The sequence below is a fragment of the Macrosteles quadrilineatus genome, unplaced genomic scaffold, assembly GCF_028750875.1.
Source record: "Macrosteles quadrilineatus isolate MER2022 unplaced genomic scaffold, UCM_ALF_1.0 Scaffold_8__2_contigs__length_117827958, whole genome shotgun sequence".
NCBI classification, from domain to species: domain Eukaryota; kingdom Metazoa; phylum Arthropoda; class Insecta; order Hemiptera; family Cicadellidae; genus Macrosteles; species Macrosteles quadrilineatus.
The window spans coordinates 25773280-25840800 of NW_026542601.1; the positions used below are offsets into that span (position 1 = coordinate 25773280).

A 67521-nucleotide genomic window follows, 5' to 3' on the forward strand; every position below is an offset into this window, starting at 1 on the left:
AATAAATTCTCTTAGGGCTCTGCCCCAGCCAATGTTTTGTCATATTATTCAAGACAGATCATCATAGGTTCATGAGATTGTTTTCATACATGTTTTCAATTATTGGAAAAGATTTTGATTGTGTAATACAAGTGCAGAAGGGCACGTTACCCATATGAGCCATGTCCATATGACCACTTGGTTGGCCTTAAGTGAGATTTGTGAAAATAACACTACACTTTGACTGTAACACAAATTTCACAAAAAGTAATTACCATTCAAGCATTTACTGTCTTGACAGAAAGGTCGTGTTCTTTTTGAACTAGATATCCTCATCCTTTCTAAGATACGTTGATTAACAACAATGCATGTAAACGTAACAATTAACAGTATTTGCTTTTTGGAAATGCAAATGCAGCATTGCTTTGCCATTTGCATTATTTGTTGCCAATGAAGCCGCATGACCATATGAACGGGGTCCCTCATTTCAAGAATAAAAGCCAGCTTCACTACAAGTATATTCCAATACACCTAACATTCTGAAGATATAATGAAATGTAATTAATAAGGCTGAGACAGCTGACATCCGCATGTCATGGAATCAAAGGTATGCTAACAAAAATATTGCTAAATTTAGAGGGTTATTCATTGACACAGAAATATGGTATAATGACCGACGTGACGAAGGAAAAATAAAACTTGCACAGCTTTAGGGTGGGCCTCCCTTTAGGAATGTGCTTTTTCAACAAATAGATATTTATTTAAGAAAAAACACAGATTTAATTTGCATAACACCACAGATAATATAACCCCTATAGTAGGGGTTATATTATCTGTGATAACACTGATGAAATCGCAGAAGTGTGTACCACAAAAGATCCACCAATACGATTTTAATACTATTTAAAGATTCTTTATATTATATCCATTAAAAAGATAAACCGGTAAACATATAGGAACAATAACTCTTATGACGGACGGTATAAGAAATATGTTATTCATTGAATGATCAACTATATTTTGTTACTAATGCAATAGTCATTATTGTTTCTACACCTATTTATTACTCATCAAACAATGCTAAATGCTTACATTTTTCATAATTTCACTATTTTTGTCAAAGTTAGAAGAAATTGTCGTAAGCCTTTAAAGCAACCGTCGATTTTGACGGGTTTCACCTAGTCTAATATATAAAACTGGTTTTTGGAAATAATAAAATACCAGTTAATAGTCAGTTAAAAAAATTGCAGATAGCGAATCTACTTTCAGCTCTTACACCTGTAAGACTTACAGGTAGCACAAGGGAGCTCGATTTGTATCTTCATATTACAAATTGGAAAGGTTTTTCAAAAATATTTATGCCAGTGGTAGTCGTAAAATTTTCAGTATGAAAATGCTCAGGTTTGTCCAATAAATGACTAACATATAGGATTCCTGGTAGCAGGAGTGCCTTCCCACCCCACTACACCACTGATCTAAACACAAACATAAAACATGGTTACTAAATACTTATCATCTGAAAAATAAAATAATAATACGAACCTAGCAGAGTTTGAGTCTAGACTACAAGACACTGGTATTTATTTTGTACCTGACTTTGAAGATATTTTTGTATGTTTGTGTGCTTTCGTTGGCTTACACAGTTGGTCACCTAGTGCCCCGGTACCCCTCTAATGGAAGATAAAAATGGAATGTATCGTAGGCCTACAGTACTTTTGACAAGAGCATTGTTAGAGTTGAACCTAGTTGCATTACCTGCAAATTCTGATTATTACTTGTCTTACCTTTACCTTTGGTAATCCGGAGGCTAGCATCTACAGGAAGTAGAGATGTGCGAGTACTCGAGATTACGAGTTCGAGTCGAGTACGGCCTTGAAACTCGAGCTTATCTTTGAACTCGGCAGATTCGAGTAGAGTTTGGTTTAAAATTGTAAAAAATCAATATTTGTTAAAATGTAAGTTGTGTTTACATAAAATGCTTTATAATTTGTATTACTATAGATTCTACAGTAATACAAATATTTCTACAGTGTAGAAATAAGCAAGAGGTAGTTGTCCTAACCTATTTTTATAGCTGTCACAACAGAATAGGTCAACTCAAAGCAGTCGCCGGACTGACTGGCAATGGCATAATCTGGACTTGACACTGAATGACATGATCGGTAGTGATTTTGTTTCACAATAGTACTGTTTCATTCAGTACTGTTCACAATAGAAAATTCCACTACTGAACTGTTACAAGCAATAAATCTATGTTTAAAAAAGTCAGTTAAGTTTTAAAAAGAATAGAAACACTACAAAAGGCAAAACAATAGAAGGAGGGAGGGGTTGTGCAATGACCTCGAACTGAGCCGGCAGCCCGGCAGCCGGCAAGTCGGCAACAGTGAATGGTGTAGGGGGTTGGGGGGAAGGGGAGGGTAAAACCTTGGAGCTATATTTAGACCAGACTAGACTTTCACCACTTCCGAAATGGCTGGGTAGGGGCAGGGGGATTACAATAGCAGGTTTTTTCCTTGTCTGGTTTGACTTTTGTCTTTTTGTATAGGAGATTTGAATCATCAAAAATATAATTTGAATTGACCACAATTAATTATTTAGCATTGAAAATACAATCTGCAAGGGACCAGGAGAAATATTCAAATTAGAGTTAATACCATGATTTACATTTTTATGTCAAAATACAACATTGCACAATCATGATGTTTTGGGTCATTGGCCTTCTTAACAGAAGTTGATAATTATAAATTGATGCTACCGTGGTTGAAAATAATTATTCTGTAAACTTGTAAAACATTAGATAACTCATAAATAAGTATGAAATCATTCATGAGGACAATAGTAGCACTCCTAAAAAAAGCTTACAAATATCTCAAAATAATTAAGTGCTAGCACTTGGCCTTCTAGATTACATAGTTTGTTTTCCTTCATGACAACTTGCATTAATGTGGTTAATGTGCATGGAATACAATTGATTATAGTGAGTTAGGCCTAAGTCTAGGTTTCATTTGATTTCTATAACTACTATTGTATGAGCTTATTACATTATTCAGTACAATTTTCAATCTACAATTGTTTTGTTTATCAGTAAGGTAGACTACTTGTAGGCCTATTTGTACTTCATTTTTAACATATTTTGAGTATTTTGACAGAATGTTTGTTTACAATTAACATACAAGATTAAAAAATTTAATTTTCTTTATTTCAAAATTTATTTTTACTTTACCCACTGTCAAACCATTGGAAATTTTGTAGGCCTACTGTTACAAAAACCACACCAACTAAAAGAATAATGGTAATAAACTTACAAAACTAAAGGTGAAAAGGTAGGAAATAACATTTCAAGTTTTAGAATAAATCTCTTTATTAAACTTATTAGGCTATTGTAATTGCAACCTTAATAACTAATAGATGCAAGTATTAAGTAATTTTAGCCAAGTATTATGCAATATTACTTATCAATAGGGATTATTGTATTTTATTTTTGGATAAAAAAATGTATGCTCACTTACCTTTTTTTACAGAAGTAGAAGTTCATTTATGAGCTCTATTGTTGTTGTTTTAAAATTATTTTCTATGCATTATATTGATATGTTACTGCACAAATATTAATAATTTATTTATTTATAATCATATTTCAGCTTGTAACAAGGTTGTTTTAACAGTTACATGCTCTAGGCCTAAGGAGTTACTTAAACTTACACATTCTTCGATCTTTTGGGTTTAAACTCGACTCGAACTCGAGACTCGAATCTTTTGCCAATTACTCGACTCGAACTCGACTCGACCTGAAAAACCTGTGCTCGCACATCTCTAACAGGAAGGTAAAAATGATTCTTTACCTGCCTTAGGATGTTTCAAGGATCGTTTTCTAAAAACAAACAATGGTGTTATTTCAAGCAAACATCTAGATGTTTGTCCATCCGTGTATTTTGTGTCTAAATTTTATACAGGAAGTTCTCTGCAATAAAAGCAAAGCAAGATGTGGTTTCCAATCTAAATACAACATTCACCGACGTCTCCTACAAATAGCTTACAGAGACAATATCTTATTTTGTTTCAAGATACTTTATGCTATTTCAGAAAATCTTAAACGTTAATTAGGTTTACAAGTTGTGTCACAGCATTATGGTTACATGGAGACGTATGTCACAGACACAAAGCATTGAATTTATGTTTCTGAAATATATAGGCCTATGTTTCAAAGTAACACCATACTTTCAATCAATATTTAAGGTTGGTAAAACTTATAATACAAATAAACTACAATTTGGTATTTTGCATTATTAGCCTGTTAAAATTTAAATGGTAATAATATTGTATACCATTTTAATTCACCATATAATAGCCTATACACGATTTTATCAAAATCATTCGGAAACCAGTTTTTTCTGTTATTTTATGAGAAAATTAGTTTCAATATCAAAATTTAAAAAAAATTAAGGAACTCCTGAAAATATCATAAATTAGTTTCCAGTTCCACATACCAAATTTCATTAAAATCAGACCACAGGTGTATTCTGTAGCTCTGTACACATCCAAATACACACCCACATGCAGAATCAAGTTTTCAAAACAACTTTTTTTAGGTTCAGGGGCAACCAAAACAGGTATAATTTCCACACAAAACTATAGCTCGAAAGTATAAAATATATATCCGTTTTTGAGAAAAAGGATATAGGTCTAATCAGAAGTGCTAAAAGCCAGAATATAGTTATAGGGTACTACTTCCTACAAGAAGAACAATGTTAGTGTATTTGAAATTTAAATTTATAATTCAAACAAAACAAACACTGTAGAGACTCTTTATTAGTTATATGTTACACATTTTAACTACAAATGTCAACAAGTACATTGGTGTATTTATAAGTGTGGCAAGTAGTATAAAAGTATTTAATTATATTGTTCACTGTCTATCTTCATCTACAGGGATTTTTCCAGTACAGAAAATATATTAACAATGTTATGGAATTTGGAATTATTCTGTTAAATGTTTTATAAATAAACAATATTTTGTTTAATCTGTAATCGGAAAGTAAATAAAAGAAACATCTTATAACACTTAAAACATTATATTTACGCTTATACTGTTACTCACAAGACAGTAAACATACAAAAAAGATGGTAAGTGGTGATCGATTTCGATTGGACACTCCAATCATCATCAGACCCAATAGGCGAATCTATAGAGTCCAATCGAAATCGATCACCACATACCATCTTTTTTGTATATTTACAATATTTTTTTGTATTGTGAGTATAACAGTACAAGGGTAAATATATGTTTTAAGTGTTGTGAAACTTCTTTTATTTACTTTCCGTAAATTTAATAACACCTACAATGCTGATCAAAAAGTTATTTAATCTGTAATAACCATGACTGTAGTGCAGTAATAGATGATATCATCACCCAAAAGGTTCAAGTGCATATGGCACAGTTCTTAATTCTTCAATAGATAGTAAAAGTATAGTCAAATGTAGCCTACTGTCGGGGAAATAAATATGTGCACTCGAGTTTGAGCCTAAATATCTCTGAGATGAATTATCCGATTTTGTTGAAACAAAAATTAAATATAAGCTGGTTTAATACATTTTACGTGGTAACAATTTAAGAAAAATTCCCGTTTACCAGAAAAATTTATATAGTTGAAAGATCCTAAAAAGAGTACCGGTTTTTAAGAAACTCTGCACTAACACTGAAGTTTAAAATTTAATTGTAAACAAACCACTGAGCCAATCTTTCTGAAATTTTTATGGCTAATTGGTAGGTTTATTGTTAAAATTTCCATGCATTTTAAAAATTTTACTCAAAATAGTTTTTATGCTGCTGTTAATTTTTAAAATGTATGCTAAAATCGTTAATAAGACGCTAAAGATTTCGTTCAAAATACCGTCGTGTTTGTCGTGACACAAGAAATAACACCAATATGACAGATTTGTAATGCAAACAGAGGTGTTTTTTAAAACAGATTTATATTTGTAAACAAAAATTTCTCCCGCGACTGGCAGCGGGTCGCCTGGTGTTTGTACGATATTTCCCAGCCGGGCGGGAGCGCGTGCGAATCTGCGACGTTGCCGATGTGTACCTGGCCACCACACTGACATTGCATCGGTATTCACTCATTTTCGAATAGATGTTACCAGTGTAAAAATCTAAGACGACCTGGTTAGCTTGGTTAGTAATCTCTCATAGCGACCATAGTTCAAGAAAGGGGGGAGCTAATGTGTACATTCTTTCAAGTATATAAATATTTCTGTTAAACGGAAATTTTTTTAAATTGTTACCAAGTAAAATGTATCTTAACTAGCTTACATTTAATTTTTTCTTTTAACAAAATCGGATAATTAATCTCAGAGATATTTAGGCTCAAACTTGAGTGCACATACTGTATTTATTTCCCCGACAGTAGGTAGTTTTAGTAATGACATGTGACTTCAATGTTATGGAACAATTATTAATAAAATATTTATTGAATTCTTGAAATGGTATATTATAGTTTAACTTTTTAACGACAAACAAAAGTCTTTTTTTCAATCATAATCAGAAGAGTCAGAATGCATATCACAATCAGAGCAATACCAATTCATAGCAGGTATATCTTCAAGTGGAGGATCAACACAGTCTAGATGAAAGACAGTGTTGCAACTGTCACAACTTATCATTCGATCGGGATGTTCACTGCTACCACATGTGTAACAAACCTCTTCTGGTCCATCTTCAAGACTTTCACTGAAAGAGAGGGCTGCAATTTGATTGAAAGAGAGGGCAATATCAAGTGCATCGGCACCAGCAACCACCTCATAAAGGCTCACAATATTATCATCACTTAAAGGATAATCATCTTCTGGTTCAGGTTTTTCAACATCTACTTCGCAAATAAATTTCCCCTCATATTTGTTGAACACAGCAAGTTTATTGAACTCCTTACGATCCACTGGACAAGTATTACTTTTCGTTGCCCATTCCTTAATACACTTGCAGCAAAACATGTGGTTACAGGATGTAGGTTTTCCAATTTGTTGTAATTTAAAAGCTGTTAAACAGATTGGACACTTTTCTGACTCTTCTTCCCCAGAATCTGAAATACTTTCTTCTTGTTTAATATTACGACTGGCAAGTATCTCTTGAGCTACTGACAAACTGATGTTTACATCATTCACATCCTCAACTGAATCGGCAGTTACTCTACCACGAAGTCTTGTATTTCTTTCTGGAACACTATCATCAGAGTCTGAAGAAGATCTTGATGAACTTGATGAATCACCTCTTTGAGAAACATTTCTGTTCCTGTAAGACATAATTCTCCTTCTTGCATTGGATCTAGTAGCAACCTGATTTTCATTATTAAGTGCAGAAATTCTTCTTCTTCTAACATTGTCTGTATCGCTGTCACTGATTCCAGCCAAACTGCCAGAGTGGTTGTTGACAGTTTCTCTTTCTGAAACTAATACTTCATTATTTTGAGAAGCATTTAATTCCATATCATCTTCACTTTCTTCAACAACTGGAGTTCTCCTTCCCCTTACTCTACGATGATGTGAAATTACATCACTAACGCCTTCTATTTCTTCTCCTTGGGTAGTAACCCACCACATATTATGACCATCTGATTCAGGAATAGTAATGTTCCTCTGCACAACTGGTCCTCTACGTCGTCGTTGCAGTCTCCTTCTAACACGAAGAAAACTAAGCTCATCTGCAATCAATGAAGCAAAAATATTGTTTTGTTCAGAATCACTTTCCTGCAATAAGTCTTGAATGTATAAGCTTGTATCATCATCACTTTCAATGACAGGATAATTTCTTCCTCTCACAGTATGAAATGGGCTCACAACATCGATTTCGCTGTCACTCTCCGAATCATTACTTTGCAATCGATTGTCCACGTTAGAGGCTGTAGTTAGAGCATTTTCATCGCCCGAATTTCTAGAGCTGGCACTCTCACTACTGGAGAGAACTCTCATCCGTTTATTACATCTTTTGTAGCCAATGGGTGCACCACTGTCTGATGAGTCATTATCACTTGAAGTATAGGTCAATGGTCTTTTGACCTTTTTTTTAGTAAAATCCATATCAACACTTGATGAGTCATAATCAACACAATTTTGATTAGACATTTCATCATGTTTCTGAACGTTTCTCTTTGTCAAGCCAGCTCTTGTTCTCCGCGGTGTCATATCAGAGCTCTCACCCGTCTCGTAGTCACTAAAATGATTCCTGCGTCTGAACTTTGCTGATTGGAGGAACTCATCATCATCACTTCCACTGCTTGAAGATAGTTCGGAACTGTGGTTCTTCTGTTTACAGGTTCTAGGAAGAGATGAACGACTGCTGTTAGTTATATCTTCTTGTGAGTGCTGAGCTAAGCTTTGGTCCATGTTTCCTGGCCTGGGCTGCGTTTGGTCATCTCCAATATTGTTCCTCAGAGCTTCTCCGTTTCTCCTTCTTGTTCTGAACATAGATTACCTGCAACAGAATTAAATACTTTTAGTTTTAAAAAGTTTTCATTACATTTTCAAAGCTAATTTTCCCCCATTGAGAAATAATTGGCAAGTGTGAGACATGTAGGCTACTCATATTTAAAAACAGATGTCTCTGACCAGTTTACCCGGAATTGTACGTGAACTTTGTTGGCCAGGAAAAAGACAGTGAATTGCACTACAATATGGTTTTGGCTGTAAGTACCATCAATATCCTATGGCCAGGCCTTCATTCATTGACGGTGTTCATTGACTGGTAATGAGCGTTTCTGCAATCGTGGAGATGATTGCAGTATCACCGAGACTGCAAGATACGGTGAAAAGTGTTGCCTCAAAGTGGAAGAAGATAGCAGGAAGCAATCACAGAGTAGCATGGACTACAAACTAGGCAAAATACGCTCACAAGTGTTGCCACGAATTAGGGAGACAATCAGGGTATCAACAGCAGAACACAAGGTATTTACGCGATCGCAAGAGAAGATTATCGGAGTTTGCTAAAAACACAGAATAAAGAGTCTTTATTCTATGCAATAGCAAGATAAATTAAGATAATAAAATAGATGTCTGGCTTTCTGCGGGCCAGAAGAAATCTTCTGGTGGGCCGGATGTAGCCTACGGGTTAAGAGTCTTTTGAGGTTAGCGGCCATCTTGAAAAATTCCAAACAGCTGCTGAAGAGTTATTTATAGTCAAAAATATTTTTTCAAACACTAAAGTGACTATCATTTAAATATCTTATATACAGGGTGTTCATTTGAAAACTTTCCATTTCTGTTGTGTGCAAAGGTAAGGCTTTTAACACTTGTTTGTTCTCATTTCCCCCTAATTTGGACATGCCAAATCCAATAAAATTATTTTCAATTTCGAAAAATGCCCCAAAAGGGCCCAATTTGGGGGGTAGGGGTGCTTTTTGAGAAATTTTCAAATGTAAACATGGGTTGTGTGATACATCAATTTAAAGGTCTAATCACCCCGACTATTTTGGTGCAATAAAAATGTAATTATCTTTAACCGTATTTACAGGGTGGGTCAAAACGTTTTTAAAAATGACTTTGAAGTTAAGTACCGTATTACCCAAACTACTGAACGGAACAGCGCCAAATTTCTTTCCAAGCTTATTCTTGATCTACTCTTTAAGATAACTTGTAATAAGGGCATTTTCCATGTTATCTTCTAATTTTTAAAAAATCTCAAATTTTAAGAATAAAAGAAAGGTGAAAACTCAAAATTCTTAAATAGCAAGGTATGACAAATTTCATACCACGTGAAAGGTCCTTTTTTAACAAACATTTTACGTATTTAAGTTTTCTTTCTATCTCTTACCGTTTAAAAATTGCAGTAGAAAAACTGAATTTTCCATAGTAATATTGTAACTAGTTTTCTAATAAAACAGCCAAAATTTGTCTCTAGACACATTTAATGGTGCATTAACTGAAGGAAACAATTCATAATTATTGATACCCTGATTGACAAACAAGTCGTTACGTTTTAATTTGTGAAAAACAAGTCTTATAGCTGATGAGGACAACCTACATGTGGGCTGCTTTCTGTAGTACCATTGACTAGTCAACGGTAGTACTAATTTCAAAAAGTACTATTTTCTGTAGTATCTAATCGAATATGGTGTACAATTAAAAAAAAGAATTTATTTTTACTTATTGGACAGAACAAAAGTGTTTCAGGATAACTGCAAAGTGTTTAACAATAAATATCCAGGTAAGACCTTAAGTCATAAAGCTGTAAATGATTTGGTTAAGAAATTTCTGAAACTGGCTCAGTTCCCAATGAGAAAAAAACAGGATGAAGGGTCCAAGATGAACTGACACAAGTAAAAGTAGTTGATCAATTTGTAATTAATCATAATACATCGTTGAGCAAAGTGCAATGTGTTTTGTTAGAAAACTAGTTATAATTTTACCATAGAAAATTCAGTTTTTCTACTGCAATTTTTAAACTGTAAGAGATAGAAAGAAAACTTAAATACGTAAAATGTTTGTTAAAAAAGGACCTTTCACAAGGTATGAAATTTGTTATACCTTGCTATTTAAGAATTTTGAGTTTTCACCTTTCTTTTATTCTTAAAATTTGAGATTTTTAAAAAATTAGAAGATAACATGGAAAATGCCCTTATTACAAGTTATCTTAAAGAGTAGATCAAGAATAAGCTTGGAAAGAAATTTGGCGCTGTTCCGTTCAGTAGTTCGGGTAATACGGCACTTAACTTCAAAGTCCTTTTTAAAAACGTTTTGACCCACCCTGTAAATACGGTTAAAGATAATTACATTTTTATTGCACCAAAATAGTCGGGGTGATTAGACCTTTAAATTGATGTATCACACAACCCATGTTTACATTTGAAAATTTCTCAAAAAGCACCCCTACCCCCCAAATTGGGCCCTTTTGGGGCATTTTTCGAAATTGAAAATAATTTTATTGGATTTGGCATGTCCAAATTAGGGGGAAATGAGAACAAACAAGTGTTAAAAGCCTTACCTTTGCACACAACAGATATGGAAAGTTTTCAAATGAACACCCTGTATAAAAAAAAATTTGGTTTTTCTTTTCCGAGTTCGTTAGGCTCTTCTACCCGACCGATTTTCATGATTGAGGTCTCGAATTGAAGGTATGCACGCACAGATTTGCCATCTAGCATCGTAAATTTCTAAAAGTTACTTAGTGAAAGATTCTAAGTTTAACCCAGCAGAGGTCGCACTGAATTGAAAACGTGAGGAGACACAAACAGTCTTTTTGACCGGGTACAGTTAAAAAGACGTATTTCACGGTAAGAATTTAAGTGTTAATTACTCAAAATCGTAAAAATAGAGCAAAACATTCAAGTTTAAACCTTCTAATTATGATTTAGATGATGAAACATAACATGGGCAGTTGTAATAAAATCGTACACCTTGCATTGTTGGTTTTGTGTAAACCATTTCATATAGCCTAAGGTAAGTAAGTCTAGCTGAAAAATGCCTCAAAAGTTTTTTTGTCAATAGGCCTACTTACTTACTTTACTTTTCAATGAAATGGCGACCATACAAAGTAGGTAGTTTAAGCCAAGTATGAATGGAGATGAGTGGCGCGATCTTAGTCTTGTTAGTGACTAAGGCCGACTTATTCCTTATTTATTAGACACAGCTGTTTTAATAGCCTATACAGCTAATGGCAACTAAGGGACCTACAGTTTATAGTGGAATCCATTTTTGCCTTGGTATAAACTAATTGGTCTAATTTCCAGGATAGTACTGGGGATAGTCGTAGTACTCACTCGTGCGGACGTTAATCCACACCAGGGAGTATCGCATGCACAATGCATGCCTATAAATATCCATATAACTCGTAACCTCCTAGTAGCTGAATTACAGGACGACGCCACCGGTACCAGTTTTATGTAGGGCCTATCTATAAATGACAAATAGGCCTACATATGAAGCAAACATATAACAAGCAAAAGTTCAGTTAGGCCTATAAATAAGTTAGGCCTAATTATAAGTGATCATTGTCTTGTAAAGATAAAATTCCTTTTAAGTGAATGAATGAATGAATATGATAGTTTATTCCAAAAAACATTGGCTACAAACCGTGATTATAAAATAAAATATAGCCTAGTATATTAGACAGAGACTTTTGTCACTAAAAATACATAAGAGTTTTAATAAGCAAAAATATTTAACAATAAAACAAAGGAACTAGCAGACATAGGCAGTGCTACCTGTGCGTCTGCTAAGTTGCTGTCAAATAGGAAAAAAGAAAAATTATTGAATTTTTAGAATGGCAATTAAAAAAAAAACAATAGGCCTAGGTCGTTATTATTATTAGTGAATAGTGATATAAGTTATGTATTTCCATGAACACAGTGCTGGTAAGCTAGCGCTTTATAGATTTTGGTGGTGTCCAGGAGAGAGAGAGAGAAAGAGAGAGTGTGTGTGTGTGTGAGTAATGAATGAGTGGAGTGGAGAGTAGTAAATTCGACTGTGGACAGTCCAAACAAAGTGACCCAAAATCAGTCAGTGCAAAGGTCGGACCAAGTGTGCCGGTAGTCCGCCGTGATAATAGAATCGGCCTCGTCAATATTTTAACTGAATAGGAAATCATTGACACGGAATTTAATGCACATAATTTAATGGTAGGCTACCTACCTAATAAGTTACCAAAAAATTTAAACTGTAACTTAGCCAATCAAACATTAAAAGAAAAATACAGTAGAACCTAGCTAATCCGTCAACTACGGGACCAGGACCATGGTCGGAACAACAAAAAGGTCGGATTATCAGAGGACCGTGTTTATTGATGGTATTTTTGATGGTATAATTGTAATTTAAAAAGACCAAAAATAACTGATTTAACCACAATCCAACATGACATAAAACAGTTATTTCCAACTTATAAACAACACCTAATACTTAAATTACTGTATAAATGGACTTTAATGTGATGATTTGCATATCACATCATTAAAATACAATTAACTTAGTAGGCTATTGCACAATCATGATAATTATGTTACCGGTATGTCATTAACCTTGGTACAGTAATAAAAACTGTAACGTTTAAAATCACAACAAATTGCCAAACACAGCAAAATAAGGTACAGAACAATAGAAGTCTAGTAAGCTACTGCTAGTCATAGGCTACTGCTACACTGTTTCAGGACAGAAGAATGTCAATAAAAACATTAGATAGGCTAACGCATAAAAAAAAGTATAAAATAGCCTAATAGGATAGTAATAGCCCACTCATAGCATAACAACAGTCGTAAAATACACCAATGAATATAACGACATAAATACATCGCTTCTTCTATTCTTTCTTGAGTTTCTCTTCATTCGCAACAAGGTTCCATAGTTACTTTTACTAATCACCCAATCACAGGCTACTAAAGTTGTGTGTTGTGACATAGCAAGCGCACAGCAGACATATGAGTCATGTGTAGGCCTAAGGAGCAGACGATTGTCAGTGCAAATGGATAGTTTAACCTTGAAGCTTTGATCGACATTCCTTTGCTTTGCTTCCATTTTATTGTTGTCAAATTTAAGTAAACAAATAATTAAGCCTAAGTTATATAAGTTAAGGTTTTTTGAGGTACCTATTTTTTTTTTTTTTTGACGATGAGGTTATGTTAGCGGAAGCCTATTGTGTTGGCAGCACGGTCGGACCAAGAGAGGAGTCGGACCATCGGAGGTCAGATTTAAGTTAGCGAGGTTTTACTGTAGGTAAGTTCTTAAGCACAAACCACGAGAAGTCGCACACGGTGGAATCGACCATTAGGCCTAACTTACATGACAAAGAGCTGACTAGACTGAAATGAGGAGGTGAAGGATGGCAAATAATAACTTAAGTTAACTTAGGTCACCGTGTTCCTGAAATTTGTGGTGTGATAGCCTATAGGCCTACAATAAAGGCTAACAATAGGCCTACCGACGACAAATAAATATAATTTTTGGGCAAAAAAGGACAAACCCGGTCATGGCTGCACTTTACTTTAGATCCTACACTCATTCGAATGAAAATATCGATTAACCTTACCTAACTAACCAAGCGATTTAACTTAAATTTGCAAATCGATATATCGATCGATATTTTCATTCGAATGAGTGTAGGACCTTAACCCTCCGAGTGTCCATAGTTTAGGCCTTAATGTCCACCTATTTTTGGCCCCTTTGCAAGGTTTTATTAAAACGGATCTGAGAAGCTTAAAACAATGTTAATTCTAATGTTCTATATACCATTTTGTTTGGAAAATCATGGGCTTCAATATTATATATAAAACATAAGGAACATTTTTTCAAAAAAAAAAATTTTAGGTAAAAAAAAATATAATTTCGAAAATTTTCAAAAAAAAAATAAGTTCGCGCTCAATGAAATTGTATAAATTATAGGCCTATAAATATTTGAAAATCGCCACTTTGTTCTAAATTTAATGAGGATTACAAATATATAATCATATAGCGAGGTAAGTTATCAAATAAATAAGTTATGAGCGAAAAACGGATTTCAGTACATAGCGTTTAGCTAAGAATGCATAGCCTAACCATAGCTAGGAATCTGGCTGATAATTTACATCAATATCACTACCTACTTCTTCAGGATCATCAACCAGCACTTCAAAACCACTTAAATCTTCTTATAATGCACCACGTATATCACTACTTTTGATTTTTAACACTAAAACAATGATAAACGTAATAAAACACATCAGTCATCGCCCATCGGTCCGGGGGAACCTAGCTGTTTACAAATACACGCACGTCAGCTGTCTGCTACAATATTTTCGGAACTAAAATGAATAGCGCTTAGAGACAGACCTCTGGAGAAAGCTTAGAATATTACGGAAAGAACGATACCTAACTCGATCCAGTTCAATCCGATTCAGTCAGTCATAGAGCCTTCGCCGTAAACGATGTTTGTGCGTCATAAAAGTGACGCGTGACCCTACACAAAGTGTGTTGTGCGTCATTTTTATGACGCGTGACACTCGGAGGGTTAAGTTAAGTGCAGGGGGTGGCTGCACTTTACTTGACGTCCTACACTCATTTGAATGAAAATATCGATTAATCGATTGCTTCATTCGATATATCGTTTGGTTAGTTAGGTAAGGTTAACCTAACCTAACTAACCAAACGATATATCGAATGAAACAATCGAATGAAAATATCGAATCGAAAAAACAATCGAATGAGTGTAGGACGTCAAGTAAAGTGCAGCCCAGGGGGTCATTTAGACAGCTAAGTTATGCTAGGCTACCTCTCTTCCGGGTTAACCCCTGAATATAAATTAGGGTGGTTAACCCAGGACTTTGCCTCCTGAAAGAATGAGTTACTGTACTTATTTTATAACTTAATACATGGTCCTCATAGTTGGCTGTCATCAGTTCTAAGACTTGGGTTAAGTGTGGCCATAGTCCAGTTTTACTTAACTTAGTTGAATTCACATTCATTTCCAATAACTTACAGTACCGGTAGCCTATTTGTCAATTATATCATTACAGGATCAATGGAAAGAGTTTGGGCCATGCATGTGTTTTTCTTATTTAGTTGGGCCTAGGCCTAAATTAGGCCTAGGCTAGACGTAGAAATTCAATAGGCCTACAGCCCAATTCCCTAAGTTAGGCCTACCCAAACTTAGTTACACGATTCGCTATGATAAAATGAGTTAGCCTACTGTTACGTTACAATCTTCTTATAACTTAGCTGTGCAAGCTAGGATACTAACCCTTTTCTACTTACCACTTAACCCTTAGTAGGAGTGCGATACGTTAAACTTAAAATTGGACACCATGTTAACTATAAACTGAAGTCAAACATTAAAAAGTATTTATAAGCTTAAAATCACATAAAATGTTCTAGAAAAGAGGTAAATCATGTTGCGGTTGCACTAATTGACTTTCACACTGTGAGTCACTAAAAGACTGACTTGACTAAGACTTAAGTTAAGTTTACTGTATCTCCTCAATATTAATACAAGTGTACTTGATTTGATGAACGATGAACTCCTTCCTACTACTACATTACATTTTACATTACAACAACAACGTCCGACCAGTCCAAGTCCATCCATACCACTTTACCCGTAACCTAACCTAACATATATTTTTTTGTGCTATGCGAACTTAAATTTAACCATGAAGCACCAGAAATATTATATTCCAATCAGATTCAGATCTGAGATTGAGATCTGACTCCGATTCGATTCCATTAATTAGATCCGCGTGCTGGTCCAATTCGATCCCACAACTCAGATAACATCCTCAGGGATACATCACGGCCGCCTCAGGGGCCCCCCTGTCATGAAAATATGACAAACACAGTTTATATACCCATAATAATTATAATATGTGAGGTAAATCAATTTATTTTGTTTGGTCACAATATCATTCGTACAAAAACGTACAAAACTTACAGGAGTACGTTTTATCATAGACTAACCAACACAAGTAGACTTCTCATCCCATTGTAAATTTTGAAGCACGTTTTTCGTGTCTAGTTCATGTGCGTGACACAAAGGCGCTAGTGTCGATGAAACTTTGTTTCCATTATTTTAGGGTTAATTTCTTGATTTGTGCTTTACTGTTTGGTTATATAGCTAGGGGACAAGTTATTGTTTATGATTATATCGTATTATTTGGTTAAACGAGGTTTTAAATGGCTGTAATAACGGGAAACAAATTGTAAACAAAACACGACCTCTACATAAACCGTACATGAACTAACAATAAAATTGTCTTCAGCTGTTCCATAAGGATGAGAAATCTACTAAGGGAGTATGTTTTATCTATGGTTTTATCTAGCTACAAAAAATCAGCAAGAAATGTTCAAACTTTATCGCTAAACTCTTAATTAGAAAACTATATCTTTTTGATTATTCGGAGGACGCTACCTTTCTACAATGAAATGTTGACGGTCCTTTCCTCCAAAGATTTTCAATGTGGCCCTTGGAGGATAAAAAAGTGTTTTTTTTATGTAATAGTTTAGTAAGAAATGATTGTATTTTCCAAATTTGATCAAAATATGCTACTAAACAAGCTACAACAATTGATTCATTCTCCATAAGAATAACATGGGAATTTTAAATTTACAATTTTTTAAATATTCTCCGTAACCATTACCCAGACAGCACACTTTATCCCAGGGACATCCCATAGTAGTCCCATATGTCCTGAGAATGTCTCGGGATATGTACGCTATCCTCAGGATACCCCGCAAAATCCCGGGACGAGTACGAAATCCACAGGATATCCTACAATATACCGTAATGTCCCGGGATTTGTAAGTTAACCTCAGGATATCCTGTAAAGTCCCGGGATATGTACGAATGCCATAGGATATCCCAGAATGTCCCATGACATCCCGGGACATGTACAAAATCCACTGGATATCCTGTAATGTCCCGTAATGTCCCGGTAACAAAATGAAGAAAAAAAATACTACCACTGATGAAATGTATATCTAAATTTAAATGTTCAACAAGGCCAATATATAATAATTTGTTTTTTTCACTAGTGCTTTCAGAAACTTGGTTTCCATCTTCAGGCTGTGTTTACACTAGTACAAAAAGTAAATATTTACTTAATAAATTAATTTTAAACAAAGTTAAAACAGATGATTTAAAGGATATTGGAAAAATAATATAAGAAAAATTAATCTTTTGAATTTTGGATATGTTACAGTGTTGTTCTTGATGTAATTATTTTCAGTAATTCCGAATTTATAATTGGGCCGTCTTCATTATTTAACAAATAATTTTGGTCTGTTTTTTTTTTTTTTTAATAAGATTCCCACGCATTAAGATGTTGAGGTTTTATAATTTATTTTAAAAGTTTAAGGTTTCCCAGATTGAAAATATGTCTTGTTAATACTATGGCTAGCAAGGGTTGACTTTACTTTACTGACATATTACTACCACCGAGTTCAGGAAAACTAGAGTTCTATCATAATTGTGGGAAATGTGAATTTAATTCTAACTTTAAATTAATAAAACATCCAAAAACTAATTTTAATCATATAACAATCAATTATATCAGTGCTAATCTAATGGTGATTAAATAATCTATATTCAAATACCAGTATCCTCTCCAACTACCAGAAAAACAATTCAACTACTTGAGGCCTAAACAGATTAACAGAAGCATACATAGCCTATACTGTAGTATCAAAAATATTTTAAGTATTGCGACCATTGCAACTGTCGGCTACTCTTTCACCACTTGAAAACACCCATAATCATCAAGCGCAGATAGCTCAGGAGGTAAGGTAAGAGGCTCATAAGGCGAAGGTACCAGGTTCGAAACCCGTCTGGGCCAAAAACTTTTTTCTAATTTTTTTCTTCAAAATTTGTGTTTATTAACTATTTAATCAATTTACTAAACTTATAATTAAGCTTTTCATACTAAATCTATATTATTTTGTGTTTTTTATGTTCAGGCCCAGACCACACTTTATCCCAGGGACATCCCATAGTAGTCCCATATGTCCTGAGAATGTCCTGAGGACTACCCTGGGATGACCTCGGATGTCCCACGGATATGCGTGTGAGCTTATCCGTAGGACATCCCCGGGCGGGGACATTACGCATTCCTGTGGATATCCTGTGATATCCCAGGTTGACCATAGGACCACTATGGGATATCTTGCATATCCTGTCGCAATATCCGTGGGATGTCCTGAGGAGAAAGTGTGCTGTCTGGGTAGGTGCACAATAACACACGCTTCAATAAACTAAATTATTTGTATTTTTTTTTACTCTACAAAATGGTTTGGAAAGAAATTGTAAAATTTTGTGTTTTTAGGGTCAAAATGGGAAAAACCTATTTTCACCCCAACCCAGCATAAACCCCCGTTCTGGTCCTATCATGCTGGTTCGCGAACTCGTTCGAATAAATTTAGGTTTACACGTTTATACTACATTTCATCAAAATCGGATCATTTTTGCTCGAGTTATTATGCTAACAGACACATATATACATGTGAATTTGAACGGATGGGTTTTTTGGTCTCTGGGGGACCTCAAAACGAAAAAGTAAATCGGTCCCGGGTCCAGGTCTTACCATGAGCACTACGGTAGTAGCTTATTCCCTTTATGGGAAATTCGCTTTTAGATAGAAATCACAAAAGTTGCATTAACTTTTGAACCTTCTTAATTTTTACAGGAATGAGGGGTTGAACTATTTTGTTAATAATTATAAAGGACAAATTTTCGACCAGAGTCGGGTTAAAAACAAATCAAATTTTCCGTTTGTTCATGGGTTTAATGGGAAAATAACATGATGTACAATAACCTTTAAACCGTAATTTTTGCAGGAATGGGAGTTATACATTTTGTTAAGAATTTAAAGGGATAAAACATTTAAAACTTTATCAAAATAGTTCGGGCCATTTTCAAGAAAGCCTGATTTTTTCGTTATTTAATGGGTTTTATGGGGAAATCATCTTCGAAAATCTAAATTTAAAAAAAGGTGAAAAGAACGCCTGGAGATGCCATGGATTAGGATCTACATACAAAATTTCATCAAAATCGGACCACAGGTGTAGTCTTTAGCTCTGTACACATCCACACACACACACACATCACTTCAAAAAACACTTTTTTGGGTCCGGAGGGACCCAAAACGAATATATCCACTGAAAACACTGGAACATTACATCATTGGCCCAAAAGTTAACCTGCTTTTATTGGAATAGTCATAAACCTGTTACGGCTAATTATTATTGTAAACGTTTGGGCCAGTGATTAATTTGCTTATGTAATTAATGTAATAATAAATTTTAAGTTACAAAAAGCAAATATATAATTAATTGTTTTTACTAATTTGCTAATGTTTGATTCATATAATTACCGTTCTTATGTTCCGGGATCCCACCCTCCACCACCACCACATCCAAAACATTTTCTCGAACAGCTAATCAACATAGATCTCTAAAGAAGAATTAAAATCACAAAAGCTGCAATAATTTTTAAACCATTCTTAGTTTATCTTAATTTTACTCGTTTAACATTTTTTTCGTAACTTACTCCTTAAACCCTTAACCTTAGGTTTAATGACAAAATTTGAAATATTTTACTACTTTTACAATGTTTTAAAAGACTCTTTTACATATTCTATGAGCGCAAGAGTATTGAAACTATACTCAGTTTACTGTATTAGATTAATACATTTACTGTATTAGAACTAACACCGAGGTATAATATAAAAAGGGCCTTATAAAAATCCCCCCCTTCAAAATCGATTTCCCCCCTTATATCTTTTCTATAGCCACCACAGGTGCATCGGTCTAAATCACGTTTACCAATTTCTAGATTAACTGGAGATCTGAAATTTGGTGCAACTGTAGGTCTTGCGCCCTTTTCGAAAAGTGATATTTATCAATAATAACCCCCCTTCCCGAAATATCGACTTCCGCAATGTTATTCCTAGAGGTGCATCGGTCTAAATTACGTTTACCCACTTCTAGATTAGCAGGAGATTTTAATTTGGCACGATTGTAGGTCTTGCGCCCTTTTTGAAAAGTGACATTTTACAACAATAACCCCCCCCCCTGAAGTATTGAATTGGATTCCCCCCCAAAATTTTATTATTACACGTGCATTGGTCTAAATCACGTTTACCCACTTCTAGATTAGCTGGAGATTGAAATTTGGCACGATTGTAGGTCTTGCACCCTTTTTGAAAAGTGACATTTAACAATAATAACCCCTACCCCGCGAAATATCAAATTCCCTCACCCCATTGCCATTATTATGGGCAATAACCTCGAAAGTGGCCGACTAGTTGTTTTATTCAATTTTCCAACAAATGTTTTCTTAGAAATTTGGCGCATTGGGCTATTAGCCCAGTCAACCCATATACAAAGTGGGGCGGGACCGCGTCTCGTTGTACCGCCGTCTAGTTGTACCTACGTCTACTTGTACCTCATAGATCTAGGGACAGCTAGTCGTAGGTACAACTAGACGTAGGTACAAGTAGACGGTGGCACACCCGACTAGTTGCACCTGCAGATTTTTAAGAGGTACAACTAGACGTAGGTACAAGTGGTACAACTAGACGTGTATGCCACCGACAATAGTAGTGTCACCTGGTTTGTACGGATGCGACCAGCTGTCCATACGTCTAGTTGTACCATAGATAAAACATACTGTTGGTTAGTCTATGGTTGTACCTACGCGTATTATTTGGCGTCCTTAATTCGTTACCCTGTTTAATTGTTTACTGCACGAGTACTTTTTGATGATACCCTTATAATTATAATCAGAAACTGCTGTGTTCCGAGTCAATTGAGGATCCTTGTTCATTTTCTATATTTCTTCGTTCTATTTAAACTATATAAATTAAATTGTATACTGAGCTAGGTTGATCAGTGTACGCTGGCTATAGCCTGCAAATAAACCGATATTAGTTTTATTAAGAACTTATAAGCGCGCATAAAAAAGTCATATCAGGGTTATCTTTCATCGGTTTTTTAATATTGAGGTTTTATTACGTTTGCATTGAAGGTAATTAAGTAGTGTTTTACAGATAATTACAGGTAATTACAGATTACAGGTAATTACAGATAAATACAGGTAATTAAGTAGTGTGTAACAGATTTGTCAAAGTATATGCAGGAACAAGCAAACTACGCCAGTTTACGTATTCTCCATAAGGACATTTTTAATTTGCAGTTTTTTGTAACTTTCCCGTGCCTAACACCCTACAAAAACACTTCAATATACTCAATTCTCAATAAGTTGTTTTTGTAAACTCTAAAAGTAACCCCTTAAACTAGTGACAAATTGAAGGGGAGATACAACCAGCCGTAGGTACAACTGGTCGTAGATAAAACTAGTCGTAGGTACAACTAGTCGTAGGTACAACTAGTAGTAGGTACAACTAGTAGTAGGTACAACTAGACGCAGACGTATGAGGTACAAGTAGACGGTGGCGTACCCAACAAGTTGTACCTGCACATTTTAAAGAGGTAAAATACAACTAGACGTAGGTACAACTAGACGTCCGCACCACCGTCAACTTGTACCTACAGTTTTGGACGAAGACGCCTGTACCAAAATGCAGCAGGTACAAGGTACAACTAGACATCGACCCAGTTGGGGGTAGTAGGGCTTGTGCTTAACATAGAGAGATCTACCGCAGCCACCTCTAATACAAAGCCGTGGCGAGCGAAAAGTGGCAACGGTGCAACCGTGTCTTGGTGCGCTTTCCTTACCATTACAGTGAATGGAAGAGTCGCGTACCGACGTACATAATCACGTTTCTACTACCCTTAATCATTAGCAATGACATTGAACTTGTTACTACAGCATACCAGATAGATGTGATGTGCCTGGATGAAAGAATAATTACGAAAGCTCAATTTAAAATGAATAATAGGCTACCTACAGTGTTCTAAGATTCTAATTAAGTGATCCGCGTAAGCAACAATGGCTTCCTGCTATTCTTTCTTCGGTCAAATATTAGAAACCTTAAAACAATTCTCGTTTTTGTGTGAAACATTTTCACGAATATGAACTTAGATTTGTAAAAAATGTAAGATTAAGACAATGATTCATGTAAATATAGACCAAGAAGCCATCTAACAATAAAAGCATCATAGTCTCCGACTCCAGTCTGAATGTTGATGTGATAAAACAATTCTATTAATATTGTGGAAAGCCATATGGAGGCTAGCTTCTGAAATCGTTTACAAAATGAAAAACGTTTTGCTTAGTAATTATTCAAAGAAAATACACATTATTTAGTCAGTATGCCTTCAAAATGTAAACTTTAAATTTTGTTGTCACTAACTAGGTTTCCTCAGGTAGACTAAGACATAATATTCCTATTGAAAATTAATTTTATTTGAACAAATTGTTGAATGTTAGTCTCTACAAATATTGAAGTGACAATAGGTTAGTCCTACTCAAGGTGTATGAAAGCCTTGAGTGCTACTGTATTACTATTCTTGGTATAGTTGCTATATTTTGTAAAATTTAAGCCCAGTCTGTCTAGTAGTTTTTACTGTGTTGAATAACACACATATATAGACACCATGAAATTGTTATATAATAGTATAGATTATCAAATTAACAAAGGAAATATGTAAAGTCCATCTATTTCCACATTCATCACTTACAATGCGATAAATGCAACCAAAAACATTATGTTTGTATTTTTAGTTTTAGACTTTAGACATATTGTGGTATGTTGCAATTTTTCACTAAATAAAAAACCCTGGATTCTAATTTCTCTATTTTAACATACCCTAAAATCCACTAAAATATGTAATTTAAATACTTTCATCCATTGATACAGAGCAGCAATGCTCTCATTGATGTTTATAGCCTAGTACGAGTGCCGGACCCAGGCGGCGGGTGAGTGCCGTGTTGCCAGTTCGAACGTCGCAACCTTGTATTAGAGGTGGCTGTGGATCTACCCAACCTGTACAGCAGGTAGTCAAATAATGTAAACCATCTTAATATTTCCTTGTGTTGTACATATTAGAGGGTAATGGATGGTAATGGCTATTAAAAACACATGTTTTAAAACATTTTTTTTTAATAAAAAAGTAAAAAAAGACATTAAAGCTGTAGTTTTCTTTTCCGAGTCTTGGCCTTGATTGCAGCAAACCACGCCTCTGACCCAGGTACTGTAGACTCGACACTTTGTGGCGATCCATTCATCATATCCACATCATCCTGAGCCATACTTGATTGCAATCTGTTGGAAAGTTATCAATGGATTACGTCTGAATAATGGTTCAAAATGGGCTAATTTCACAAGAGTTTGATGTTTAAACCTTAATTACAAGCATTTTCCTAGCCTCATATAACCTTGAATTCACCTATCTACAAAAGACAGTGCTGATAAATTGTATGGTATTTAAACTGTCAAAGTTCAAAAACCAAAAGTAAAAACTCCAACTAACTTAATTTGAAAACTAATTTGATTTTTTTGTCTGCAAAATCCAAAGTGTATTTCACACAAATGTGTTTTTAGCGAATTTCCCTATAGGGAAGTAGCTATTACCGTAGGTCTCATGGTAAGACTTAGGCCCGGGACCGATTTACTTTTTCATTTTAATGTCCCCAGAGGCCAAAAACACCATTCGTTCAAATTTTTATATATGTATATATATATAGGTATATATATATATATAGATTTATATATATATATATATATGTGTCCGTGAACACGATAACTTGAGTAGTTTTTATCCGATTTTGATGAAATTTGGTTTGAAGGTGTAAGGCGGGATAAACTTGAATGAGTTCGCGATCCAGCATGATCGGACCATGGTAACAGGGTTTTATGGGGGGTTTTATGGGGTAAAAATTGGTTTTTCTCACTTCTTACCCTCAAAACACGAAATTTCCCAATTTTTCTCTAAACCTTCTTAAAGAGCTTAAAAAAACAAACAATTCAGTATATCAAAGTGTTTTTGTACGGTTATTGGTTACGGAGAAAACTAAAAAATGGTAAATTTAAAATTCCCATGTTATTCTTATGGAGAATATTGTAAAATGTTGTAGTTTGCTTCTTTATGGATATATTTTGATCAAACTTGGCAAATTTATTTATTTTATAGTAAGCTATCAATATTTTACTAAAAACACACTACTTTATTAGTTTCCTTGTAGCAGCAAACCTAGGTACTCGTTTAACCTAATGTTATTTAAATAGATCAATTGAAAATCAATTCGGACAAATGGAAATTCGCTAAGACGGCAGGTTTGCTGCGGCGGGGGTATTTAGCAAATGTGAATGTGACCGAGGCTGGAACTAATTAACACATTCCCTACCACCTATCCTCTCTATCCTCATATATAGAAAGAGAAGTGTGACTGCTGGACCGGAAACTTGTTGAAGATCTAATGTTACTATTATTATTTGGGCTTTTCCAACGTTTCTTGTGTTTACAACTACACAATGTTTCTGGAGGTGAATCAACTCATACTGTTTTCAAGTGAAATTACTTATTTAAATTGAAACACAAGAAACGTTGGGAAAGTCCAAATAATTAGTAACATTTCAGAACCAACGTCATAGTAAAAAAAACTGTAGTTCTAATATTATATCAAGTAGAAAGTAATGCTCAAAGAAATGTCCAACCGAATTCATGACTTCAAAAGAATATTTTATACAATACACACAAGCAAAATAGAAATTTTAGATAAACCATGAAAATTTAGGTACAATGGTACAATCTACTCTTTACCGTATTAAAAACTATCTGAATTGCATAATACATAATGGGAGAAAGTTGACATTAAGGCACACTGGGTGGTATGTTGCCCTCACAGTAGTTCAGGACTGCCCTTGGTAATCTTCTAACACTGGTTGATAATCTGTTTTTTATATTATCCAAGGAGTGATTGCAGTTAGTTCTTCTAAACCATGAGTTTTCTATGTTACAGGATATTCTATTGAAAAGGTGGACAGTGAATGCTATGTTAGATGACTGAAAGTACCTAACCTCGCAAAAATCATGATGGAGAAAAAAATAAAAAGGAACAATCATAAAGTAAGGACAACTTGATTCTATGGTCTTCCATTGAACTGTTAATCCCTATTTAAAATATTTTTGCTCACAATAACGAGGATAAATTTGTGTCATATATTGTCCCTCATAACTATTGTCCTGCTTACATCTATGTTTCAATGATCTAAAAGTACAAGACTATGGGTGTTTGTTAGGCTACATGTGCTATAAGTGCCTGTCCAATGCTCTAGTGCTCATCTACAAGTGCTCCTGTAAGGAACTTACTGGACCTCTTGCTCAAGTGAGTGAAGCATCTGATATCCAGGTTCCAGCTGGGACTGGAGTTCATCTCCCTCTCCTGTTCCTGGGAAATGAATCTCCGGGATGTCCTCTTCACTGGATATCTCAGTCTTGAACCTGAAAACACAAGCTTTACTTTCAGCTCGTACACACAAAAGCACTTAATCTAGGTATCATATCATGTACTTAGTTTCTTTAATTTTCAATCATCAACTAAAGTTGTTCTTGACGACCTGAAGATGAAGCTTATACTGCTTCGAAACGCGTAGTCGTTAGACAGCAATTTGGATTACTTTGGCAGATCCAGGTAACATTATACCTTTTATAAACTAAAGTTATTTTCTAAGTAAAAATGTTGATTCGGTCAAAAATACCGATGTGCCCCGTGGAGACTTAAATTTATGAAATTGCTTTAAGCCTTTCCATTGTTAGCATCTTCCGCAGTCACACCAAAAGATATAATCTGCCGAAATCATGGCAAAACTGGCCAGACACTTAGGCTTTGATCATCCCCCATAATCCTAGCAAGATCATAAACATTTTCTGCAGTTATGATGACCATCATAGTCTCCTTGATCACGGCAAATCTGTGAATATCACCAGCGATCACAGCAGTGGCGTAACAAATTTTTAGGGGCCCCCCTGCAAACTTATTTTTTGGGCCCCTCTCATGAGTAATTTTTAGACCACCAATACAACATAATCAAACGCCCTCCCCCTCCACCCAGAGTTATTTTTAGACCACCGATACCATGATCAAAAAGATAAATCATAAAAAGAGTGGTAAATAAATTATGGGTTATGTTCCATAAAAGGGTGTGTTAAGTATTTCAGTCGTGGTTTGATGAAAATGTTACATCATTATATCAATATCAGTGTTTGTAAATAGTTTTGAAATCAAATAAAAAAGCATATTTTCCATTTGTAGGTATCACAATGTTTATATCAAGGAGGTTTTACATTTATTTTATCACACATGCTATCCATTTTTATTACCCTGATAATTAGACTAGTTAATTAATTACAAGGCAAAAACTACGTGGTTCGAATTAGGCCCCTTAGTTGTCTTTGGCTGTATTGGCTATTAATTAACAGCTGTGACTAAGGAATATGTCGGCCTCAGTCCCTTTCAAAACTAAAAGGTTGGGCCACTCATCCTACACTCATCTCCATTAATTCTTGGCTTAAAATGCCTACATTGGTATGGTCGCCATTTCAAAGTAAAGTAATTAAAGTATTAATTTATTAAGTTAGTTTAATCTTTGGTTATAATTAACTCATACACTAAAAGCTATTTAATTTAATAGATTGATGTACTTTTATCACAGGCTAAGCCTATTGATTTATTTTATTTTATCTTTGTATGGATTTAAAGCGTTTAACTTACAACAAATAATGTCTTTAATAAGGAGTTGTCATCAACATATGATTTCTTAACACACATGGTTTATGTTATTGTTTTTAATGTTTATGTTTATATATTTTTCATTCAGTTAAAATGGTTGAATAAAATGGGTTGTACAGTTCCCCCCATAGAAAGATGCATAGAAGATGTTGGGTTAGAAAGTGCGCTACTTCAAACAATCAGTACACATAAAGGACAATATAGGGTAAATCGACTCATGTTCGGAATCAAGACTGCTCCGGCTCTATGGCAAGGGTTTATGGACAAAATACTTTCTGGAATTGATGGCGTTCAGTGTTTTTTTGACGATATTATTATTCAAGGTTCGACTGAGTCTGAGGCCCTAACAAGGCTAGAAAGTGTTTTGAAAGTCATCAGGAGACACAACCTCAAACTAAATAAAGACAAATGTAAGTTTTTTCAAACACAAATCGATTACCTTGGACATACTATAGATCAAAATGGTCTACACAAGAACAAGGACAAAGTGGAAGCAATCTTGAAATCACCAAAACCGTCAAATGTGTCAGAGCTACGAACATTCCTGGGCTTGACTAATTACTACCAGAAATTTATCCCCAATTTGAACACAATCTTGAATCCACTACACAATCTATTAAAGGCGCACACTAAGTTCGTTTGGACCAGAGAATGTGATAAATGCGTTGAAAAAGTTAAGGCTGAGATAGCTAGTGACCGGGTCCTTGCTCATTTTGATGAAAATGAAACCTTAGTGCTAGCCACGGACGCTTCTCCAGTCGGATTAGGAATTGTTCTTTCTCACCGCTACAAAGATGGTACTGAACGGCCAATTTCATTCGCTTCTCGATCTCTCACTGCAAGTGAGAAAAAGTACAGTCAGATAGACAAAGAGGCACTGGCAATTTACTGGGGATTGAAAAAGTTCTACCAGTATTGTTATGGCAGAAAGTTTATCCTTGTAACAGATCATAAGCCACTTGTTTCAATCTTTGACCCATACAGAACCTTACCTACTATGACTGCCACACGTATTTTCAATTACGCTCACTTCCTCTCTGGCTTCGATTATACTATTGAATATAGGAACACCAAATCACATGGTAATGCAGACTACATGTCTCGCTTTCCTAATGAGCATCCACCGACAAATCAAATCGATCAACACGAAGCCTTTTTCATTAATCAAATTGAATCAATGCCTGTAACACATGAAAATATTGCAAATGAAACATCTAACGACAATGACCTAAAACCTCTTTTGAAAGCACTTCAAGATGGCACGGATTTAGAACATATTGGCTTGAAGAATAATGAGTATTCACTTCATGATGGCTGCATTTTTCGTGGTTCCAGAGTAGTAATTCCTGAAAAACTACAAGGAAAAGTACTCAATGAACTTCATTTAGGACACTTAGGAGTTGTGAAAATGAAAAATCTTGCAAGAAGTTTTTGTTACTGGAAACACATTGACCGTAACATAGAAGATCTAGCAAAGTCTTGTCGTCCATGCTGTTTGAAGCAGAATCTTCCTGAAAAAGTAGATGTCCATCCTTGGCTGGTTCCATCAGGACCTTGGCAACGAATACACATCGACTTCGCAGGTCCAATTTATGGGCAATACCTTTTTGTTATCGTTGACGCCTATTCAAAGTGGGTTGAAGTCATACCAACCAAAACTACAACATCTAATTGGTGCATTCAACAGCTCAGGAAACTCTTCTCTACCTTCGGTTACCCGTTCACGTTAGTCTCTGACAATGGCCCTAACTTCACATCATCTATTTTCAACCAATTTCTACAAGCTTGTGGCGTTACACACAAATTCTCTGCCCCCTATCACCCTGCAACCAACGGACAAGCAGAGAGATTTGTTCAGACTGTAAAGAAACAGTTAATAGCAATGGAAAATGATGGAGGAGATTTGCACTTCAAAATAAATCACATCCTAATGTCACTAAGGAATGCCACAAATGCTACAGGGTCCTCGGCATATGAACTTATGTTTGGGAGACGAATAAGGACAAGGCTGGATCTTATGAAGAGACCCCAAGATCACACAGAAATGCCCGACGGATGTACTAAAATCAAAAGAGAGTTTCGGGTGGGGGACAGAGTTCAGGTGCGCAATTTCGGAAAAGACGGAAAGTGGAAATTTGGAAACGTAAGAAGGAGAGAAGGATTGGTGCATTATCAAATCGAGATGGACAATGGGCAGGTTTGGAGAAGGCACATTAACCACATTCGGCCGTGTAAATTTGAGGGGGAGGATTAATAAGGAGTTGTCATCAACATATGATTTCTTAACACACATGGTTTATGTTATTGTTTTTAATGTTTATGTTTATATATTTTTCATTCAGTTAAAATGGTTGAATAAAATGGGTTGTACAGTTCCTTGTATCTTGTTATTATATAAATTAAGGACGTGATAGTCTTTAGTATTGGTTAATTGTGAGGTAAAATAATATATGGGCTAACAAACATAGTCAGTAGAGTAGCAGTATAAGTATATTGTATTCAACAAAATACAATCAATATCAGGGAAAAACTAAAATATAAAATAATACAATATTAAAATCCCTAGCCAACGTTCATGACTTCAGGCTCCAAAGTAACTTAATGTTTCAAAATGTTTGCAGACGACATAAGCAGTGTACGAAATCACCGAGAAGTAAAATATTTCTTCGTGACGAAAGTAAGATTGTATAATAATCAAAGACCCACATTACAACACGTTAAATTTGTTACACTAGTTTGTTATCAATGAAGAGGCCTAACAACTGATAACAACATATTATTAATAAAATCAATGTCATTACTTGTTTAATAAAATTATTGAATGATTGATAATACATGAATTTTTTCAAAATTCACAAAAAGCCATAAATATTTACAATTACAACTTTTCAATAAACTTCCCATTCCATTTAGAGAAATTGATAACATAAACCTTTTCAAATCAACATTATCAAGATGGCTAATTAGCAAAGCCTTTTTTTCTATAGACGATTTTTTAAACACAAATAATTACTCTGACCTCTTAACACTATTGGCCACTAGGAGGCAGCCTGCATGACCAAAAATCTTTTTACAAATTTTCTGAATATTTACAAATTGTTTAGTTTTGAAGCATTATTTACTTAAGTTTTTTATAAATTCGTGATAGAGCATTCAATCTTAGAATTTTAAATTTAAATATTAGGCCTGTATGTACAGTTTATGCAACAAAATGTTCAATGCTTCTTAAGGTGATATAGATTTAAGCTTGATGTCATATTTGTGTCCTGATTTCTGACGTTGTCTATTGTAATTTTATGTTGCTGAATGACAATAAAGATTATTATTATTATTATTATTATTATTAGACAAGAATGAACTCCAATTTTTCGGCCCCACTCGTCTCACGGGCCTCTCTGCTCACCGTTTCCCGCTCACCGGTTCGCGGGCCCCCTCAGCTCCCGGGCCCCCCTGCATTGCAGGCCCTGCGGGCCCTTCTGTTACGCCACTGGATCACAGAAAAATCAATTATTTCCGATCACTTATCTTTGTAGACACTTTCCGGGGCTATAGAATACAGGGGCTAGCTCACGTCTTTGATGTAGCACTTGCCGACACCGCCCCGCTCCCCCACCTCCTGTGACATCACCGGGCTGACAGTCGGGCCTGTTTCCATTACGCGGCCAGTGAAAATCTCACTCTTTTACACGCTCCCCTACCGTTGTACGAACATATTTCTCATATGATACTTATATCGTTTTATTCTGCATTAACTGTAGAATCCAAATATCCAAACAGTTTTTAGTTTACCACAAGTAAATTGGTTTTAAACCAACAAACGTAGAGAAACTACAATAATGAAACTTGAAAAAGTCACTAAGCGAGGAACATTTTAATTTTCGGGTTAGGCACAAACTTTCAGCGAGAAAACTGTAGTCAATCAGTTCTTCCTTAGTAATTACTTAACAATTCTTAAATACCCCTAACAGTTCATTAATAAATCGTCTCAAAAGACGATTGTTATAACTGAGCGCTGGCGGGTAATTTTGCCGTTCGCCTCACAAATTTTAGGTGTTTTTATGGCAACACTGCATCAATACGCGTAAAAACAACTTCGCTCTTTCATTGTTATTCGCGTCTTCCGTTTGTTTCTGAAGAAGATATAAGAAAAATGATCAGAAGATGAGTAAGTGGCTAAAATCAGTGAAATAGGATACAACTATTATAATAAAAATACTATCGCATTAAAACGCTCTTTTACTTATTTTCTATGGATAAACAGTTTGTTCAACAGACAATATAAAATTACCTAAACCATTACACATTCCTTAAAGATGCCCAACCAAGTGTATTAGAATTATATGACAAGGGGCACCGGAATATCAAACAAGATAAAATAACATTCTAAGCCTTAAGTCTACACAATTCTTAAAATTCAGTTTTAGCACTAATTACTTGTTTCACTAATAGAAACAGTGCAATTGTTTTAGGATCATAACATTTTTTTACTATCATGTTATAAACAGCACGATGCGGACATGTGCGGAACGATGTAATGTGATCGCCAAGTTTATAAAGCCTTACTTCCTGATAAGCAATAAACGACCTGTTGGTTTTAACGAAAATTTTCAGGCTAATTATTGAAATAGAACTATTAATGAATATTTTTCTGGCTCAAAGTTTGTTCTTATCCCAAAAATAAAAAAAATCCCCGCTTAGTGACTTTTTGTAGTTCACAAGTTTGTAATCGTTATAATTTTCCCCTTTTAAAATACATATTATTGATCATAACTAAAATATTTTTGGACCATCAGATTCTGTAGTTAATGCAGATTACAACAATATAAGTTTTATACGGACAATTTAATTGTGTACATTTAGGGAAGCATTTAAATGAGCGATTTGTATATGTGTCGCGCGCTAGCTACACCCGTGGAGTCAGCGCGGTGACGTCACAGCCACACGGCAGTGGGACCACTTCGCTAGTCCACGTGAGCCAGCCCCTGTATTCTATAGCCCCGGACACTTTCTACAAATGAAAAAATAAAAGCTCAGCTAGAAAATCTACTTGCTCGCTCGCCTCAAACATAAATGAACTAAACCGAGCTTGGCCCAAAAATTATTTTTGAACAGTTGAATTAAAAAATAGTTTGTTTGGTTATGGTTATACATTATTCGAAACAAAACAGTGAAAAAATATATTAAAATTGCATATTTGGACTTTCAGTAAGAGCTGTCACACTGTCTACATTGTTTAGATAGTGGAAAAAACTATTTTATGTGGTTCTCACTAAAATACCAAGAATGTCCTGTTTACAATGGCTGCTTTAGACTACGAATGAATGTTATAGGCTAACACCCTCTTTTAAAATAACTTATCTGCAACCAATATACACTTTTATAGAGCTAAAATAACTAGAATTTAATGATCAATTGGGATTGTTAGGAGCATAAAAAGTAGAATACTAGATGGAACAGATGAAGAGTACTAACCTGACAATGTCCTCAGGTTCTCTCTTGATGGTTGGTGCCACAACCTGGTATTTCTTCAGCAGATCTTCACACTCAGCCTTACATTTATCTCTGTACTTCAACACTCTGGTCTGGTAGTAGTCGTGTAGAGACACCACACTGCCGAGCCCCATCTCGTGGAACACCCTTTCCATTGCGTCCTGACAAGTGACAGGTTATGATTGTTTCAGAATACACACTCTTTCCTTATTTGCTGTTTCCATTAAGAAGGATATTACGGTTAATTTTAAGTAGAAAAAGTCAATTTCCCATACTGTTTACTTTAGGAATTCTTCGATGGGCAAGAGACCTTCAAGTGTGTTTCAACTGATTTAAACTGAATTAATGTCAGAAAATGTCTGCACCATTAAAAAAATTCTCTTTACCATAAGTGGTGTAAATGAATAGGTGTGTATTATGATTTCTTTGCTGTCAGGCGGAGGCACTTTTTTATCTTACCGGGAAGCCTGAATTTCCGTACAATTCTTCTCTATCAACAGCAAACCTCAGTAAACAAGTAAACCTCCTCAGGAAGTCTTCAGCAATGTCGGTGAGTAACTGGATTGAGGATTGCATTCCACCTAGAAAATACAAGTTGGTAAAGATTAACGTCCGCACTAGTGAGTCCGTAGTACTATCCTAGTAGTTAGACCAATTTGTATATTTGTATATACCAAGGCAAAAATGTGGTTCGGATTCCACTATAAACTGTAGGTCCCTTAGGCCCCTATTAGACGAGGTAGCCTGGCGACGTCGCCAGCGACAGTAGCTGGCGACGCACTGGCCACCAAACTTAGTAGCCAGTTGAGTAGCTAGAATTTTACCGCCGTTACTCATTTTGTTGTGAGTGCTTGTCTTGTACTTGTACTTGTTATGAGCGGTATGTTTACAGTGAATGAGTGGTTATAAGTATCTTCTCCTTCTGTTACTTCTGAAGAAAAGGAGGCAAAGGAAGAGAAAAATATACGTTCATCCAATGCTTAGTGCAAGAGAATCGAAAGGGTTATAGTACACCCTTTCTGATGAGCTCTGTGCGGACAATACAAAATGTTTCAATTATTTTCGTATGTCACAATCCAGATACAAATATAGACATTTTCCATAGATTCCATATAGACATATCCAATACAGATGTAGACATTTTATCAACTGAAGTGAACAATTCACCCACTCACAACACAACAGAACGCAACACAATGTGCAAGTACCCCAGTGATATGAACTGACCGAGTGGCGACGTGATACTGGCGACCTAGTGTAACAAGCTCCATATGCTACAACGCAGCGTCGCCAATATGGGTAGCCAGTGGCTACCGCAGTGGCGACAGGGCTCGGTGGCCAGTCAGTCGCCAAAGTGTGGCTGCGTCGCTGGCTACCCTCGTTTAATAACATCCATAAGAATCAATGACCCTTGACAAGCTGATTAGCCAGTTTGGTCGCTGGCAACGTCGCGCCACTCATCCTCCACTCATCTCCATTCATACTTGGCTTAAAATACCTACTTTGTATGGTAGCCATTTAATAAGAAAGTAAAAGTAAAAGTAAAATAACTTTCATCACGATAGACTACTATTAGAAATAGAGTCAGACACAACTTTTTTGTTAACTTTATTTAATTAAAAATCTGTTCAAAAGTTGAACAAGAAGCAAATGAAATAACAATACAACATTAAAAATTAACTTGAAGAACATGAGCTAGTATTGACCACTGTCAACACTAGCTAACAAAGAGAATTTTGATAACACTTAGCCGAATCTGAATGGGAGAACCAATATAGTATGTAGCTTCAGTCTGTAAATAGTGTTGTGATTGTCCAATAAATTAAGTGCAAGAGGATTTGATTGATTTTCCAATTTGATGATGTATTTTTTATTAGATTTTGTAATTTCTTCTTTGATTGTTCGAATTTTAAGATCATTATGAAGTGTTCTGTTGGTAACGAACCAAGGTGCGTAGACAATTTTATTATTTTAAAGTAGACCTTGTGATTCGCTTTAGACATTTATGTTGGCTGCATGTTATTAAAATGATTTTAAACAGGGTAATATTGAACTAGTATTTCTTAGCTGATAGACAAACATTGTGAGACAGTAAAACTAAAAAAAAACTCACTGGAAAAACCAACATGAGCACACAAAGTCGCTACAGTCTTAAACAGGATCTCTTTGGTAACATCTCTGCCCAAAGAAGGTACTGACATTGGCGTTCCCAAGGTAAAAGGCCTGAAACAGAAAATGTATATACCAATTAAAAATTGGTACTTGTGGTAAATGTAACAGTTTTTAGAGTCATTTTGGGTTCCAAACAATTTCAATACGAAAAGACTATATTCAGGGTGTCTTAATCAGTTAGGAATACTCCTTGGTCTATTTTGAATACTAAACAAATAATAATTTGCACTTCCGTTGTATCTGAACCAATCAAAATATCAAGGCAACCAGCACTGCTTGACAAACACATTTTCAAAAACCTAATGTTGTTGTTTTAATGGATACACTAAGTGCTAGTGGTGATAATTCCGAGCCGGTTCTCTATGTTAGCTCCTGTAGGTGACAAGCCACAGGAACAGCTGATATTAAACAACTCTGGTGGCCTATTTACATAAACAATGTCAAGTCTACTTTTTATGATTTCTTATTCTGACAAAAATGTTGGTTTAAGAAATAAGTATCTGGAATCTAAACTTAAGAAAGGTACACTAATTTTAACAAATACCCATTGAATAAATTTCAGATACCGTGACTACTTTCCACCGATGAATGTCACAACTCATTTTCTGCTTCTGTGTTCAAGTTGTTTTTGTATAGTATGTGTTTTGCCATGTCACTGTTCCGACATCCCCAGTGTAACTGTTTGCCACACACTTCTTTTTACTCCTACAGAAGTCAGAGGTGACGTTGGCAACAAAGACTTCATAGAAATATTTTCCAATCATTTTTCATTGGTCTATTTGTGTAATATAATGCAAAGACTATTTGTTGGTTTGAAATTTTGCTTCATTTTTTACGCTATGGACTAATTAAACAAGCCGGTTGTGACTGATGGGGCCCCTGAGGAGAGCCATCTAGCTTCCTTGAGAGTCGGCGGAGAAACTCCGGCTTATTTTGGACTCTGGCCCCCTCTCTACCCAGCTTTATGGACCCTCCGGTGTCATCCGCCTGACCCGCCAAACCATACTACCGCAAGTTTTGTGAATCGTTATTTGATATTGTTGTATAGAGATATATTTATTTTTGTTAATTGTTGCTGTTGCCAAATGGACATTTAGAGACTTTATATGGTTAAATGTTTTAAGCACAACATTCTAATTATTGTTATTGTTCTTTCAAATTCTATTCTATAAGTTATTTATTATGATTTGATTTATTTATTCAACTATTGGGCCCCTAAAAGGTAAATTTTGACAAAGCCTAAATTAATGATTGAAAGGTATTTTTATTGATATACTGTAATTTGTTGTTTTATTTAGAAGGAATTTAAAAATTTGTAGAGGCTTTAAACTGAATTTTTTTATAACTAAAGAATGGCTGTGAGCTAGAAGGATAGATGAGGACTATAAATTTTTGAATTTCTGAATTTATGTTTTACATGTATTATTGTTGATGATTTGTTTGTTTCCTTTCCTCCACGGTTTTTCTTGATTTGTGAGCCACTTCTCGTCCCTGCGCATGGGATTACATTTCCAATTTTGTTTGCCTGGGTGCAGGTGTGAGGGCGTGGTTCAACGGGATCGTGGAAACGTCATTGTCATTGTCTGTGATCGCAGCAAATTATGAACATCACCCGCAGTCACGGAAACGTCTTCGTCGTCGTCCGGAATCACGGCAAAATCATGAACATCTCTTGCAGCCAAGTAGGTCTCATCATCCTCTCCCGCGATTGCGGCAAAATCATTAACATCTCCCAAGGTCACAGAAACATCTTCGTCGTCATGAAAATCATGAACATCTCTTGCGGACATGTAGCCGTTATCATCGCTTCCCGCAATCGCGGCCGTGTTGACATCAATATTGACTCACGCGGTCACGGAAACGTCAACATTCTTGTGCGATCGTGGCAATATCGGTAATTTTCCGGCAATATTGGCGACGGGTTTTGGTATCAAGGGTCCTGGTACCGACACTTCACCATCGATTCTCAGTTCCGGTTTTTTTGCCAAGAACCGACAGAACCGACATTTGACGTGAAGTTCCGACCCATCACATAAATATTCCAATGCTAGCATTTCAGTTACATTGCATCAATCTGTATTTGAGACAAGCTACATTTCAACCGGGAAATTGAAGTTTAAGTTAAACTGGCAACTCTTAGTTGTATTGTTGCTGCTTATAACAAATTAATATAGTTCACTGTAATGCATTATGCATCCGAAATGTCAACCACTATTTTGCTAGTTCAATGATGTGGTCTTCTGAAGGCCAATATTTGACAGACAAAGTAATCTACTTACGTTTCTTCTTTAGGGAGGTAGTGTAGAGGATGAGATTCTTGACATTTCAGTTCTTTAACAGGCGCCTGGGGCATAGGAGGGCATTCTTTTATGTCTCCATTAAATTCTTCTTCCTGAAACAGTTTAGTAGTCAATCATTAAAAATACCGGTAGCTTTTTCAGTTATAGTGAGTAATGTTAAGATACAAATTGCTTTCACTAAACTTCGGGGAGTGTACTACGATTGCAATGAAAACAATACAAAAGGCTTCTAAAAACTTTTAGGAAATTGTTAGCAGGAAATATAAAAATAAATAAATAAATAACATGGCCATTGATGAGTAGTTAATATGGAATAATGTAGAATTCCTCTTATGCAGTTCAAGATAACCTGACTCCTCCAAATAACCGATTGCTTCTGACCAGTCATTGCACATTCATCTTTGTAGCCTATTAGTCTTAAGGTGCATTGTCCCTGAAGCGACTCTTGCGATAGTAGCTGAGCGACAGTAGCTCAGCGATAGTAGCTCGGCGATAGTAGCTAACCATGTCATTGTCCCTGAAGCGATTGTTCTAGAGCGATTTTGTTCATTTTGCTGACTTTTCGAGTGAATTGGTGCCATGAGTATAATGACACCAGCTAATTTTAAAACGTTTTTATTAGCTCACTTTCTTGTCCGGTACAAACTTTGCAATCAATAACTAACTTCCCGACGAGCTAGAGAATTGAAACTTGAAACATAGCTCAAAAATGGATGATGATAATGCAATATTATATAATTTAATTTTCATATTTCCCTCAGGCTAAGCCCCATGGGCTTCCAAATTTTTCATGTTTACATTTTGGAAGAATGTAGGCCTAAATATATCAATTGAAGTCAGCTGTAAATACTAAAATTATTTCTAAAATTAGTAGAAAATAATTATAAATAAAAATATTTTTTAAAAATACCACGTTTTTAAACAGACTCAAAAGTAAAAATAATTTTAAATATGTGGAGAGGATAAATACTTGTAAGATTTAAAACGAAAAACGTGGGGAGCATGCAATGGATAATAATAGTTCAATAGGTGAAGATAATTCTAAATGCGCCCCACGTTTTAAATCTTCAAGTATTTATTCAATACTTATTCTGTACTAACAGCTTTTCATCTTATTCAGGGGTAGAAAGCAGTTTTATATTCTTTGAAGACATTACGACCAAAACAAGTCTACACACAACACAAATCGCTCAGCGGCTGCGACTCTGACTCCCCTCAGAGCAGACCCGCTACAGTCGCTGTGTTCAGCCACTAGCCGCTCCAGTCACAGTCGCGTCAAGGACAATGGTCCCATTTGAAACAACGCTAACCAGTGCTCAGCTACTATCGCTGAGCTACTATCGCTCAACTACTATCGCAAGAGTTGCTTCAGGGACAATGCACCTTTAGATGGCATCTTTAGTGATTCAATGTTTTACTTTCAAGCATTCTTTCTACTAACCTTTCAAGTGAGTTCAGAATGCAAATACTGCATCTGATGATAAAAAAGTTATAAGGTTATGAACTCCTCTTATTATATTCATTACACTGTTGTATAATACTCCTCTAATGTCCTTTAATGTGTTCCAGCCTAGGCATTCTTCTCTATCTGACTGATAACAACTGTTATAACAGTATTTTTAGTTTTATGTAGAACATAAAAACCTCACAACATACCCCTGATGTAGCAATATAAAGGAGTTCAGCGACCTGTCTAGCATGTTGAAGGAGTTTGATAGTGTACAACACATTTTCTTCCATAGCACTGTATTCAGGCCCCAATCTGTAAAGAAAAAATCATAAGCGATACAACAATATTTACACTTTATCTCTTTGAATATGTATTGCAAGACTGACATGATTCCAGTTTCCTACCTGTGTCTCATATCAATTCACACATTAGATCGAATCAGTGAGTTGGTGGCTCAGTCGGTAGTGTCACAGACTTCGGCTCCAAGGCAACAATGTCATGGGTTCGGATCCTGGTCACATTTTATCAGTACAGTTCACCTTCGTACTGTACCGGCTCACCCCTTGCTTTGCTGAATATGTTCCATGCATGGACAGTTAGTCTATGTGGACGGGCAAATGCAAGGTTAAAAGAGGCTACCAACCTCTTTAAAAATATAAATTAGGTCTACCAAGCCATGTAAGGAAAAACATTTCCAAAGATAACACTGAAACTTCTACATCCTATCTACGCACATATGGACAAGGCTTTAATATCAAGCAAATAAAGGTAGTAGCTGCTGCAATAAAACGGTGCAAGGGCATTGTAGCATTGAAGCAGGTGAACCCATAACTCGACGACTGACTAACCAAAGCCAGAAGTTACCAAAATACATTAACATTAGAACAAAAGGCAATGGTTCATACTGATTCCTTAGAAAAAAATGCTTAAGACGTTAAAACACACCCAAAATGATAAAGCCCACAAATGTAAGGGCATAATTAAACTCCCGACTGATACTTACACTATCACTTTATCTGCATCTTCATCTGGTTGTGGTTGTTTGACTTTAGGTAACTCTGGCTTTATTGCACTCAAAATTACAAGCTTTCCTATTTCTTTTGGAACTACTTTATCCCATTCAGTATTTCGAGGTTCCGGAATCTCTCCCCACAGCTGGTCCATTTGGACGGGACGGCTCTATAAAGAAAATCATAGCTAAGTTATCATGAGAAGTTTGTATACCTTTCCTACGGCTCATTGATTTGTTTGTGTCTTTGGAGAATCCTTAATAACTAAGTAAACAAAGTTCAATAAGTTACCTGGCAGGAGTTGTATCCAGAGTTTAACGCTAGAACTGCCAGACGGTCATTTTAGTTTTTGTTTAGTACATGTCATCGTTAAGTGCTTTTGTTTGTTTTGCATCGCATAAATACAGCTGTTCGCTCCTTGTTGCTAGAACTGAACTACTTGTTTAATGAACCTCAAGTTAGTAATCTTAATTTTGTTTTCGGGACTCTTTCTGTTAAAACCTTATGGCATTTTGGATTAAGAGTGGAAGAAATTGCAAATGGACACTATAAATTAAATTTTTAATTTGTGAAACTATATGCCAAAACACTTTTTTGAAACTTTTGCCAAAAACCCCATTATAGCCTAATTTGATTGGACATGAATGGGTTAGTAATGGAAATAGCTAAAAAAAACAACACGGAAAGGACCTGATAAGAGCTGGAAGAAGAGGAGGGGAATGACAGATGGACAAGACGGCAGTGGCGACAGTCTGGACCTGTAAATCAATGTATGCATACCGTCCGCCGCACAGTCGATTTGTGGCCAAGTAGAGTAACTTACGTGGTTTATGTGTTTAAGTGTTAATGTTCTTTGTTTCGTGTTTATTTACTTTTTGACAACCTCTTCGGAGTAATTCTATGTCCATTCTTCCCCTGAAGATGACCCCTTTGATGGGTTGAAACCGGTCACCTTTCACCGGTGACATGATCACATTGACGGTTTATAAGGTATTTTAACCTCTAGTAATCATTATATTGTGATCAGGACGCAAAAAACAACAAAAATCTAGCCAAGACGTTTGAAGTATGTAACTTACTGAATTTTGTCTGACCAGGCTAGGCCTGGTGTGCAAGCAAGTCGGATAGTGTAAGGCTTGAGAGAACTAGTTTGCTGATTAGGGTAGGGTACCGTAGGTCTACCTATGTTAAGTTAGAACATTTTTTAGCCTATAGTAAATAAATACCGATAGACAAAAACAAAAACTGCCAAAATTACAGTTAATATTTAATCAAAGTTGTGGTTTAAAAAGTAAATAAAAACAATCGAACTTTCAACACCTAAAATGAGCTTATTTTTAATACTCTTGTTAACTTACAAGGTGTAGCTTAAAGCACTAAACTTGACATGGGCCTTAACCTAATTATTGTGATAGGAAATAAAATACTTTACCATAACACACTGTAAAACAGGTATTTTATTAATAATTAATTACTTAATACTGTAAAATTTACAGTATGCGTCATCAACTTCAACATTTAATGTTAATTGAACAGAGTGTAAACTTTACAAACAAATTGACTTCATACTTCATAAACACACTAACCTTAACACTAGCACTAGCGCCACTAGCAGAAAAGAAAACGAAAAGAAACCTCGAGTCGAGTCCTCGAATCCAAAATCGATTAATCGAAGCGACGTAACCAACAACCGGCCGTGCCAACAACCGACAACCGCTTCGCATTCGCACTCTCCCCGCCACTCTCCCCGCTAGCGTCGAGTAGGCGGAATCACTAATGTACTTGCATCACATTCTCCATTCACATTGGTGCACTATTACAACTAACAAGCCGTAATAAACTAACACCACACCAAACAATGTTTTTGTATTTCTTGATTTTTTTAGAAGTAGGCTTTATGTTAGTTGTGGTGTAGTCTCAAAAACTATACATATTTAGTCATATTGCTACCGATTCCACAAATTAATGACATGCTGCGGCATCATTCCCGAAAGGCTTTCGCTTTGTTGAGAGATTGACTAAAATAATTTGATAATTTCAGAGCGGCATGCTGTGGTCTTTTCAATGAGCAACGTATTAGAATCTCATAACAGCTGAATCCTACTATTGTAGGGCATGCACTAGGGACGAAAAGGGGTAAAACTTAAGTGGTGTCTAAGGCAAAGTTCAACATGGTTCAACACAGCCCCCTCACCCTCATGTACTACAACCACGGCCGCCTTTAACTTCAGACCGCTGCCTTCGAAGTGGCAATTAACGTTGCAAGTGGTGTTGGAACAGCTGTTTTGTTTGGAAGCAGCTAATGGTATTATTTGTGTACAGTATTTACGAAAGATTGGTTACTGGACTATGACAATATTGAATCCACTTAAAAACGTACAGATATAGATTTTTAATTCATTATTGTTTTGGTTTTTAATTCTGTATGTTTTATTTTTAATATTTTAATAAATTTATGTTCATAATTTTAAACGTAAATCAATAAAGTGCGAATTAATGAGCTGATGTCACCTGTCTGCCATGTTATCTTATGTTATCTTATGTTGTTATGTCACTAAACAACACCACTTGCGACGTTGCTAATTCTACCAAGCCGCGGCCTGTAGTTAAAGGTGGCCGTGACTACAACTCTCTCGATGGATAAAGACCCTGTATCCTGTACGATAGTAATTTTCGCACAGTGGCGCAGTGCTCGTCGGTTCGGATCTTCCTTGCTCGTCACAAGTATATAATTCCGCTGCATTTATACCAGAGTTGAAAGTGCGTGGTCGAGTGGTCGTCCTATAAACATGTTTCCTCTGTACCTTTCCTTCTCTTTAGTTATTTTATTACCTTCAGTGACCACTTTGCTCAATGCAAGCCAATTTTCGCGTGTTTGGTTATTTATTTCCACGACTCCACTCGACTGTGCTTGGACAACACATCTTAGCCTCTACTCTGAACACCTCTAGACATAACGACGAATTTCCTCCAAGCTTAAAATACGTAGACAACTCTGTGTTGCTGTTTGAGTGAAATAAATTGCATCATTGAGATTATTTAGCAAATACAGGTTCTAAAAACATAAATATTAATGTTAAGTCGCTTTTCCATTGATTACATAATCAATGATGTTGCAGTACTTAATATCAATTTTAAATCACCAGTCGCAACAGTCTAACTGGTATCGATTATCGGGTACGGTACGGGTACCAATTTCGAAACTCGCAGGTCGCAATCTCTCTAGCAGAAGAAACATTTCAGTTTTCATCAACAAATCAAAATTTTTGTTGTTTTGTTTGGATTGTTTGGAATTGGATGGGATAGTTTGTCATTGTCATTGTCTTGTCTTTTCCGTTTTCGGCGTTTTCACTAGTCTTTCGTCTTTGTCTTTGTGCTTGTGGTGAAGGGTGAAGTATATTTGATTTGAATTATCCATTCAAAGCTCGGTTTGTAATACTAAAATGGTTCTAGGAATAGTATATGTTATTGTGCCAGTTGTTGTAGTGTTAGGAATAGTTCGAAAATATAGAGAATATACTTGGGGTAAATGTACTGATTTCAATTCTTTGGAAGGCAAAGTTGTTCTTGTTACCGGGGCCAATTCTGGCATTGGTAAAGAAACTGTGAAAGGATTAGCTATCAGGAAAGCTAGGGTAATAATGGCCTGTAGAAATTTATCTGCAGCAAAAGCTGTAATTGAAGATATTCGTAAAAATGTTGCTACAGGAGAGTTAGTAAGTATCTTTAATAAACCTAACCTTAAGTTAAATGGGAGAGATAGTGCTAAACTAGGTTTTCAAATATAACTTAGGAGGCCATTTACCACCTCTGAGTTGAAACGGTGGCTACTAAAACTTAAAAGACGCGACATAGCAAAGTTAAGTGTTAAATCACCTATCTACGCTGTTCGAGTGATTTGGGCGACCGCCCGTCAGATTGCGAGTGGATGCTCCTCCCAAAAAAAAAAACCAGTTGTGGCGACTGTTGCTAGGGTGCTCTGTGGTAACCTATATTGTATATATATTGCGGTAAACTGTATTGTTGCCCTAAGACCTAGGTTGAAGACACACATCGCCTCCATCTGTGACTCTCGTTTTCAAGTGTAGCCTAGTACCGGGGGATGTTAGGTGTTGGGGTCCCCTTGAGCTTTAGAGTTTTTAGAAGGTTTTTTCTTGATTTTGGTACAAGCCACTAGAAGTCTAGTGGCTTTTAATTGGAAGGTATCCAGGCGATGTAGGAATGAGCTACCTGTAGACCTCTAAGTTACTGTTTGTACCTTTTTAATTTAGTTAGCATGTCTGTTCATCAACTTAAATTGGAGCCTGATAGATTGTACAGGTTGACTAAAAGGTTAATTTGAGGGAGGAGTACCTAAATGATTAGGCCTACTTAATTTTGATTTACTCTGAGATTCCTGATTTTATGACACCTATAGTAACTTTTTTCTCACTGTATCAATGCTAAACTTTATCACGCTACAGTTGCGTTTAATGTAGAAGTTATTATGAACAATGAACAGGGCACTTTTTTTCACTAGTCTCACAATAACGGTTGTTTTTATAAGACATTCGATAAGTAGGCTATTCAGAAATTTTCAGTAAACTTAACTTAAAACCAATAGAAATTTATCGTTAAGTGTGTAAGTTAAAGTGTACAAATACAATGCACCTAATTAATAAATGAATATCTTTTTGCAATCTGTCGGCTAAAAATGTAGGCCCTAAATGTAAATGTAAAAATGCAAACTAGGGCCTAACTTAACGATAATCTGTGATGAAATTCACAGCTGTAGCAACGTTTTGAGAATTAGGAAGCATTTTACAGGCTTCATTACTTACCATACAGTACAAAAAAAAAAAAAAAAAAACACAACAATTCTCTCACTTTGAGGTAGACATTTAAGAACCTGATACCTCATATCAATTGATAAAAATTGTTTGCTAAAGAGTGATTGCTAAGACACCCGGATATAACTTGTTTGTTGCGGATGTAGGTAGTGTATGTAGGTAATTATTTTTTCCAATCTTTAATGTATTATTTTGGTATTCCTTGCATGCTCAACAAAACAAGAGAAAAAATTCAAAGCACCTCTTGAACTAAAATAAATTCTTGTAAAATAAACTTTACTGTGTTTAAAACTTTAATGATCTTGTTGTTTGTTACAGATTCCGATGAAATTGGACTTGTCGTCTTTGAGGTCGGTGAAATCATTTGCTGAAGAAGTATTGAAGGATTTTCCAAACATTCATGTGTTAATAAATAACGCTGGAGTAAGTGTTCCAGTTACAGAAAGCAAAAAGACTGAGGATGGGTTTGAAATTCATTTTGGTGTAAACCATTTAGGCCATTTCTTACTCACTGATATACTTCTTGAAAAACTGAAAAAGTCATCTCCAAGTCGGTAAGTGAGTGAATAATTAATGCTAGGTAGGCCTAATAATAATAAATTTCTTACAGTATATTTTACAGCATCAAAATGAAAGGAACACTGATTACACTTCTAAATCATGAAAAACTAAAGTAGACTTAAATTTCCTCAGTTACTTTAACACTTGCTACAAGTTTTTATAATTACTGCAAGTTGAAATTTTACCCTACAAAATTTTCAAGTGTTGTCAATTTTAAAATACATAACTTATCTTATAAGGACCTATGTTGCATATCAGACCGTTTGGATTGATGTCTTTAAGTAATAATACAGTGTGAAAAATAATGTAAGGACTCTAAAACACTTCTATTTTTCAGAGTGGTTGTCGTGTCTTCAACCTTGCACCAAAGTGGTGTCATAGATTTTGATAATTTAAACGGTGAAAAAGGATTCACCGGCAAGGTGCGAAACCCAGGTTACTGCAACAGCAAGCTTGCCAACGCATATTTCTGCCAGGAACTGGCTCGACGAACAGCTGACACCGGTGTAGAAGTGTTTGCTGTCTGTCCAGGTTTCTGCTACACAGGCCTTTTTCGCTACTCCAAAGTCAAATGGTATCAAAAAGTGCTGTTTCTTCCGATTGCTTTCTTCTTTATGCGCTCAGCTGCTCAGGTAACTTTTAGTTTTTTTTTGTTTTTTTTTAAAGTACAGTGGAACCTTGATAGTGAGAACCGTGATAAAAGTCACCCTTGATTGCAAAAGTCATTTTCAAATACCCTTGCTTTGTTATCATCCCTAATCACATGCAAACCTCTGTAATAATTCAAACTTGATTACAAGTCTTAGTTGATAATCCCCTTGAGAAACCTGTTACTAAGGTCCCGATGTACCATAACAAATTGGAATGTTTGTAAAGTAGGTAGGGACTTTTTAAAAAGCAAAGGTTTGGGAGTAGTAGTAAACGTCTCTACAAGCCCTGTAAAATCCTAATAAACAGGAAATAAAACCATTGAAATCTAAAGACATAACAAATATCAGAAAAGTCTAATGTTTAACACATCTAGGTACCAGTTACTTGGCTCCTAACGGTTCTCTAGGAGATAGTTGAAATCTGTTGTTTTGCAGACATTTGAAAAAATATTATAAAACAATTTAAAAAAAAACAACAAACAAACATGGAATAGTAATGAACTTTTAAAGTTCTGCTGTATGATGAGAAAATAACTTTAGATTTACAAAAATGTTTATAATCATTTATTTTTTTTATTCAATAACATGTCCGTACATCATAATAACGGGACATATTGTCAATGGTTAAATCAAACACTTAAAACTAATAGATAAAACTAATACATATATTTTTACACAAAAACAACTGAACCTTTTCTAAATAAAATATTTTTACATTGCAATCAGTAAAATAATATATCTGACTGATTTGATGGTATCTTTTCCAGATTTGGTATACTCTTGATAAAAGCAAACCAAATGTACCAAACAGTATTTCATACAAGGCTGTTTTGCAGGGATCTCAAACAGTTCTGCATTGTGCTGTTTCTGACAGTGTTCTCGGGACATCAGGACAGTTCTACAGGGATTGCAAGCCGTACAAGTCAACTCATAACTTTGATCCTGAGGTCGGAGTCAAGTTGTGGGAAGTTAGCGAAAATCTCATCAGTAAGACCTTACAAACCAAATAAGTCTGTAATAATTCACGCCGGAGTGTATTTTAATACAATCTTTTACTAGTTCGATAGTTTTATTTTATTACAATAATGTAAAATGCCTGTTTAGAAACTAGTCAACTGAGTTGGTCAACTGTGTTTGATCTGGAGATCCACTGGTGAAAAATATTGGGGAGATTTACAACAACACAGCTTGTATGTTTTTACTTTCTCCCCCTATCCCATAGTATATTGAGAAAGTATTGTTTTTCGTCAACATTTTAGAGTTTTTAGTTTTGAGTGGATATATCCATTTTGGGTCCCTCTGAACCCAAAAAGTGTTTTTTATAGTGATGTCTGTGTGTGTCTGAATGTGTGGATATGTACAGAGCTACAGACTACACCTGTAGTCCGATTTTGATCAAATTTGGTGTGCAGAGGTACTAATCCTAAGTATCTCCAGTTTTTTTTCATTTTTTTGAAATTTTGAATTTCTATAACACAAAAGAGTATTTTAAATAATCGTTTTACAGTTTTACTAGTGGCTTGTAGTAGCAATAGCCTCTATATATAGGTATTATTTTGTACAAATGTTATTATTCTCATAGGTTACCCTACCTTGAGTTATCGTTTAACATTTTTGTATATTATAATATGTATAATAGTTATTACATACCTGCATAATGCATTTTTTGATGTCTGCTCTGTTTAAAATAAAAATTCCAAAGGACTGATCATGTGTTGTGTTTATAATATAAACTTTCTAATCCGGCTAAATGAAACGTAAAGTTGACTATGGGTAAACACTGTTTTCCCCCTTTTTTCAAATAAATACCAACTTTTGTGAAGGTCTGGCCTCGCGCTTTAATAATAAGTAATAGCGAAAGCTAATCGCAATAGGAATTGAATCCTTGTAAACTTAAATGGCATATCTGTAGATATTAGTTTTATTTTTAGTATGAAAAATATATTCCCTTTGCCTACTCCAGTAATTACTTCTAACTTGACATTTTATTCAACATAACTAACACAACCAATCGTACTCCATTAACTAATCCAGACCCTTCAAATTGGTAAAAAGTATATTTTTTCAGCTTTATAATAGACGTATTACAGTACATATTACCATATGATTTAAATAAAGTTAAACCACATGTTTTAAAGTAAACAAAGCAGACATTACCTAGATTCCAATGCTATTTAAATGTGAATTATTTTATACCGTAACGTTTTGGTGCATAAATAAGAAAAATGAATATTTTCCCCCAAAATTTCATGCCGAGACCTTTAAAATGAGACCTCTCCCGGCTTTCTACAACCTCCCGTTCACTCACAATGTCATTGTAAAATTTTGGGCTTACGGAATTAGATATACTAGCTGTTACCCACGCGCTCCACCCCGTTTTACTACATTAGTATTAATAAAACGATAAAACTATCGATTGGTTTAGTTAAGATGAAATAAACAAAACAGAATACAAACAAATAATAGCTGCTGAGGTATTTTTAACATTAGGTAAATGGAAAGTTCCCTTTGGAAAGCAATTACGACCTTATAGGGCAATTTATGAAATAATGGATAATTTTGCGCAAGGTTTCTCGTCATGACTAACATTTTAAGTATATGGTTTATGGGGTCGTGACTTGTAGTTTTCTCAAAAGTTCATGGGTACTTTTGGCTTTATAGACTAGTGGAACCACGTCGAAATCGACGGTTAATCTTGAGGTTTTATGTAAATTCTGCTAACTGCGTTGGATAGAGTGAAGTCATTAAAATCTTAGTTATATGTAGGGAGGATAAGCAATAATAAGTATGACGATTGTGTTCCCTAAAAAACGTGATTGATGAATTCGTTTAACACAATATTTTCTACCTTTCTTTTTATCGGCTTTAGGTAGTTCAAAAGGTTTTTTAGGAGTCTTATAATTGTTTCTTCATGAGTTTGTTTCATACCAAAGCCACTTTCACTATATGGGAGAATGAGTTCATATAATTAATTAGTCTATCATGTTACGGAAAGAGACAATATTTATTACTAACCACTAATTCCATCTGCTTTAGGAAAATCATTCAGATTGTATCCGGATTTATAAGTAAATCTTTTTAAATAATAAGTCTTTTTTTATAAAAATATCTGATTCTCCAGAAAGCAGTAACATTCTTACTTCGATCTCAGCAATTTTAAATCCTTCTCTTGCCACATCGACCTATGTATTTAATCATCCTGTTCTTACTTGATAATTCATTGACTTATGGGGTAGTTTTGCCTTGGCCATATAGATCACATAAAGCTGTGCATGTATTTCGTGGATTGGAATGAACCATAATTGTAGGAAATTTTATCACAAATCTTGAACATTTGCGGAACCAAATCCATAACCTAGTCCAGCATTGGTAACAAATTATGCAAATGCGATGAGATGTGATGACACTGTTGTGTTTCCGAATGTTTTGTATGTAGTGAGGTTTAGATGGGTTATTCAACCTAGCCACATGTGTACATCAAAGTAAAAACTGTGTACACATTTTTTTAAATACCTGAATTGACATTAGTTCACCTACTTTACCAAAACCATAGACTCCGTAGTTAGTCTATTCCAAAACTTGAACACAGCTCTCATCCTCAACGTGTACTCATCTATGACACAATTTTCAACCCGATTATCAAAAACTGTTATACCAATAAATGAATCTCAGGTGTTCTTTCTTGAATTTAAAAATAAATGGTGATTGAAAGTAGGAAAAAAAGGCACTTATTTCATAATTTAAAATTTTCTAAGAGCAATAAAGCATAGATTTTTGAACAAAACATTTCAAACGTATCATAAATTCATCATTTTGTTGAAACTATAAAAAACTTGCCATGCAGTGGAGAATCCATTTAAAATCATAAATAATAATGTAAACATTTAATTTTGACAGTTTCAGTAGACCTTTGAATACAATTTTAATATTAACAGCTGGTTCATTAAAAGTAGTGTAAAATTATCCATATGGTCGAAATGTAAACAAAATTGCAGAGTGAACTTTAAAGGCCTCTGGGGCAGAGCCCCAAGGAAATTTACATTGTTTCCCTTTTGAGGGCTCACCTACAGACCAATACCTTTTTTTTAGACACCCCTACCAAGTTTCTACGCCCAGCCGTTCCCTCAAATTAGCTGTGACAAAAACCTCGTTTTCCTCCATAAGAATAACATGGGATGGGAATTTAAAGGCCACTGGGGCCTCTGCCCCGAGGGAATTCTCCATGTTTCTCTTTTGAAGGCTCATCTACAGACCAGGACCTTTCTTTAGACACCTCTACCAAGTTTCTACGCCCAGCCGTTCTCTCAAAATAGCTATGACAAAGAAAAACAGTTTCAAATTAATATATAGATAGCTTTATAATAGACGTATTACAGTACATATTACCATATGATTTAAATAAAGTTAAACCACATGTTTTAAAGTAAACAAAGCAGACATTACCTAGACTCCAATGCTATTTAAATGTGAATTATTTTATTCCGTAACGTTTTGGTGCATAAATAAGAAAAATGAATATTTTTCCCCAAAATTTCATGCCAAGACCTTTAAAATGAGACCCCTCCCAGCTTTCTACGACCTCCCGTTCACTCACAATTTCATTGTAAAATTTTGGGCTTAGAACGGAATTAGATATACGAGAGCACGCCCCGTGGTCGAAACTCGACCAAAAATATGTAATGTACAGATTTCTCTATTTTCACCCCACACTGTAAATAAAACATGTGATTGGAGTTTCTTCCATTTGTTTTGATTTTGTTTTGTTTTATATTTCGTTGTTATTTCGTCACCAGCATGGCAACCCATATGATCCATGTTAATTTTTTCAAATTTTTAAACTCATTTTTTGTGCTTATCTTTGAGCCTATTTTAATTTATAAAGGGATTCTGCACACCTACAGGAAAATAGCTTTCTAACGGTATGCGTAGATTTTCCCTACGATGCACACGAGCTGAGAAAAAAGGTTTTAAAGAAACATGCTTGCCTATTAATATATAGATAGATAGATTGTTTTTAATAGTTAAGACATCTATGAATGAATGTACATTAAAGAAATAAAATGACCTTTTAAAACATAGTTTGGTTCCTTTGAAATTTACATATAAGATGCTTAAAAATAAAGCAATAGTTAAAAATAAGGACTAAATTAAAATGTGATGGAACACCAAACTATTTTGGTTGTGTTGTTGTAATGTTAGGTTTATGAAGCCAACAAATTAAATACAATCTAGGAATAATTTGTTTTCCAACTAATGTTAGATATAATACCAAAATTTTGTTGTTTGAGTGTGTGTTCAATAAAAATGTAGTTGCAATTAATTTTACATTTATTGAATAATGTGCGTGGAATAAAAGTAACGTAGCTAGCTACATTTTAAAAGTGGCTTCCCCAACACTGTTCAAGTTTACAAATTGTGTTAAAGTTTTGAAGGAGTGTTGATGCATGTGCTAAGCCGCTACAATTTTATTATGAATCTCAGAGAAAGTCACAAACATTATTCACATTGCTACTAGTCCAAGAGCTGATACTGATAAAAATTGTACTAATTGTACAATTTTACAAATTTTGTAGTACATACTAATTGTAATATTGTATTACTATAGATTATTTTCTTCAAACAAATTCTCACTTCTGTATGTATATGTTACTATACTTCTGTAGATGTTTTACTACCTAACGATCTAGACAACAGAAAAGAAGTTTCATTGGTTTATTTTGTTAACAAGCAACTAGCAACATACAAGATTAATGGGTTCTCAAACAATTCGGAGAAACCCCATAAAACGTTAGTTCTTGAAATGAAAACTTATTTACTCAACAAAACTTTATGGATTAGTATTTTGTAAAATATTTTTTTCATGTGAATAAAATTGTTAAATGTATTAATACCGGGTTTGTTTAGAAGTATCTGATTGTTTCATTTCTCCCACTTCTAAAATCATCATCAGTCTTTTACCTGTGCTTCCCAATAGAGTGAAAGTAGGGGTAGCCGAGCACTGCTCGCCTTCAAATCTGAAGATCACTGGTTTTTGTCAATGGACTATGAATTAACAAAAAGGGGTTATTGGTGGGGGGAGGGGTTAATTTATGGAGTTGATGCTATCGAACAAAAAGTTTGTTAGTAACAAGACCAGGGTTTGGACCGTTTATCCCTTTCAAAAAAACTTTAAAAATGCCACTGGCATAAAAATATTTTTTCCTACAGTTACCTAACAATGTACATGTTCTCTCACTGATTTGAGAAAGCAAAGTGGCCAATTCGCTCATCAGTGAGACAGTGTTAACATTGTCTCACTCTAATTACTTTGTCTCACTCCAGATTTGCAACGTGAAGGCACGAAATAGTGAGCGCGTAACATGCAGGCAACGTCGTATGCGCGCGAAATACTTTGGCAGCACTGGCTGTAAATCAGCTGGTCAGCTGTTGTACTGTTGCATTTGTCACTTCACATTAAGTGTTGTTAAAAGTTCACTTCTGTGTAAAAATAGGTTATGTTTCTTCACCAATTTATTTGTTTTATGGTAACTGTAGGAAAAGTATAATGTGCAACTCGAGTTCAAAGTACAATTGCCTCACTCGAGAAACCATTCCTCGAGTGAGTCAATTGCTCACTTTTCTCACTAGTTGCACAAATAACTATTACATGAAATAAAAAAATAAAATTTGTAAGAGAATAATGTGGTTCTTTAAATCCTTTTCATACCACAATGGTAACACCCATTATGAGCGAATATTTAATACTACATGTATATAGTTTGTTTGTTCCTGATAATGAGGCCTTTTTGTTTTAAGTCTTGTCCCACTTATTATAAACATCAAAAAACATTTAAACCTTAACCCCATATATCACACATCAAAACACATATTATGTATGAGTAATGGGTGTGTAGGTTTGCTAACTGCCTTTAGATTTTTCCTACAAGCCATAAAACTTGATAAAAACTCTCTTTTCTAAGGCATAAAATGTATTGTAGCACAATAAAGAGTGTGACATTTTTTTACTTTCTCCCCCTGTACATAGTATATGGACTGACACAGAATGTTATCAGTTTAGCTAATTTCTCATATAGGGAATAAGCTATTACCGTATGTCTCGTGGTAAGACGTAGACCCGGTAATATTGCGTTACTAAAGAGTTTACCGGACGAGTGTAGCCGTTCCAGTGCGAGAAGAAGTCGAGTACGGGATTACCATACAAGTCCTGTAAACACATTTTGGACGAGTTACGTACGATAGTTTAAGACATGCTACTAAATCTGTACAAATCCTTATATAATTATTACCACCAACTAAAGGATTAAAAATCACTAGTCATACAACCTCTAAGAGGGATTATGTTTTTGTTTATAACCACTCATTGCCACCAAAATACAGTATAATCAGCTGAGCTGATTGATGTTCGGTCAAACTCATTACAGTACAGTAGTACTAGTACAGGTAAAACTCACCTAAGAAAACATAAAAATTAGTCCATTCATGAAACTTGCAGGAAACGTAGTAATTACCATTAGGTTTTGGAATCTGAAGAGTCCCTAGTGATTGTGGGGGTGGAAGTACCATTTTATGGGGGTTAAAGTTTATGGGGGTAGTGATTTTGAGAAAATTTTTATTTATAGGATCCAAGCAAGTGAGGTGTCGTTTTCTATGTTTCTTAAGATGCAGAATCGAAAAAGAGCATAATAAAAGCAATACAACCAACAGTTTATTAGAAAAAGACTATTTTTTTAATGAAAAACTAAAAATGACCAATTAATTAAGGTAAAATAATCCAGTTAATATAAATTATTACAGAACTGACCATGAGTCTGTGTCATATGTTAAAGTTGTGAGGAAAATTAACCAAGAAACTGGTAGTTTCGCCTCTTTAACCACCACCACGTGTCATATTGTTCATCAGCTACTGATGCATCATCACCTTCCATGGAATCGTCAGGGTCTCTAACTCGTTCTTCTCCATCATCGTCTTGACTTGACACTGACAGCTAAGTGAGTATGGGTAGCAGAAAAATATTTCAGTTCTGGCGGTGATCCTGCGACTTAGGGTGAAGATAATATATGAGACCAAGAATGTAAAACCGCTCGGACCCGAATTTTTTAAGGACCTTGGTCTCCCGTAATGACGTCATCAATATGGCGCTCGTAAGAGGACGCTGGGTCGCTATGAATTGGTTATACTGTAATACCAAAACGCCTTACCCGATTTTAATGAAATTTGGCATACAAGTGCTTGAATACGATATATAATCCCAGTTTGTCAATGGTCGAGTTTGATTAGGTTATTTCAAAATGGCGGCCGTTAATCACTAAAATAATTAAAAATTGTTCAATGTTTTGTTTTTTCAACTCTCTCCAGAAATCTGCAGCAATCTGTCATTCTCCTTGCAATCACAGGTCGTGATGCCGGCCCTGCATTTCCTGGAATATGCAAAATACCCCCACTGCAGCAAACCTGCAGATTAAGTGAGTTTCCATTTGCCTGATTTGATTTTAAATTAAATCTATTTCAATAACCTAAATTTTAATTAGTGTTAACTAGGTTTGCTGCTACGGAGAGGATAATAAAGTGTGTTTTTTACTAAAATATGAATAGCCTAGGTCAAAATAAATAAATTTGTCAAGTTTTATCAAAATATATCCTTAAACGAGCAAACTAAAACAGTTTACTTATTCTCCATAAGAATAAAATGAGAATGATAAATTTACAATTTTTGAATTTTCTCGGTAGGTAACCAATATTCGTACAAAAACACTTCAATACACAAAATTATTGGTTTTTAAGGTATTCAAAATCATCATGGTATCCAAAATGGTTTAGAGAGGAATTGGAAAATTTTATGTGTAGAGGGTTAAACATGACAAAACCCAATTTTGACCCCATAAATCCCCCCAAAAACCCCATTCCCATGGTCTGATCATGCTGGATTGCGAACTCGTTAGAATCAATCCACAGATTTGATGTACTTTTCTATTTGACATAACATCAAACTTTAACAGCGTTAATGACTGTAGACGTGTACTTTTTAAAGAACGTTAGCACGATAACTCAAGCAAAAATGACCCAATGTTGACGAATTTTAAACCTACGTTTACTCGAACGAGTTTGCGAACAGGGCCGATTTACCGAATAGGCACGGTAGGCACGTGCCTAGGGCGCGAGGCAATTGTCATTTTTGGGGGGCGCCAAAAAATTGGAAAATAACAAAAATTGTGGCTGTATTTGCACGCGATCGCGGTAAACTGATAATCCCTCGCGGCCGTGTAGACATCTTAACAGTCTCCCGCAATTGTGGCAAGATGTTAATTTTTTCTGTGGTTGTGTATACGTCATCATCGTCCGTCTCCCGCGATCACGGCAAAATTCTGACTATTTTCGGCGGACGTGTGGACAGCATAATTGTCGTCTTCCTTGATCGCGGCAATATATGAACACATCCCGCGGTCGTGAGGAGATTATCACCGTCTACCGCGAATGAAGCAAAATTCTAATCTTTTCCCGGGGTTGTGTGGACATTATCATCTTCTTGCGTGATCACGATAAAATTCTGATAATCCCTCACAGCTATGAAGACATCATCGCCTCCCGCGGTCGTGAGGCATTGTGATCCCCTCCCGCCATTGTGGCAAATGGTACTCATCTCCCGCGGTCGTTTGGAGGTCTTCGTCGTCTTTTGCGAATGAGGCCAAATTCTGATCTTTCCTGTGGTGGAGTGGACATTAACATCGTCTTACGTGATCGCGGTAAAATTCTGATCATCCCTCGCAGCCGTGTAGAGTAGCCATCGTTATTGTAACTCCCACGATCCTGTAGACATCGTAATCGTCTCCCGCTGTCGTGAAGACATCGTAATCGTCTCCCGCGATTACGGCAAAGTGTTAATAATATCCTGCAGTCATGTGGAGATCATTATCGTCTTCCCCGATTGTGGCAAATTTCTGACTGTTTCCCGTGGTTGTGTGGACATTATCTTCGTCTTCTGTGATCGCGGCAATATTCTGATCATCCATCGCAGCTCTGTATATCTTATTATCGTTTTGCGCGATTGCGGTAAAATCATGATCATATCCCGCGGTCGTTTAGACATTATCATCGTGTCATGCGATTGCGGCAATATTCTGACCATCCTTCACGGCTCTGTAGATCTCATTATCATATTGCGCGATCGCGGAAAATCATGATCATATCCCGCGGTCGTTTAGACATTACCATCGCCTCATGCGATCGCGGCAATATTTTGACCATCCTTCACGGCTCTGTAGATCTCATTATCGTATTGCGCGATCGCGGTAAAATCATGATCATATCCCGCGGTCGTGTAGACATTATCATAGTCTCTCATGCGATCGCGGCAAAGTTCTGATCATCCCTCGCGGCCTTGTGGAGACATATTATCGTTTCCCGTGGTCACGGAAACGTCGCTGTTGTCATGCGCCATTGTGGTAAATTGACAATTCCAGGTAGAAATACAAAACTCACGCATAATTCCGGGTTAAAAAAAATGCACGCTTAATTCCCAGATTTCCCGGTAGGTAGTCACCCTGTTATATATATTGCAAAGGGGCGCTAGTATTTTAGTTGTGCCTAGGGCGCTGACATAGTCAAAAACGGGCCTGTTTGCGAACCAGCATGATCGAACCATGAGAGCAGGGTTTTCTGGGGGATTTTTGGGGGAAAAATTGGGTTTTCTCATGTTTGCCCCTCTAAACGTAAAATTTTCGAATTTCTCTCTAAGCCATTTTGAATACCATGATTGGTTATTTTACTAGTTTATTGTTATATTTTGATAAAACTTGGACAATTTATTTATTTTAACCTATTCATATTTTAATTAAAAAAAACACACTTCATTACCCTCCCCGTAGCAGCAAACCTAGTTAACACTAATTAAACTTTAGGTTATTGAAATAGATTTAATTGAAAATCAAATGAGGCAAATGGTAACTAACATAATCTGCTGGTTTGCTGCGGTGGGGGTATTTTGCATATTCCATGAAATGCAGAAACGGCATCACAACCTGTGATTGCAAGGAAAATGAAAGATTGCTGCAGATTTCTGGAGATAGTTGATAAAACAAAACACTTAAAAATTTTTTAATTATTTTAGTGATTAACGGCCGCCATTTTGAAATGGCCTAATCAAACTTGACCATTGAAAAACTGGGATTAGGTATCGTATTCAAGCCCTTGTATGCCAAATTTCATTAAAATCTGTTCAGGCATTTTGGTATATAACCAATTCATAGCGACCCAGCATCCTCTTACGAGCGCCATATTGATGACGTCATTACGGGCGACCAAGGTCCTTAAAAATTGGGGTCTGGGCGGTTTTACATTCTTGGTCTTATATATTATCTTCACCCTAAGCTGCAGGATCACCGCCAGAACTGAAATATTTTTCTGCTACCCATACCCACTTAGCCGGCAGTGTTAAGTCAAGACGATGATGGAGAATAACGAGTTAGAGACCCTGACCATCCCATGGATGGTGATCATGCATCAGTAGCTGATGAACAATATGACACGTGGTGGTTAAAGAGGCGAAACTACCAGTTTCTTGGTTAATTTTCCTCACAACTTTAACATGTGACACAGACTCATGGTCAGTTTTGTAATACAGTAATTGATATTAACTGGATTATTTTACCTTAATTAATTTTTTTATATTTAGTTTTTCATTAATAAATTAGTCTTTTTCTAATAAACTGTCGGTTGTATTATTTTTATTATGTTCTTTTTCGATTCTGCATCTTAAGAAACATAGAAAACGACACCTCACTTGCTTGGATCCTATAAATAAACATTTTCTCAAAATCACTACCCCCATAAAATGGTACTTCCACCCCCACAATCACTAGGGACTCTTCAGATTCCAAAACCTAATGGTAATTACTACGTTTCCTGCAAGTTTCATGAATGGACCAATTTTTATGTTTTCTACTGTTTTTTTAGTATAATTTTACCTGTACTATACGTAATGAAACCCCATTTCATTAAGCTGGTGGAAAACAGCTGTTTTCTGGACTAAATCCTTGTGTGGGAATAACTTCCCGATTAGCTAGAGACTTGAAACATAGCTCACAAATGGATGACAATGCAATATTATTTCATTTAATTTTCATATTTCCCTTGGGCTATGCCCCATGGGCTTCCAAATTTTCCATGTTTACATTTTGAAAGAATGTAGGCCTAAATACCGTATATCAATTAATTTAAGTCAGCTGTAAAAACTTTTTTTTTGTAACATTTTATTTAATTTACAATCTGTTCAACAAAAAATAGAACAATAAGCAAATTTGATAAAATTTAAACACAGTGTCAGTAGTTAGTCTTTATCCAACAATAGAGCTAACACACAAACTTTGCATATTTGGTACAAAGTTTGAAGTCTAAAAACGACTACTTAAGTCCAAAACATGGCATCTTTTCAATCTGTATGTATAGTTGCTGTTGTCCAATAAATTTAAAGCAAGGTAGTTAGGATGGTACTCTAATTTCTTTAAGTATTTGGCACTTAATTTTGAAATTTCTTCTTTGACTGTTGGGGTTCGAAAACTTGATATTTAAATTTGACAGTTCCAAGAGCAGAGGTTAAGCGCCTTGAAGATGTAGGCCTACAGGTTCTGCTCCCGAGATATTCTAAAAATATAAAACAGGTATTTCAAATTTAAGATAAAACATCTGATTACATCTATTAAGGTTTTGGTATGTTAAGTTTAACAGGCCATATAAAATAGATTTAACAAATTTACACATTAAAGACTAAATACCCCCGCCGCAGCAAACCTGCAGACTAAGCGAATTTCAACTCGTCTGATTACATTTTTACTAAAATATTTCCATAAATAAGACATATTATTCCCTATTTAAATAACATTAGATTTAACGAGTGCTTAGGTTTGCTGCTACGGGGAAGGAAAAAAGTGTTTTTTGACAATACGTCAATAGTATAGGATGAAATAAATAAATTTGCCAAATTTTATCAATATATACCCATAAACAAGTAAACTACAACAATTTTCATTTTCTCCATAAGAATAACATGGGAATTTTTAATTACACTATTTTTGAATTTTCTCCGTGACCGTTAGGCATACAACAGCGCTTCAATATACTAAATTATTTCTTTTTTTAAGCTCTAGAAAACGGTTTAGAAAGAAATCGCAAAATCTTTTGTTTTTAGGTTGAAAAATGGGAAAAACCCATTTTTACCCCATAAAACCCCCCATAAACCCCCGTTCCCATGGTCCGATTATGCTGGATCGCGAACTCGTTCGAATAAACGTAGGTTTACACGTTTGTACCAAATTTCATCAAAATCGGATCATTTTTGCTCGAGTTATCGCGCTAACGGACACATATATATATATATAAATATATATATATAAATATATATATATATATGAATTTGAACGGATGGTGTTTTTGGCCTCTAGGGACCTCAAAATGAAAAATTAGATCGGTCTCGGGTCCAGGTCTTACCATGAGTACTACGGTAATAGCTTATTCCCTATATGGGAAATTCGCTAAAAGTAGAAAAAATGTATAAATAAAAATACTTTTAAAAAATTCTACGTTTTTAAACCACTTAAAAAGTAGGAAATGGTTTATACATATGTTGAGAGAATAAATACTTGTAAGATTTAAAACGAAAAACGTGGGGCGCATGCAATAGATCATAATGGTTCAACAAAGTATTTTAATTTATAAATTATTATTTATCTTAACTAAGGTGACGAAACAGCTAGCGCTTCTGTGGCCATGAGAGACAACTGTCCTAGTAGTTTGTGTGTTTGCCGCTGACAAGTGTAGCGCTAACAGTGTGCTTTATCACCTCTAGTTATCTACTGCAGTTCATAATTATTATTAATTTTAAGTGTATTAAAGGTAGGGAGAAAACTGGCTTTAGCTAGAAAGATAAAAATAAGCTATTTAATTAAAATTACGAAAACAATTTTTTCAAAATAAACCGTGATATTTAACAAAGAAACTTTTATATCAGTTGGTTCTCGCACAGAATTGTGGTGAGTAAATACATGACTACCCTACTTGATGCAGCTCTCGATAGTTTGCTTCCGCTGTAATTAATTTAAAAAAATATTTGAAAAGCCGAGAGTCGTGTCTGTAACTGTACTGCAGCCAGACACCGATGATTGGCTTATAACCTATACTATAGCATTACTAGCAACAGAGCCCGTCGTGGATAAATACAACGGTCTCTAGTAAAATAATGAATATGAAACACATACACCTCTTTACTCACTAATTGATGGTACAGATTAAGCACATAACATTAGAATCTCATAATTAACACAAGGCTTTCTCTTGAGATGTTGATAGTTTTAATCAGTTCAGTTAACGATAGTGTATCGCTCAATCAGAAAACATAAATTTGATTATCTTGGATATGGAATTTAGTTTTAGATATATGTACTCTTACGTTATTTCTATTTGTTTTAACCTAAGAACCTTCAGTGAAATACCAGCTTCCATTTGAATTATTGATTATTAAGATCTGACTAACTAAAGCACACTGCAAAATCACGAACAACCCAAATTGTAAAAAAAATGGAGTTATTTATCATCGATTTATAGCCAAACAATCCTGTTTGCAACCTCAACAGTAACTGTCGACTTTGACGGGTTTCACCTAGTAAATCTTTAAAAAAATCAAAACGTCATAATTATTTGAAAAAATCCACACGAATTTGGCTTTCATGTGACCTATTAATTAATAAAATCAGTTCAGTAGAACTGTAGATTTAATCGTACAAAGTCTAACAACAACATCTTTAATTCAGTGTTTTCTCACCAATATAAATTGGGAGGTGGCTTAACGTTTTTGCAAATAACTTTGAAATGGTGAGGAAATCGACGAAAGTGGAAGGTGATATTCTGACAGAGAATAAAACTTCCTACAAATTACTATTTATGTATTTCTTGAAAATACTCAATAAATGCAGTCTAAAGCTGGCTACAAAATATATAAACTTGGTAATATAAGCTTGGGGAAAAAAGGCGATTTAAATGTATTATTGTTTATTTTAATTTTTTCACCTCAAATATGTAATAAAATCTAACTTTTATAATTATTTGCAAATCTACACGTCTTAAGGCTTTCCAACGACCCATTAAGTAACAAAATCAGTCCAGTAGAAGTCTAGATTTAGTTGTACAAAGTTTAACAAAAATATCCCTAACTCAGTATTTTCTCATTACTATTAATTCGGAGGTTGCTTAGTTTTTTTGCAAATAACTTTTAAATGGTGAGGAAACCAACCAACGTGGAAGGGGATATTTTGAAAGAGAATAAAATTTCGTACAAATTGTTAACATGCTCTTCTTGGAAACAATAAAAAAAGGCAGCCAAAAGTCGCACCTAAATAAAAAGGGGTAGCGGATTTTTATCCCCCTGGAATTTTACCCCCAGGGCAAACGTGACGTCACAAACCAGGGGGGAAAATTCCGGCCGCGAACTTTTGAGTTTCGCGACATCAGCTCGATGGATTAAACGTGGAATTAAACATATATTTTCACGGTTGGGAATTTAATCAGAACACATCAAATTATAAAAACCTAGAATGTACGGCCCGGATTTTTACCTCCGGAATTTTACCCCCGGAATTTTACCCCCCGGATTTTTACCCCCGGATCCGACCCGTACATCTTCAGTTGTCTAAACGCTAGTTATATGGATAGGGGGTAAAATTCCGGTTTTTATCGCTAATCTAATTAATCACGCTCTGACTATTTTCATTAGACTTCCAAATCCGCGGGGGCGAAATTCCGGCCGCGAACAAACTTTTGGCCACTCAGGTTACTATGTCATAGTGACGTCAGCTTTGCCCAGGAGGTAAAATTCCAGGGGATAAAATTCCGGCGACCCAATAAAAAGTGTGAAATCACCCTTTTCAATGTATTTCTTATGGAAAACATGTTTTTTTTTATAATTTTTCGCCATAAATTATAACAAAAACCAACTTTCATAATTATTTGCAAATCACGAATTAAGCTTTCCAACGACTCATTATTAATTAATAAAATCGGTCCATTTGAACTCTAGATTTTGTTTTACAAAGATTTTTTAAACTGAATTATATATATAAGTAGATTATAACTTTATCTTAACTTAACCACTAGATGAGATCTCACGACCTCACTCAGCAGACGTACTCATACTCACTCATAGATGATCTCACTCACGATCTCACTCATAGATGGTGAGTAGGTTTCGCAATCGCAGTTGTGGATGGAACAATAAATTAATATTAGCATTGACTTTATATCTACACTTCTATACGTGTATCTATATCTACACGTGTAGATATAAAGTCAATAATATTAGTAAAAGGGGCTATTACGCCTAGTCGTATCATAGCCTAATAATCCTTAATAATTACTTTTTTCTTAGAATTCACTAGTATAATAACAAAAATCAATGTAATGTTTTAATGTGTATTGATTAGCCATAGCCGATTTTGATGAAATTTGGTTTTAGATACTAATTCAGGGTATCTCTAGGCATTTTTAAATAAATTAAATTTTTAATGGTGATGTTTTCATAAAAACCCATAAACAGCAGAAAAATTGTATTTTCGAAAAAATGGCTCTTGCGATTTTGATAAAACATTTGTATGCTATAGTACTTTAAATTCTGAACAAAATGGTTTAAATCCCATTTCCGTAAAAATGGGGTTCAAAAGTTATTGTAACTTATGTTAAAAAAGTTATTTCATGGGGTTTTTTCCGATTTGTTCTAACATAAAATCAGATTTTAGGAAAGAAGCCGGGTTTGATTCAAATTAACGTGTTAAGGTCCTTATAGTTCTAAACTAAACAAAATAGTTGAGCCCCCCATTGCTGTAACAATTACGGTTCAAAAGTATTGCAACTTTTGTGATTTCCCCTACAAAATACCATAGTTAAACCCACCGCTTACCCATGATAAAGGTTGTTGACAAGCTTATGGGAGAAGTATGTGTCAGACTGCTGATACCGTTTATTTATTTTTTGTACTGCGACTGGCTATGCAAGTCGGTAAAGCAGATAGTAGTTCGCACAAATACTAACAGGTGGCGTTGCCTGTCACTACACCAACAATGGCCCGTGATGTCATTCGGATATCTTTGATTGTAGATAAATTACCGTTTTTAATGAAATTGTTCGTACTCAATGAGCGGAACAAGCGAAACTCTTATACTACACGCCTGGCCTCCTGCTTTCGTTTAAAAATACTCCTACTGAACGGCTAAAAAAGCTATCCACTGTATTCATTGGTCATATTGTAGTACAGGGCCGGGTAGGCCCTGATTGTAGTAAACCAACTATGAATGGTGGGGTATAAATCTGAAATGTTACACAAATCGGAGTTCACCAGTTCAGGGCTTTTGTCTGCGTGCATTTAAACTTTTAGAATTCTAACATGGACCTCGGATAGTTGGTTGACATGACGGTGTAGCTAAATATAAAAAAAATTTGAAGAAGGTAAACAAAAGAGTCTTAGTGTTTATTATAAGCCAATTATCAAGTACAGAACAAAAGGAAAGGACAATCGGATTAATACAGTTGAGCATAAGATACAACAAAATGAATTAGAAGTGAATTAGAGACTATGCACCATTGACTTTAGGTACTGAACTGCAAAAAGACAACATCCCACATGAACTAAATGAACGATTGACATTGGAAACTGCAAGCAGTAGACATCTCATTTACGTGAGCCAAATTTAGCATTGAATTTGGATACAACAAGTAGAAATCTCTTATGTTAATCATTAAGCAGATTTAGCATTGACTTAACACTGCAAGTAGACATCCCATTTCTAAACCCAATCAAGCCTCCTATTCGAAACGATCAAGTCGTGGTTAGATTTTTTCATAAGTATTGGACAAATTAGCTTGCTCCGCTCAATATTACAAGTAGACAACTGCATTGTACTCCTAGTTTAAATACAAAAATTTGGCATCACGCACGTACACCTGAGAACTGTCAAAACCCATGGTGTATATATAGTCTAACTACAGTAGTTATAAAGTTAGCGCGAGTACATCGATGTCAAAACCTTGGCCTAGAAAGGGGAGTCTTAAGTCTTATACCGTCTGAACATATTGACAAGACGTTTATTAGTTTTTAGGCCTAGCGAATATCCCATATAGGGAATAAGGAATAAACTATTACCGTAGTCATGTTAAGACCCGGACCCAGGACCGATTTACTTTTTCGTTTCGAGGTCCCTAGAGGCCAAAAACACCATCCGTTCAAATTCATATATATGTATATGTGTTCGTTAAGATAACCTGAGGAGAAATTATCCAATTTTGATGAGATTCGGTTCAAAAGTATAAACCTACGTTTATTCGAACGAGTTTGCGAACCAGCATGATTGGACTATGTGAACAGGGGTTTATGGGGTAAAATTGGGTTTTCCCATTTTAACCCTAAAAACGTAAAATTTAGCAACTTCGATCCAAACTATTTTGTAGAGCTTAAAAAACAAACAATTTCGTATATTGAAGCGTTATTGTGCGTCTAATGGTTACGGAGAAAATTCAAAACAAATGTAAATTTAAAATGTTATTCTTATGGAGAATAAACTGTTGTATATTGTTTGTTCGTGAACATATCTTGATCTAATTTGGAAAACACATTAATTTCTTACTAAACTATTTACATTTTACAACAAAAAACACTTGTTTACCCTCTCTGTTGCAGCAAACCTAAGTACTCGTTAAACTAATTCTATTTAAATAGGGAATAAATGTGATATTTTTAAGGAGACATTTTAGTGTAAATCCAATCAGGCAAATGGAAATTCGCTTAGTCTGCAGGTGTGCTGCAGTGGGGGTATTTATTGTTTCCTTTAGTTGCCTTTAATTATTTTTTCACCACACTACGATGTTTTTAGCCGTTTTACAAACGTTTATTTGAGGCTAAAAGCTATGTATTGCTGCCCATGCCAGCTGCCATCGTCAATTGTAGAGCAAGAGCCCATGACTGCCAGACCTTCGTTATTTTATAAAAGCTGAAAGTTTCTCAGCAAATGCTCCCAGTTCAGTTAAGTATGATCGGCAACTATGACATTTGGATTTTGGTTACTTTGGTAACAAAAAGGTAACAAAGGACTGAAATTTGCAAATAACCATCGTTATAGTATAAAGCTTGGTTCTTCATATATAAAAGCTGAATTTGATATATGTTACTTGGGAAGCTATGAAGAGACATTTCATCAAGAGCCAGACACTTTCTTCATCTGGCCAGACACTTTAAAAGTCTGTTGTATTACAATAGGTAGTTGTGGGCTTAACTGCTACATACGAACAGTGACTTCTGTTACAGTTTGGAATAGTTTTCTGTGCCCAATGGTTTTAGAACATAATTACATATTTTCAAAACACTGCAGGAATAAACAAACGATTAAATGCTAATATAACATATGTTTATACATCAAACATATGGTTTATTATAAAAACAGACTGTGAGGAAGAAAGTAAGTAAATTAACCGTTTACATTTGGCACAGAAACCTGTTCCAAAATGGAACTGAATTCACTGTTTGTAGGTAACAGTTAAGCTTATTACGGCAGACTTTAAAGTGTCTGGCTAGATGAAGTTACCAGCGAAAGTGTCTGGCTTTTGAGAAAACGTCTTTTGATAGCTCCCCAAATAAAATATAGCAATCTCAGCTTTTATAAAATGACGAAAATTAATCTTCGTCATACCTAGTTTTTAAGGGTGTCTGGCAGAGAGTTTAAACCGCACAAAGTGTCTGGCAATAAGGGAAATGATTTCTAACATTCCTCTGAAGAAAATATGAAAGAACCAAGCTTTATACTATAACGATGGTTATTTGAAAATTTCAGACCTTTGTTGCCTTTTTGTTGCCAAAGTAACCAAAATCCAAATGTCATAGTTGCCGATCATTCTTAACTGAACTGGGAGCATTTGCTGAGAAACTTTCAGTTTTTATAAAATGACGAAGGTCTGGCAGTCATGGGCTCTTGGGCTATTGGGGACCGAGCAGATTTTTACATCCCTAGGCCCAAAAACTAGCTGTTTGTTTATTTACTTGAAAAAATTTATGTATATTAAATAAACCAGCAGTACCAATCCATGTGCATTGCAATATGCTTGTTTTACTGTGTACCGCTGCTTAAGGCAACTATTTATTGTTATTTTTGCCTGTTCCTCAAAATATTTCACAAAACCTTATAGTTGTAGTTGTGTTGACTGTTAGCACACTGTTAGATACTGTAAATAAAACTTTTGATTGGAATTTCTTAAATTTGTTTGAATTTTCTGTTTATATTTTATTGTTATTTCGTCACCAACATGGCAACCCATAAGGCCCATATAAAAATTTTGTTGTTATTGTTTAGCCTATTTTAATTTAAAAAGGGATTCTGCACATCTGTAGGAAAATGTCTTTCATTTGGTAGACCTACCAACCGCGTGTAATTCGGTCCAGTAGTATGGTCAGGCTAGCTGTCATAAGTTTTGCAAAAGTATTTTAGTATATAAGTAAGATTATTATTGTGGTGAATAGATGTAATATAGTAGGCCTTATAGTGTAGTGAAAAATTGTGTTCGTACCACGAGCCAAAATTAACCTCATTTTCGGCCTTAGGTACGAAATATACCATTAGGGTCTACCGACCGGTGAACAAAGCATTTGTTTTTTAACAGTTGTATTCTAACCAGTTTGTGCATTATTTTTGACTAGTGGCTTGTAGGGACATAAGTCTCTAAAAAGCTCTATATCATAAAACTAATTATTTTAATATTTAAACAAACTAAGAAATATATTATCTACGTGTCACAATAGATATCCCTGTATGCCATATTTTTTTGAGTAAAAACAGTTTGTTGTTTGTCTTTGTTTGCCTTTGTTGATGTTATTTTCAATAAATCATTCGAATCACTCCCATAGGTTTAACGGTTTAACTCTGCTAAAGGCAGTAATAATTGTTTGTGAATAAATACTGGTTTATTATATTATCGGTCTTGTGGTTAACGGTGATAAAAAAAGACTTCCCTGATTGGAATTTTGGAAATTGTCTTCGTCAAATATGAAAAGGCAAATAAAGGTGTGCCGAGGTGAGCTTAGTTATTGGCCAAACCCGCTAAATTAGCATCCCTACCCAGTTAATATTTCTAAGTTTATACTCCTTTTGTTAAGGTTTAACAACATTAGTGTAAAGGAAAGGTATTGACCAAACTTAGCCCTAGATTTGTTCTGATCAACATACAAAAAACTACAATTAGTGTGAGTTTATGTGGTGGTATTCCTCTTAAAGGTACGATTGACGTTACATATTCTATCAAAATAGACCTAATCATCGGCTGATTCTTAACTCTTTTGCGAGCAAAAGACAGTACCTGCTTAAAATCTCCAAACCCAAACAATATTGTTTTTCCTCCCATTGGAACTTGTCATACTTACTTTCTTAATTAACAAATATATATTTCCTGTACGAACCTATTCCATCTTTATTCCCAGGTTATTTTCTAAGAGTAGTTATTGAGGTTATTCCACTTCATACAAAAATAATATTGATTAAACACTACAATAAATGTCAAATTTAAAATAATTAAAAGTCTTAATTATTATAGGTAACGTTATCCCTGGTTTTATATAGTATCCTACAGTACATTGCAGAATTGACTGGCGAATAAGTAATCCAAATGCATTGTCTACGGTACTGGCTTGATGATAAATCACGATCAGCTGAACGTGTTAAAGTAAACAAAAATCAGAACGCTTTGCCTATTATGTTGCGGTTGCCTGCTCAGCCACCATGAGAAGTTTGAGATGTTCCGATGAAGGATGATGAAGGATGATGATGAAGGATTACATGGCTTCTAATGCTATTCTTATGGAGAACATTTTACGTTATATCTCGTTTTCTGGTAACTTTATGGGAATTCTGCTATTTTTCCCGAGTCCCTGGGACCA

General features: G+C 35.2%; 3 protein-coding genes across 4 annotated transcripts; 1 reads left to right on the forward strand and 2 right to left on the reverse strand.

The window, feature by feature from the left end:
- Window positions 1-6428: 6428 nt before the first annotated feature.
- On the reverse strand, window positions 6429-15997 carry LOC129000865 (E3 ubiquitin-protein ligase RLIM-like). The gene is made up of 2 exons (XM_054427918.1): window positions 15682-15997; window positions 6429-8443 (listed from the first exon to the last, which is right to left on the reverse strand). The coding sequence occupies exon 2, from the start codon at window positions 8434-8436 to the stop codon at window positions 6508-6510; it is 1929 nt and encodes a 642-aa protein (XP_054283893.1). The 5' UTR covers window positions 8437-8443; window positions 15682-15997; the 3' UTR covers window positions 6429-6507.
- A 7191-nt stretch (window positions 15998-23188) lies between these two features.
- LOC129000801 (STAGA complex 65 subunit gamma) lies at window positions 23189-41103 on the reverse strand. Of its 2 annotated transcripts, none has more exons than XM_054427811.1 (9): window positions 40964-41103; window positions 39525-39700; window positions 38728-38833; window positions 37051-37163; window positions 34713-34822; window positions 33059-33180; window positions 32582-32760; window positions 25690-25821; window positions 23189-23642 (listed from the first exon to the last, which is right to left on the reverse strand). In XM_054427811.1, the coding sequence occupies exons 1-9, from the start codon at window positions 40964-40966 to the stop codon at window positions 23504-23506; spliced, it is 1080 nt and encodes a 359-aa protein (XP_054283786.1). In that variant the 5' UTR covers window positions 40967-41103; the 3' UTR covers window positions 23189-23503. The 2 variants fall into 2 exon arrangements, with proteins under 2 accessions (XP_054283786.1, XP_054283787.1); XM_054427812.1 differs by having other exon boundaries at window positions 23499-23642; window positions 25695-25821.
- A 1733-nt stretch (window positions 41104-42836) lies between these two features.
- LOC129001096 (retinol dehydrogenase 11-like) lies at window positions 42837-46633 on the forward strand. The gene is made up of 4 exons (XM_054428267.1): window positions 42837-43247; window positions 44679-44914; window positions 45259-45553; window positions 46408-46633. Exons 1-4 carry the CDS (start codon window positions 42975-42977, stop codon window positions 46579-46581), a joined length of 978 nt encoding a protein of 325 aa, XP_054284242.1. The 5' UTR covers window positions 42837-42974; the 3' UTR covers window positions 46582-46633.
- Window positions 46634-67521: the final 20888 nt, after the last annotated feature.

Bases quoted from the DNA above. Each gene is read 5' to 3' on its own strand.
- LOC129000801 (XM_054427811.1), bottom strand. The intron at 34,823-37,050 runs GTAAGTAGATTA...TTTCTGTTTCAG, and splicing joins TACCTCCCTAAAGAAGAAAC to GCCTTTTACCTTGGGAACGC. The intron at 25,822-32,581 runs GTTAGTACTCTT...TTGTGTTTTCAG, and splicing joins GAACCTGAGGACATTGTCAG to GTTCAAGACTGAGATATCCA.
- LOC129000865 (XM_054427918.1), bottom strand. From the start codon at position 8,436: ATGTTCAGAACAAGAAGGAGAAACGGAGAAGCTCTGAGGAACAATATT.
- LOC129001096 (XM_054428267.1), top strand. From the start codon at position 42,975: ATGGTTCTAGGAATAGTATATGTTATTGTGCCAGTTGTTGTAGTGTTA. The intron at 44,915-45,258 runs GTAAGTGAGTGA...TCTATTTTTCAG, and splicing joins AAAAAGTCATCTCCAAGTCG to AGTGGTTGTCGTGTCTTCAA. The intron at 45,554-46,407 runs GTAACTTTTAGT...GCTGTTTTGCAG, and splicing joins TTATGCGCTCAGCTGCTCAG to GGATCTCAAACAGTTCTGCA.